Source organism: Erinaceus europaeus, chromosome X (genome assembly GCF_950295315.1).
Source record: "Erinaceus europaeus chromosome X, mEriEur2.1, whole genome shotgun sequence".
In the NCBI taxonomy this organism is placed as follows: Eukaryota; Metazoa; Chordata; class Mammalia; order Eulipotyphla; family Erinaceidae; genus Erinaceus; species Erinaceus europaeus.
In genome coordinates, this window is record NC_080185.1 from 64,186,261 (window position 1) to 64,258,349 (window position 72,089).

At 38.1% G+C, this 72,089-nt stretch overlaps 1 protein-coding gene across 1 annotated transcript; it reads right to left on the reverse strand.

The window, feature by feature from the left end:
* Positions 1 to 20,050: 20,050 nt before the first annotated feature.
* TNMD (tenomodulin) lies at positions 20,051 to 39,540 on the reverse strand. The gene is made up of 7 exons (XM_007538835.2): positions 39,314 to 39,540; positions 39,020 to 39,151; positions 27,603 to 27,743; positions 27,291 to 27,392; positions 22,298 to 22,451; positions 20,769 to 20,935; positions 20,051 to 20,429 (listed from the first exon to the last, which is right to left on the reverse strand). The coding sequence occupies exons 1-7, from the start codon at positions 39,488 to 39,490 to the stop codon at positions 20,220 to 20,222; spliced, it is 1,083 nt and encodes a 360-aa protein (XP_007538897.1). The 5' UTR covers positions 39,491 to 39,540; the 3' UTR covers positions 20,051 to 20,219.
* Between the last annotated feature and the right edge of the window lie 32,549 nt (positions 39,541 to 72,089).

A 72,089-nucleotide genomic window follows, 5' to 3' on the forward strand; every position in this document is an offset into this window, starting at 1 on the left:
AGATACATGCGTCAGATGACTGGCTTACGTAGACTATGAACTTTTACCTGACATATGCAGCTGAACATGAGCCTAAGGAGATAGTAAGATAAATATCTTTGGGAAGTCAGGGCTTTTCAGCTACTCTCAGCAAAATGTAGGTTGATTCTGACTAAACCATTACTCCTGGTTTTTTTTAAAGAGAATTCTCAGTTTCTGAGAATATCTGCTTTCCTGAATTCTGAAAAAATTCTGCCTAATTTTTAATTGTTTAAAAGGAATGCATATTATCATACTAGTATTGAATTCATCATTTCTTGTCAACATGTTAGCTAAATAGTTACTCAAGAATGACTTGACCTAGTAGAAAGTCACTCTCAAAGAAACACATAGTTTGAAGGATTAGGAAATGTAAAGGGTCAACCACAAACCATATTAATTAAACTACAATTTAAGGTTGCCAATACAGAAAAAGGTACTATTGTGAAAGTGGAAGACTAATTTCATAGTGGTGCACCAGATAAAAGCAGTTTTCAGCAGAGGCTGGGTCAAGATAGTCAAACAGGGAACACCTGTTTTACTCCACCCACAACAGCAAAGCTATAATTATGTATAGAAAAAACCTGCGTATAAACAGGCTTGAATTATGGACAAGTGTCCATAGTATGGGACAGAAAGTCAGTATACAGGCAGGGAAGACACAGATAGGCACCCTCTCCCAAGGGAAAACAAAACAGCCTTGCATGCAACAATCTGCAACAGCAAAAAGATTTATAAGGTACAGAACATTAATCTGGCAAGCAGTGGGACAGGTTGTACCATATTTTGGGAGTCGGGTGGTAGTGCAACGGGTTAAGCGCATGCGGCACAAAACGCAAGGATGGCGTAAGGATCCTAGTTCCAGCCCCCGGTCCCCCACCTGCAGGGGAGTCGTTTCACAGGCAGTGAAGCGGCTCTTCAGGTGTCTATTTTTCTCTCCCCTCTGTCTTGCCCTCCTCTCTCCATTTCTCTGTCCTATCCAACAACGACAACATTAATAACAACAATAATAACTACAACAATAAAAAACAACAAGGGCAACAAAAGGGGATAAATAAATAAATACTGAAAAACTATAATTCTATGCTAAAAACCTTACAACAACAGAAGACAAGATATTGAAATTTATAAGCCCTCTTAAGCAGCTGCCATTTTGATGAAGTTCCTTGCTGAGAGTAGCCCTGATGGATGGTGTATTGGAATTTAATCTCCATTGTAATGTATCCTATGGGTAGATTCTAGGAGCAGTGTTCCTTTTTGAACTCATAGTCTGACAAATTCAGTTTTCCATCAGCCTCATAGTGTGCACACTGCCACTATATGGACTGAAGTTACAGCTTTATTTCAGATCTGAATCCCTGTTCATGAAAACTGAGTAGTAGCTGGGCACTTGCAAGCTCAAACTCCAGGTAGGCTTGATATCTTTGCTATAGATGTCTATCAACCCATTGTCACTTCCTAGACCTACTAAAATTCAAACTCCTGATCCAAATTCTCTTGGAACGTCAAATACAATGTGAAGACAGAGGAAATTACCCACTATTATGGATTAAGACAACTTGAAGAAAGTCTAAGAGAGAGATAACAACTTCGTAAATAGTACTTCAAAGTCATGGCTCTAAGGATGTTCATTTATATGAAATGCGCAATGAGGAAAACTGGGAAAGTCAGAGAACAAATGAAAGATCTCATAACAGAAATCAGAGGGAGAAAGTATACAGTAACTGCTCTAAAGTATAGTAGAGAAAGACAGAAAGACAGAAGCTAAATGGTGAATTGATGAGCTGGAGTATAGTGTAGAAAAAAATGAAAAAGAAAAATGAACTAAAGCAAATGAAGATAATACAAGAGTTATAGGATATCAAGAAGAACAAAATTTATATCATAGGGGTGCCAAAGGAGAAGAGAGAGTGAAAAGGGCAGAGTTATTATTTAAATAAACAAGATTTGAGGGTTTCTGCAAAGCAAATTTGATTGGAAATAAGACTGAGTAAGTTCTAAGAATTAAAAAAAATACAAACATAAGATTGTTGAGATTCATAGTAATTAGAATGGAAAGCATCTAAGATAGAAACAATTTTAAAATCAGCAAAAGAAAAACCAAATAATTACCTATAAAGAAATCCAAACACCTAAAAAGACTGGAGTAATATATTAAAAGTTTTGAAATATTAAATTTTCTAAAAGCTTAGATCAGGGAGAACACAAACAACCAGTGGCATTACTTTATAAGATAAAACTATATGTAAATAGCATAAAAGAACATAAATTATGGTGGGGTCTTGTATGATATAGCAAATGCTAACAAAGGTATTTTCAAAGTTAACCAAATTGCCAAATAATTTGGTTATAGCAATAACTATCCATTGCCTTCTTAATCCCTTAGACAGCAGGAAATTTCCCCCTTTCTATGTAAAGCCCATATTTCTCCCAGGCCTGGAATCTCTGGGGTGGGGCTCACTTTCCTGCATGCTTCTCTCAATTCATACCAACTGATACTGCATCTGCTGATCCCAACTTAAGCAATGCAACCAGTACCACCTCAGCATGCTTCACTTCAGACTGTGTTCAAAGATGTCAAGTGTCGAATGTCAACTCTTCAGCTTCATTACTCAGGTGAGAGTTTTCTTAGCTTATAGGACTCCTTAACTCCATTTCGGGTGGTGCACTTAACAAAACCAGATATAGACCAGGGTTCGTGAGATAGGGCATATGTACATGCATCCATCAGTTAGGGGAAAACATATACCTTAAAGCAAAAGTGCACAGTAGTTTACAGTGAATCAATAAATGAAGCGAGAAAGTAGAAAGGACTAAAAAGACACCTTAAAGTACCTAATGAAATAGTTTCTACTTAGACCTAGATTCTCTCCTCATCTACCTCTTATTACATGTCCCTCAATCACTTCAAAGTTAGCCTTGTCAAAGTAAGGACTACAAAAGTTGAATAAGGGCAAGAGACTGGCATACTTTAATGATGACTGTTTAGTCGCTAGCAGGCCATCCCATCACAGGGGTGGGGCCCTAGTCAGGGAGTGTTGGAATTCCCACACAGACGTGGTAGGCCTAGATCCCTCTTACCACTGTCACTGGTCATCTTCATCAGGAACAACATAATGGACCCCTTAGTTGGCCTCTATAGGACCTTGCCTCAATGTGGATCAACAGTGGTATGGAATGTACCATCCTCTGAAGGGAGATTGGACAATATACTCTACCTACTACCTGAAGAAGATGGGTCCTGTAATTAGTGTAGCCTGGAATGTTCCTATCCATGACCACAGAATATGAGCTTAGATCTACAGGGATGCAGAGGTTACATAGTCTTCTGTGCTGAATATGGGCACTAGATCAAACTGATGGGGTTTACAGTTAATATTTATATACTTTCTCCATACTTGGGAGCTACTCTTTTCCCTGATCCAGCATTCTAGTCCTTTTTTTCAACTATGACATCATCTCCCTAGTCAATAACATGAGTCCACTAGCATATCAGATATCAAGCTCAGGTAAAAACTATTAAAGTCATGGGCCCCTTGTAATATACCTAAAAATAGACCTACTAGCATTTTCAAAAACAGAGACCCCAAATATTCATATACAATAGCCTTGCCTTTAGGTTCATGATTAGTCAACAATTTGCTCTTCTTTCTATCTTTTTTTTTTTGTGTGTTCTTTTATTTATTTGTTTGTTTTGTTTATAAAAACGGAAACATTGACAAAACCATAGGATAAGAGGGGTACAACTCCAAACAATTCCCACCATCAGATCTCCACATTCCATCCCCTCCCCTGATAGCTTTCCTATTCTTTAACCCTCTGGGAGTATGGATCCAGGGTCATTGTGGGATGCAGAAGGTTGAAGGTTTGGCTTCTGTAATTGCATCCTAGATGAACATGGGCATTGACAGGTTGATCCATATTCCGAGCCTGTCTCTCTCTTTCCCTAGTAGGGCGGGGATCTGGGGAAGTGGAGCTCCAGGACACATTGGTGGGGTTGTCTGTCCAGGGAAGTCTCGTAGGCATCATGCTTAGAATCTGGAGCCTGGTAGTTGAGAAGAGAGTTAACATAAAAAGCCGAACAAATTGTTGAAAGATCATGAACCTAAAGGCTGGAATAGTGCAGATGAAGAGTTGGGGGTCCTCCATTTTGTAGATAGCTAGTAGGCATATTTTTGTTATATTTCAAAGGGCCTGTGGCTATACTATTTTTTTCCCTGAGCCTGAAATCTGATATGCAAATGTATCCAAGTTATTCTCTGGGGGGATGATGTTATGGCTGGAAAATGAACAGAAAGATGGATCAGGGAAAAGAGTAGCTCCCTAATATTGGAAAGGAGTATAAATATTGTTGACTGTAAACTCCATCGACTTTATTTGGTCTGGGGCCCATATTCAGCTTAGGAGCCTATATGACCTCTGCATTCCTGTAGATATGAGCTCACATTCTGTGGTCATCAGTAGGAACATTCTAAGCTGCCCCAATATCGATCCATCTTCCTCAGGTGTAGCATAGAGTATGTTGTCCATCCTACCTTAGGAGGATGGAACATTCTGTACCTTTTTTAATCCATGTTGAAGGCAAGGTCCTATGGGTGGCCCACAAAGGGGTCTATTTTGTTGTTCCTGATAGAGAACAATGGAGAGAGGGATTTATTTGAGGTTTAGGCCCATCATGTCTGTTTGGGAATCTCAGGACTCCCCGACTAGGGCCTCAGCTGATGGGGTGGCCTGATAGTAACTAAAGAGTCATCATTAAAGTATGCCAGTCTCTTGCCCTTATTAAGCTTTTGCAGTCCTTGCTTTGCTAAGGTTAGCTTTTGAGTGAGTGAGAGAACTGTAATAGAAAGTAGATGAGGAGGGTATCTAAGTCTAATTAGATACTATTTCATTAGGAACTTTATACGGACTCACTGCAGACTATTGTGTACTTTTGCTTTCAGGTATGTATTTTGCCCTAATTTATAGATACACGTGAACATATGCTCTATCTCATGGGACCTGGTTTATACCTAGGTTTTGGGACTTTGTTAGGAAGTGAACTGCCTGGAATGGAATTAGAGAATACTATGAAAGGAAAGGTCTCACCCAGGTAATGAGGGTGAAGGGTTGACATTTCGCATCTGATGTCTCTGGACACAGTCTGAAGTATAGTATGCTGAGGTGGTATTCATTGTATTGATTAGGTTGGGATTAGCAGATCCAGTGTCATTTGGTATGAAATGAGAGAAGCATGCAGGAAAGTGAGCTCCACCCTAGAGGTTCCAGGACTGGGGAAATATAGGCTCTGTAGAGGAAGTGGGAGTTTCCTGCTGTCTTAGGTTTAAGAAGACAATAGATAGTCCCCTTTTTCAGCCCTCAGGTTCCAAATGCTACCATGATGCCAACCTGACTTCACTGGGCAGATGACACCACCATGTGTCTTGGAGCCTTGCATCCCCAGATCCCTGCCTCACTAGGGAAAGAGAAAGGCTGGGAGTATGGGTCAACCTGCCAATGCACGTGTTCAGTGGGGAAGCAATCCCAGAAGCCAGACCTTCCATCCTCTGCATGCCACAATGACCCTGGGTTCATACTCTCAGATGGATAAAGAAATAGGGAAGATGTCAAGGGAGGGAATTGGATACTGAGTTTTAGGGCATGGAAATGTACCTCTCTTATACTATAGTCTTGTCAATATTTCCATTTTATAAATTAAAATTAAAAAAAATAGTGTAAAAGGCCTCCACCCAAGAATACTCCATCTATGTAGGTTATCACTGGTTTTGAAGGAATAGTGAAGACTTTTTCTGTCAAAGTGATCAACAAGAAACATTAAAGGGAAATGCTGAATGATCTCATTCATATGAAGCACTCAGATAAATAAAGGGAAGAATCCAAATCAAATGAAGATGAATTTTGAACTTAGACTACAGGAATAAGATTACCAAAGGGAATTGTGATGATGGACTACAAGGGTGGAGCAGGTTCCATGGACTCTGGAAGAGGACTATTGATACTTTGGTGGTGGATATGGTAACATATTTTGATGATGTGTGCAATTGTATCTCTAAGACTTATAGTCCTTGAGACCAAGCCTAAAACAAATACAAAACAAATAGAATTTAATTTTAATAATTTAAAATTACTAGAAACTGTATATATTTTTTGAAAAAAAAAAGAATATGGCTAGCGCAACATTGCTTTGCATCACCAAAGCAATGGATTTCAGTGAATACAATGAATTTATGAGACAGCATGATACATGGGTCCCTTTGTGAAATAAACAAACTCAAGTTCCTGGGTTCTATTTGTAGCTATTTATATTCCTTCTTTCTTTCTTTCTTTCTTTTTGTTCTAAAAACCCAATTGTATTATACCCCCAGTCGCCATACCTTTGGCAATTATCTTTTTTCTTGATTCACTGGTGATTGATAAGTGTATATGTCTGAACTATATTTTAGTAGCCAGTTATAAAACCAGTAGAAGAAAACTGCTGTCAGTGGAAAATTCAAAATAGCAAATTTTGAAGAACATAAACAAGGAAGAATAAATATAAATAATGCATTCACATCACTGTTAGAAATAATCTCAGTGCTACAAAATCATTGCCTTTTATTTTAACTGAGGGACTTATTCTGGTTAGGTCCATTTCCATTCATTCAATCTGCCACTCTCTTTGTAAGTCTTCTCAAAAAAGACAATATATTTGAGTGCCAAATAAGTGAACTGAAAAAAAGATAAGGCAAATGGAACTCAGAGCTCAACACTGTATGATACAACTATATATTCATTAGGTTACAAATGCTAGAGCTATTAGCTTATATAAGTTATAAATGCAGTATGGGGGTATGTAGCTTCCATGCCAATGAATGAAAAATAATTGGGGCAAGACTTATAAACAGGTCTTTATAATTAGCTATGGACAAGAATTTTTTTTACCTCCAGGGTTATTGCTGGGACTCGGTGCCGGCACTGCAAATCCACAGCTCCTGGAGGCTAATTTCCCCCCCATTTTTGTTGCCTTTGTTGCTCTTGTTGTTATTGTTGTTAATGATACCATTGTTATTGGATAGGACAGAGAGAACTGGAGAGAGGAAGGGAAGATAGAGAGGGGGAGAGAAAGATAGACACCTGCAGACCTGCTTCACTGCCTGTGAAGCGACTCCTGTGTAGGTGCAGAACCAGGGGCTCGAACTGGACTCCTTATGCCAGTCCTTGCGCTTTGCTCCACGTGCGCTTAACCTACTGTGCTACCGCCCCACCACCAAGATTTTTTTTATGTGTGTATATATCATGGCTGGTTTTTAATATAAAGTAACAATTCTTATTTTGTTAGGGAACAACATGAAGTCAGCAAAATTAAGATCATAAGTGAAACTTTTTCAGAAAAGCAAAGTGAAAATGAAATCATTATTAAGGGTCTAGAAAAAATATATCCACACATTTCCTTACAGCCTCAATGAGAAGGTCCATATTTTTTTTATTTAAGAAAGGATTAATTAACAAAACCGTAGGGTAGGAGGGTTCAACTCCACACAATTCCCACCACCCAATCTCCATATCCCACCCCCTCCCCTGATAGCTTTCCCATTCTCCATCCCTCTGGGAGCATGGACCCAGGGTCATTGTGGGTTGCAGAAGGTAGAAGGTCTGGCTTCTGTAATTGCTTCCCCGCTGAACATGAGCATTGACTGGTCGGTCCATACTACCAGTCTGCCTCTCTCTTTCCCTAGTAGGGTGGGTCTCTGGGGAAGCTGAGCTCCAGGACACATTGGTGGGGTTTTCAGTCTAGGGAAGCCTGGCCAGCATCCTGATGACATCTGGAACCTCGTGACTGAAAAGAGAGTTAACATACGAAGCCAAACAAATTGTTGAGCAATCATGGACCCAAAGCTTGGAATAGTGGAGAGGAAGTGTTAGAGAGGTACTCACTGCAAACTCTAGTGTACTTCTGCTTTCAGGTATATATTTTTCAGTAGTTTATAGATACATGTGAACATATGCTCTCTCTCACAGAAACTGGTGTATATCTAGGTTTTGGGACTTTGTTAGAAAGTGAACCACCTGAGATGAAATTAGAGTATACTATGAAAGGAAAGGTCTCACCCGAGTAATGAAGCTGAAGGGTTGTCATTCCATACCTGAAGTCTCTGGACACAGTCTGAAGTGAAGCATGTTGAGGTGGCAATCGTGTTGGTTAGGTTGTGATCAGCGGATGCAATATTATTTGATATGGATTTAGAGAGGCATATGGGAAAGTGGGCCCTATCCAATGGTTCCAGGACTGGGGGAAGTAGGGGCTCTATAGTGGAGATGTGAGGTTTCTGCTGTCTTAAGGTTCAAAAAGACAATGGATAGTTAATGTTATCATCACATTATTTGGTAATTGGGTTAACTTTGAAAAGTCCTTTTGTTAGGGTTTGCTGTACAGTACCCACTATCTTGTATATAGCTGTGCTATTGGATGCTTCTGATCTACTTGGTCTAGGCTTTTGAGAGAGTCCGCATATCAAATACACAGCCTATATATTAAAAAGATTCAGTTTGTGTTTTGAAAAACTTTGAGACATACAATTGATTTCCCCCTCTCATATTAATTAACTAGTGATTTATATGTCTACATTTTGCTAGGAGTGTACATAAACACCATTCCCACCACCAAAAGACTGTGACCCATCCCTCCCTCCCACTCCCACCCCCCACTGTCCCAGGAAGCTGCATGTCTACTCCTCACCACTGGGTTTTTACTTTGGTGCCCTACTTACAATTTGGTCAGGTCCTGCTTTTAGTTTCCCTTTCAGATCTTCTTACTCAACTTCTGTTGATGAGTGGGCTCATCCCATACTCATCTTTATCTTTCTGACTTAGCTCACCTAACATAATTCCTTCTAGTTCTGTCCAAGATGGGTCAGAGAAGGTGGGTTCGTTGTTCTCGATAGCTGCATAGTATTCCATTGTGTATATATACCACAGCTTTCTCAGCCATTCATCTGTTGTTGGGCACCTGGGTTGCTTCCAGGTTTTAGCTATTATGAATTGTGCTGCTATGAACATAGGAGTACACATCTCTTTTTGGTTGGGTGTTATGGAGTCCTTGGGGTATAACCCCAGGAGAGGAATTACTGGATCATATGGAAGGTCCATGTCTAGCGAGAAGGTCCATATTTATCTCAGTAAGTTTTCAGTGTTAGACTTTAGGAGCCAAAGCGACAGGTTTAGACTCAGCCAGACATAAAACCTATGTATAAAAATCTTAAAATATATTTCTTTGGCCCTACTTTTGCCAAAGAACCATTTTATGTGTGCAGGAAGGAGCTGAGTATACTAATGCACAGTGGCATTATGCTGAGTAGGAACAATGGATGACTTCGCCTCACCTGACTTTTCTTGATTGGAATTTAGATACCCAGAGAACCTGAAAGCTAACATGATATTTCTGAGGATTTCATAAAAGATTTTTTTCTTTTTAAAATTTGAAACCATTGAAACTTGAAAGGAAGTCTAAAACCATACCACCCTGTCTGAAAATTTAGAGGAAATTGTCAAGTCTGCATTTGTATAATTAAAGCAGATAATTTGCCTTACAGGTCATCATGCTGTGGATCATTATGGAACGAGAGGAAGTCTTTTTAAATCAGTATTTTTTTCTCTTTTTCTTGAAACAATCTTTTTATATCAATAAATATCAATGGCCTGAATTCACCTATTAAAAGGCACAGAGTAGGAAGATGGATCAGAAAACACAACCCAACAATATGCTGTCTGCAGGAAAACCATCTAACTCAACGAGACAAACACAGACTCAAAGTAAAAGGATGGAAAACTATCATACAAGCCCACAAAAAAGGACAGGAACAGCTATTCTCATATCTGACATGATAGACTTTAAAATAAGTAAAATTAAAAAAAAGATAGGGATGGACATTACTTAATGCTCTGAGGATCAGTCAATCAAGAGGACTTAACAATTATTAACATCTATACACCCAATGAGAAGTCATCTAAATACATCAAACACCTACTGAAAGAGCTACAACAATATATTAACAGCAACACAGTCATAGTAGGGGACTTCAACACCCCACTGTTGCAACTTGACAGACCATTCAGTCAGAAAATCAATAAAGAAATGAGGAAGCTAAACGAGGAGATAGTTAAACTGGAACTATTGGACATTTTCAGAGACATTCACCCCAAGAAACTGGAATACACATTCCACTCAAGTCCACATGGGTCATACTCAAGGATAGCACATATGTTAGGCCACAAAGACAGCATTAGCAATTTCAAGAGCATTGAAATCATCCCAAGCATCTTCTCAGACCACAGTGGAATTAAACTAACACTTAACAATCAACAAAAGAGGGCTGGGTAGACAGCATAATGGTTATGCAAAAGACTTTCAAGCCTGGGCTCCAAAGTCCCAGGTTCAATCCCCAGCACCACCATAAGCCAGAGCTGAGCAGTGCTCTGGTAGCTCTCTCTGTGTATCTTTCTCTCTGTATCCCTCTTTTACTAAAAATAAATAAAATAAAATATTTTAAAAAATCAACATAAGATTAGTAATAGTCCCAAAATGTGGAAGCTCAACAGTACACTGCTTAACAACTACTGGGTCAAAGAGGAAATAAAGGAAGAAATCAAAATGTTTCTATTTTTGATTTCTTCAATGAAAATGAAGACACAAGCTATCAAAATATTTGGGACACAGCTAAGGCAGTACAGAGAGGGAAGCTCATAGTCATACAAGCACACATTAGGAAACAATCAAAAGCATAAACAACCTGATTGCATACCTTAAAGACCTAGAAGAAGAAGAACAAAGGAACCCTAAAGCAACCAGAAGGACAGAAATAACTAAATTTAGGGCACAAATAAATAATAAATAATATTGCAAACAAGAAAACCATACAAAAGATCAACGAAAGTAAATACTGGTTCTTTGAAAGAGTGAACAAAATAGACAAACCTTTAGCCAGACTCACAAAACAAAAAAAGGAGAAAGCCCAAATAAATCAGATAGTAAATTAAAGAGGATATATCACAAGAGACACTGCAGAAATTCAACATATCATGCGAGGCTTCTATTAACAACTCTATGCTACCAAACTAGAGAACCTGGAAAAAATGGATGATTTTCCAGATACCTATGAACTTCCAAAATTAAATAAAGAGGAACTAGATAATATGAACAGGACCATCACAGCCAATGAAATTGAAACAGTTATCAAAAACCTTCCCAAGAATAAAAGTCCTGGACCAGATGGTTTTACAAATGAATTCTACAAAACCTCCAAAGAAGAGTTAATACCTCTATTTTTAAAACTCCTCCAGAAGACTGAAGACACTGGAATACTCCCTTCCAGCTTCTATGATACCAAAAGCAGACAGGGACACAACCAAAAAAGAAAACTACATACCAATATCTCTGATGAGCCTAGATGCTAAATTATTGAAAAAATTCTAGCCAATCAGATACAGCAGTATATTTAAAAGATTGTTCATCATGACCAAGTGTAGTTTATCTCAGGGGTGAAAGGTTGGTTTAATATATATAAATAAATCAACATGATTCACCACATCAATAAAAGGAAGACCAAAAACCACATGGTTATATCAGTAGATACAGAGAAAGCTCTTGACAAAATACATCATCCCTGTATAATCAAAATGCTACAAAAAATGGGAATAGATGGAAAAGTCCTCAAGAAAGTAGAGTCTATACATAGCAAATCTACAGCCAACATCATACTCAATGGTGAAAAACTGGAAGCATTTCCCCTCAGATCAGGTACTAGACAGGGCTGCCCACTATCACCATTACTATTCAACATAGTGTTGGAAGCTCTTGCCATACCAATCAGGCAGGAGTAAGGAATTAAAGGCATACAGATTGGAAGAGAAGAAGTCAAACTCTCCCTATTTACAGATGATATGATAGTATACATAGAAAAACCTGAAGAATCCAGCAAGAAGCTTTTGGAAATCATCAGGCTGTCAGGTGTCAGGCTACAAAATTAACATTCAAAAGTCAGTGGCATTCCTCTATGCAAACACTAAGTTAGAAGAAGATGAAATCCAGAAAAGAATTCCTTTTACAATAGCAGCACAAACAATAAAATGTCTAGGAATAAACCTATCAAAAGAAGTGAAGGACTTGTATACTGAACATATGAGTCACTACTCCAGGAAATTGAAAAAGACACAAATAAGTGGAAAGATATGCCATGTTCATGGGTTGGAATAATCAGCATCATTAAAATGAATATACTACCCAGAGCAAGTAAATGGCTAAGCAATTTGTGGTATTTATACACAATGGAATACTATTCAGCTATTAAAAATAGTGATATCACTCTTTTCATCCCATCTTGTATGGACTTTGAAGAAATCATGTTAACAGAAGGATGAATATGGAATGGTATTACTCTCAGGCAGAAGTTGAAAAAAAAGATCAGAAGAAAAAACACAAGTAGAACCTGAACTGGAGTTGGTGTATTTCACCAAAATAAAAGACTCTGGGGTATAGGTCATGGAACAGGATGACGGAGGACCTAGTGGGGATTACATTGTTATGCATGCACAAACTATTACATTTACTGTCAACTGTAAAACATTAATCCCCAATAAAGAAATAAAAAATATTTTTATTTATTTATTATTGGATATGGGCAGAGAAAAACTGATAGGAGAGGGGGAATATAGAGAGGGAGAGAGACCCCTGCAGCCCTGCTTCACCACTCGTGAAGCTTTCCCCCTGCAGGTGGGGACCAGAGCCTTGAATCCATATCCTTACTTACTGTAATGTGAATGCTTAACCAGGTGTGCCACAACCTGGCCCTGAGGAATTTTTTCTACTTATAGAAATATATAGTGACAATAAATATGGGAGATTAAAAATAGATTTAAGAACTTTTACCTCCAATTTATTTGAATCCAATGTTGACTTTCGCAGATAGTATTCTGAAGAGTCTTACTGATGTGCTTTTCTTGCAACATTCTTTTTATTTTTACTCCGATTTCTTCATTTGACTGACTTTGATAAAAAACACATTTATCTGGCAAAACAACTCACCTGGATAGTGTGCCTGCTTTTTCATACAGAACTCAGGTTTGAGCAAAATTCCCACTAAATTGAAGAAAATGCTAGTGCTGGGCGATTTCTCCTCTCTTTCTATGGTTGTCTTTCTCTATTTGAATAATTTGGCCCAGTGATATTGAAGCCCCAGTGATGAAAAAACAAACACACAAACACACACCTGAAGACCACTAATGCTTTTCTTAACTGTGTTAGGTTCTGAGCAGGGAAAACTCTCCAGAGTTTTGGTCATCTTGTTTTCTTTTCAAAACATGAACGATAAACTACTGTAAGTGATTTGTGCATTTATTTATTTATTTATTTATTTATTTATTTATTTATTTATTTATTGGTTAATGGTCTGTGGTTTAGTTGTTGGCACCTGGGTACAATTTCTCATCTCAACAAGACAAGTGTTCGTAAAACACTTTCACCTCAAAATTAGGACCATCATTGTGTACCAGGAGTTGAAAGTGCCCCCCCTGGAAACCACAACAATCTTCTTGTCCTTCTTCTCCACAGTCCATTGTATTGTTACAGTACACCAAACCACTCCAAGTTTTACTTTATGTTTTCCTTTTTATGATCTTGTATCTTAAGCTCTGCCCATGAGTGAGACCATCCTTCTTTTCCTTGCTTATCACAGTTAACATGATTCCTTCAAGTTCCATCCAAAATGAGGTGAAGAAGGTGACTTCATTACTATTTTTTATATTAAATTTTATCCTATTTTATGAGATACAGAGATAAAGAAATAAAGATAAAAGCAGAGCATGCTCAGTTTTAGTTTATGGTGGTGCTGGGGATTGAACCTGGGACTTCAGTGTCTTAGGAATGCAAGGTTTTTTTTTTTTTTTTTACCTCCAACTTTATTTCTGGGGCTTAGTGCTGGCACTAGGAATTCACTGATCCTTGCTTCCTCTGCCTCATTTTATTGGATAGGGCAGAGAGATACTGAGAGAGGAGGGGGAGATGTAGAGCGAGAGAGAAAGATAGACACTTGCAGATCTGCTTCACCACTTGTGAAGTGTCCCCCTTACAGGTGGGGGTTTGAACCCAGATCCTTGCATGGGTCTTTGTGCTTAGAACTATGTGTGCTTAACTGGGTGTGCCAACTCTGCCCCCTCCTGAAATCTTTTGCATAATCATTACGTTAGTTTCCCATCCCAATTTTTTCTTTCTTAATAGCTGAGTAGTATTCCATCGTGTATACATACCACAACTTTAACTACTCATCTGTTGTTGGACACCTAAGTTGCTTTCAAGTTTGGTCAATTAAAATTGTTCTGCTATGAAGTAGGTACACCTAGACATGTAATAAAGTAGAAAAGACTTAGGTTTCATGTTTAGGTAAGAGGAAAATAAGAATTTTAATAACTTAAAATTAGTGGGAGATAACTGTAAAGGAGATGAGATGACTGGATAAATAAACCATGAATCTAATGTATCAGAGACAAGTAAAGTGAGGCAATTGGAGGAGAAAAGAAACATGAATCGGTGCTTAAGAATGTTTTGAGGAAGTATTATTTGAATTGTAACCTAAACCTGATCCTTAATGTAGTAAGCATCTATTATAGGTTCACAGGGTAAAGACACTTACAAAGTCTAAGTGAAAAACAAACTTTGTATAAAAGCATTACTCTTGCTTCAGTCTATGGCCTACGAACTTCAGTCAAGAGAAAATTATAGCAGATATGCCAAAAACTCACCTGAGACCTAGACCATTATAACTAAGAGGTAGTTTGGGAGGACATACCTCCTAAACACCTACTAGAGTAGCACATAGATATATATGAGGATAGGTATGACTTGAGAGGTCAAAGTTACTTTGGTGTTACTTTGTGTGATGGGGAGGCTGGATTCAGGGAATGGTAGTAGAAGGTAGATGGGCAGCTCTAGGTTCAATGGAATTGATATGAAGGAAGTCCTAACATCATGTAAGAAGTCCACATAAGACTCAAATAAGGGGGGTATTCACAACTAGAGAGCTATACTTTCTAATTTTCCAACCTGGCCTTGACCTAAGTGAAGTGACAGACTAGTATGTTTGATTTTGCTTGCTGTTTTTGTTTGTTACTATCATTTGCTTTGTAATTTATGATTTTTAAACATTTCTTCATTAGGGAATTAATGGCTTACAGTAATTTATGATTTTTAAAAAATATTTTATTAATTAATGAGTAAGATAGGAGGAAAGAGAGAGAGAAATAACCAGACATCACTTTGGTACATGTGTTTTCAGGGATTGAACTTGGGATCTCATGCTTCAGAGTCCAATGTTTTATCCACTATGCCACCTACTGGACCACTATAATTTGTGATTTTTAAAAAAATGGTATACATCAAAAAGGACAGCAGCAACAAATGCTGGAGAGGTTGTGGGGACAGAGGAACCCTTTTACATTGCTGGTGGGAATGTAAATTGGTACAGCCTCTGTGGAGAGCAGTCTGGAAAACTCTCACAAGGCTAGAAATGGACCTTCCATATGATCCAGTAATTCCTCTCCTGGGGTTATACACCAAGGACTCCATAACACCCAACCAAAAAGAGATGTGTACTCCTATGTTCATAGCAGCACAATTCATAATAGCTAAAACCTGGAAGCAACCCAGGTGCCCAACACCAGATGAGTGGCTGAGAAAGCTGTGGTATATATACACAATGGAATACTATGCAGCTATCAAGAACAATGAACCCTCCTTCTGTGACCCATCTTGGACAGAGCTAGAAGGAATTATGTTAAGTGAGCTAAGTCAGAAAGATAAAGATGAGTATGGGATGATCCCACTCATCAACAGAAGTTGACTATGAAGATCTGAAAGGGAAACTAAAAGCAGGACCTGACCAAATTGTAAGTAGGGCACCAAAGTAAAAACCCAGTGGTGAGGAGTAGACATGCAGCTTCCTGGGACAGTGGGGGGTGGGAGTGGGTGGGTGGGATGGGTCACAGTCTTTTGGTGGTGGGAATGGTGTTTATGTACACTCCTAGTAAAATGTAGTCATATAAATCACTAGTTAATTAATATGACGGGGAAAATTGTGTGTCTCGAAGTTTATCAAAACACAAACTGAATCTTTTCAATATATAGACTGTGTAATTGATATGCAGACTCTCTCAAAAGCCTAGACCAAGTAAATCAGAAGCAACCAATAGCACAGCTATATACAAGATAGTGGGTACTGTACAGCAAACCCTAACAAAAGGACTTTTCAAAGTTAACCCAATTACCAAATAATGTGATGATAACATTAACTATCCATTGTCTTTTTGAACCATAAGACAGCAGGAACCTCACATCTCCACTATGGAGCCTCTACTTCCCCCAGTCCTGGAACCCTTGGATAGGGCCCACTTTCCCGTATGCCTCTCTCAATCCATATAAAATAATATTGCATCTGCCGATCACAACCTAATCAACACAACGATTGCCACCTCAACATGCTTCACTTCAGACTGTGTCCAGAGACTTCACGTGTGGAATGACAACCCTTCAACTTCATTACTCAGGTGAGACCTTTCCTTTCATAGTATACTCTAATTCCATCTCAGGTGGTTCACTTTCTAACAAAGTCCCAAAACCTAGATATACACCAGTTTCTGTGAGAGATAGCATATGTTCACACGTATCCATAAACTACTGCAAAATATATACCTGAAAGCAGAAGTGCACTAGAGTTTGCAGTGAGTAGTACCTCCCTAACACTTCCTCTCCTCTATTTCAAGCTTTGGGTCCATGATTGCTCAACAATTTGTTTGGCTTCGTATGTTAACTCTCTTTTCAGTCACGAGGTTCCAGATGTCATCAGGATGCTGGCCAGGCTTCCCTAGACTGAAGACCCCACCAATGTGTCCTGGAGCTCAGCTTCCCCAGAGACCCACCCTACTAGGGAAAGAGAGAGGCAGACTGGTAGTATGGACTGACCAGTCAATGCTCATGTTCAGCGGGGAAGCAATTACAGAAGCCAGACCTTCTACCTTCTGCAACCCACAATGACCCTGGGTCCATGCTCCCAGAGGGATAGAGAATGGGAAAGCTATCAGGGGAGGGGGTGGGAAATGGAGATTGGGTGGTGGGAATTGAGTGGAATTGTACCCCTCCTACCCTATGGTTTTGTTAATTAATCCTTTCTTAAATAATAAAATAAAATAAAATAGAAAAAAATTATTTTAATGCTTTTTGCACTTTCCTTTGAATTCATGGGATCCTTCATTAAAGAAATTATACTTTTCTTTCTTTCTTTCTTTCTTTCTACTTCTCTTTTTTTTTTTTCATTTTCATTTGATAGGACAGGGAGAATTTGAGAGGGGTGGGGGAGAAAGAGTGAGGGAAAGAAAGATATCTAAAGACCTGTTTCACCACTCCTCAAGTGGACCCCATACAGGTGGGGAGCAGATTCTTGTGCGTATCCTTGCCTGTAGTACTATTTGTTCTTAATGAGACCTGGCCTGGGTCCAAGAAATTATATTTTTCTGATGTGAAATTATGTTGAATTGAGGTATTTCAATTGAACAAGAAATTAAAATAATGAGAGCTGGTGGTGGCCCACTTGGTTGAACACACATGTTACAATGCATAAGGACCAGGGTTCAGGAGCCTGGTCCCCACCTGTTGTGGGGGGGAGCTTTTGCAAGTGGTGAAACAGTGTTGTAGGTGTCTCTATCTCTCTCCCTCTTGATCATCCCCTTCCCTCTCGATTTCTGGCTGTCTCTATCCAATAAGCAAATAAAAGATAATAATAAAAAAGAAAAAATAAAATAATGTGAGTAGAATTTGCTAGCCCTAACATGTGACATAAAGCATTCTCTACTTATTGTGTGTGTGTGTGAGTGTGAACATGTATATAACATACCACATACAACTGTTCTTAATTGTGTACAAGTGTTTGAATTTGGGCCTATGTATTTTGGGTATCTTACCTTTCCTTGGAACTAAGGAGTGCAGCATCTATTTCATTTGTTATGTTTCCTTCCTTCCTTCCTTCCTTCCTTCCTTCCTTCCTTCCTTCCTTCCTTCCTTCCTTCCTTCCTCCCTCCCTCCCTCCCTCCCTTCCTCCCTTCTTTCTTTTTAATTTTTTTATTATCTTTATTTATTGGATAGAGACAACCAGAAATCTCAAGAAGGGAGAGGGTGATAGGGAGAAAAAGAGACTCCTGCAGCTGTGCTTCATCACTAGGAAAGCTTTCCCCTAGGGCTCAAACCTGGGTCCTTGTGCATTGTAATGTGCGCTCAACCAGGTGCACCTCTCTCTCTCTCTCTCTCCCTTCTTTCCTTCCTTCCTTCCTCCCTCCCTCCCTCCCTCCCTTCCTTCCTTCCTTCCTTCCTTCCTTCCTTCCTTCCTTCCTTCCTTCCTTCCTTCCTTCCTTCCTTCCTTCCTTCCTTCCTTCTTTTCTTTTTTTACAAGTGCTTTGGCATATGGTGATGCAGGGGATTGAACCTGGGGCTTTAGAGTCTTAGGCAAGAAAGTCTCTTTGCATAACCACTGTGCTATCTACCTCTATTAGCTATGTTCCTTGTAGAGCACACATGTTACAATGTACAAGAAATCAAATTCAATATCCTGATCCACAACTGCAAGGTGGAAGCTTCACAAGTGGTGAAGCAGTGCTGCAGGTGTCTCTCTCTCCCCCTTCCCTCTCAATTTCTCTGTCTCTATGCAAAATAAGTAATCTAATAATAACATAATATAAAACAATACATATATTAAAATTAGTAATTAATTAAAAATAATAGAGAACATTGTAAAAATAAAAATATTTCAATTCTTAAAATTTTTATATTTACTTAAAATTTATGCTAGCTAATTAAAGTTACCAGATGTCTTCTGAATTATTACTAAGAAAAGGAAATACTTTCAGAGATGGTACATTGTTAGATATGACAGATATTTTGCTCTCATTCTATGAAAATCAGTAATCTAAGTATGACAGATATGCTAATTATTACCTAATCGTTTAATCTTAACTCTGCCTTGGAGAAATCCTTTTGTATTTACTTCTTCAACTGTTAAATTGAGGGAACTGACTGCTGGGCACTGACAACTTAATGAAGATTTTGTTGCTTGAAAATGTTTTTTGATGGATAGGAGCAGGAAGATATTCTCATGACACAACTTTAAAGTTGACCATAAGATTACCTTCAAATGAAACCAGAAGGAGTTACAAACTGATAGAACTGGTTCAGCAAGGTTAACATTACCCTCTAACTACTTTAGTTTCTTTCCTTTTTTTCTAAGCAAAGCTTAAGAAAATTCTTTTCAAAAATTTTCCAAAGGAATATTTTCCTAAGCAAAATATCATATTTTTAGGAACTAGGTCAATGGTTCCTTTGAGAAATTGACATAACATTTGTTTCTTGTGGCTTTAAAGGGAGAAAAATCCCATTTTATTCCTTATCTCAATTATTTCCTGTTTCTGTGAATGATATTTATGGGTTCTCCTTTTCCAGACAAGTGTCTTGTAAAGCTTTATACCCAGATACTGATCTAAAGAGAAATCAGACCTGAAGGTTATGAAATGTTGAACTTGTCTAAAGTTGTGTTCCTGTTCACGGTAGGAAAGCTTGGGAATTTTTTTTTCTAGGTTAGCTCCTTCTGCTTGGCTGAATTTGAGCACTTGGAATTTTAGTGTTGGCCTGCTGTGACTCACTGTCTGTTCAGTAGCTTAATAGATGTTGAAGCAAGACCACAATCTGTCCCTCAGATAATTAAATACTCAATACATAAGAGAATGTGTTTTCATATATCAGTTTTTGAGGACATCTTATCATCAGCCTCTCATTTCCACTTTCTAAATACAGCATTGGGAAATTTAATATTTGAAAATTCTTACTTTCCCTGCTACTACTCCTCAAGTGCAATGAAATATGTTTCCATTGTTGTCAATCATGTTAGGAGATCTACTCCATTATACCTTCAGTAAATATTCTTATCAAACACTTACCAAGTGTGTTCAGCAGCAATGAGGCCATTGATGATGATGATGTAGAAGTTTATTAAAATATGAAAAGAGGAATTACCTTTATAAGTAATTCCGGTGTACTGGCTACCAGATGCCAAATGCCTCATAGGCAGAAATTGAACAGCATGCATTTATTATATGTTGGCTGTTGAAAGTTTAAGCACTTGTACTCAAACTTCCTATTAGACCCTCCCCAGCATGCGAGCCACCCACCAGTTGCAAGGCATGATGACACGACAGATAACCCGCCCTCCTTGGTAGCAGTATGGATACGGGTAGTAACCCAATAAAGGCTCACAGACGCGGCGGCAGTAGCGGTTGCCTCGACGGCAGTAAATGCAACAATAACCTCTCTCATCCAGCATGGGGTCAAATTCTAATCCATTTTCAGTCTGAAAGAAGAAGAAGCCAGTGTTGGAGGTAAAAGTTCACTAGGAAGAGTTCCACCAAAGGGGGAAGGAGCGAGAACTATAAGACTATATTTTGGGGACTAGTGAGAAATTATTTTTAGCTTGATCATGGTGATACAGAAATAGAGGTTGAAACTGATTTTTTTCCAGGATTGATTCTGAATGAGTTTATCAGAAATTCAAAGTTGTTTAAATATAGAAATCAACATACAAAAGCCCATAGAATTTCTTTATATTTTGTTGACTTTGATCTAAAGGGGAATGTGTTTTGTGAAGGCTCATAGTTTTTCCTCTAACAATGGTACCATGAGTGTAACTTACATAGTCATTTACTGGAAGATCTTCCTCACTTGCTTGTCTGGCATGACGGGTCTTTTCCACTTTTACTTGAGGGATCACCCATTGCTCATTTTGTTCAATTCCTTTTTTCTCATTGGTAGGAAAGTGAAGATCTTCACCATCCTCTTCGAAGTCTTGTAATTCTGAAACTAAATAATAAACACACAATTGTGATGCAACTGTTCTGCAAATGTTTCTAAAAGAAATACTTAAGAGAGGGTACTTGGGAATAGAGATTTCCATTGTACCTTCTCATATACCTGCCATCATGCAGGAATATATTGTTACTTTTCTAAGCTTTTTCTGCTCATATTTTAAGACCCACCCCCCCAAAATAACTGACTATTCCCTTGTACACAGGTTGATATCAGGCACTTATAGCTTGGCTTGCCTTATTAGCATACTAAAATAAAAACTGAGCACAGGGAACATTTGTGTCTTTTACAATGATTTTATCCACAGTAGATGCTTAGTAAATATTTCTTGTTTCCATTTTTCTTGTTTATATGGTGCTCTCTGTCATACTTCTTCTATTCTGTATTAAGAAGATTTGAAACATTTATTTAGAAATTATCTATTTTTGGAAAGGTTACAAAGATAATATTACTTTATGCCTTTCACCCAGCTTCCTCTAATAATAGCAATTGCATAGCTATCAAAATGAAGGCATAAACATCGATATGATACTGTTAACTGAACTACAGTACTATTAAGAATTTGTCATTATTTGTGCTAACATTCTTTAGAAAAACGAGGCTGAGGCAGAAGTTCTAGCATCCAGCCCAAGATTCTGCATTACATTTGGTTGCCTTTCTAAGGTGAAAAAGTGTCAAACACTGCCTGTATTGGAGAGAACACTCATTCTTGGGCAATATAGTAATTTGTCACCTAGAATGAGAGAGGCCAAATTCTTTGTTAGCTGGACAGAATAAGACATTCAGAGACCTTTGCCATTGCTATGGGCTAACAATAAATTGAGAACTGTAAAATTCTCTGTACTTATAACTCAAATGCTTTTATAGTTATTCCTAAAAGAGCCAGAAAAAATGGCATTTTAGTGACAGCCTTATCTTTTGGGGATAATGAAAGAGTTTGACATAGAAAATCCTTCTAGAGATAACGGAACATTGTTTGGGCTCTTCTGCTCTTGAATTGGGCTCAGTGACTAGTCTAGTGTTCTGACTTCAGTGAATAAAGATGTTCAAAGAAAGATAAGCTTTTCTTTTCCCATCACTAGTCACATGGGGGGGTGGAATTACCTTTACTGGGATATTTAAAAGCCTGTCAACATTAATTTATCTGAATTATAACTTGGCTGTGAAAATTCTTTCCTCACTGGCAGTCAGCACTTACAGTTTCATCTAAGGAGATATAAGTGGATCGCCCTCCCCCCAAAGAATGCAGACCTTGAATGCTGGCAACATTAACCTATTTCTGATGTTGGAAAGATGGGTAGAAAAGGAGCAGATGGTGGAGGAGAGAGGTGGAGAGGTGGGAGGAGGAAGTCATACCAGCTATTAGAGTGGGATTGATCCAGTACATGGTCACATTATCACAGATCTCCAGAATTCTGGAATTTTTAAGAAAATCTCGGTTTTCAATAGGCTTTTCTGCTGGAACCCAAATCACTGATTGTTCAAAGAAAGTTGTGGTGATCTCTTCATTCTGAGAGGGAAAAAGGGTAGTAATAAACAGAGAAATTAATAAAATGAGTGAGACAATGGGGGATATTGGAAAACATTATTTTTAGTCTCTGTAACAATTCTAATTTTAGGGCTGTCCAATGAACTAACTTTGTGTCTTGCATACAACAAATGCACTTGTGAGAGTTAACAATTGATTTTTCCCTCTTTGGTATAACACTAAGGCTACCCTTTGAAACAAGAGACTCCTCAGTTATCACTCCACTTAACATTAGGAAGGCTCTCCATCATTTTATGGGCCTTGCACTAGGTCATATATTGTTTCTGGAACCCTGAGTCATTTAAATTTTTTGTCCTCGTTTAAAAAAACGGATATTGTGTTTGTTTTGTTTTAGTCTTACAACAAAAGTAGCAAGCAAAAGTTGACAGAAAGTGAAATATCTACTTTAAGACAAACCTAGTTGGATAAATTTAATATTAACTAAACATAATATTTTGGTTTTACAAGATTTGTCTTTTAAGCATAGCTAGCAGCAGACAAAAGTTGCCTTTTTAAAAAATCAAATCTGCAGCCTGTGACTTTCTTGACTATGCCACTATTCATTTATATATGCTTAAGAATTTATCTCAATGTATTATTTTTAAATAGTTATTTTATTTTTTCATATAAGAGAGTTTCACATGAGACAGATGTAAAGAGAAGCCAGTGCACTACTCTGGTACATGTGGCATGGGATATTAAACTGGGAGCCCAAGGCTCTTAAGTTCAATGTTCCTACAGTTGAGCTATTTACTTAACCATTTTCTTTACTATCTTTTCATATATCATCAAAAACACTAACTTCTCATCAGTTTATACAATTAGAAGCAGTTGCTTGCATACGTAGTTCTTTATCACTTGTCTTTTGAACTTTGGCATTGCCCTGCATACATTCTTTTTGTTGTTTTTAATGTTACCTCCAGAGCTTCACTGATCTGGGCTGACTTTTAAAGACAGAATAAAACAGAGAGGCAGAAAGAGAAAGGCACCATAGCATCTAAGCTTCCTTTAATGCAATAGGGGCTGGGTTCAAACTTGGCATGTATATGTATATGTGTATGTGTATGTGTATGTGTATGTATATGATGTGTATGTATATGTGTATATATATATATATATATATATATATATATATATATATATATATATCTCAATGTTGTGCATTACCAAGTAAGACATTTTGCCAGCCCTTCCTCTACTCTTAATAAATGTGCTCTTGGGGCCAGGCAGGAGTGAACTGGGTTGAGTGCTTATGTTACTATACACAAGGACCCAGGAAGACCCTGGTTCTCATCCGCAAGGGTAATGTTTCATAAGCGGTGAAGCAGTGCTACAGGTCTCAGTCTCTCTCTCTCTCTCCCCTCCCTCTCCCTCTCCCTTCTCCCCTCTCCCTCTCCCTCTCCCTTTTCCCCTCTCCCTCTTTTTCCTTTCCCTCTCAATTTTCCCTGTTCTATCAAATACCGAATGAAATAATTATATCTTCTTTTAATCTTCTGTTTCTGTTTTTAATTTTAATGTTTTATTTGTTCTTTGAAATATGCCTTTGTGCAATTTCTCTCACAGACATTTATAACTCCCAAGTCTTAGCTTCTCTGTTTTGAGTATGTAAAGACCTTGGGATGCACTTAAAGAAATTGTTTAAAATGAGGTTGGTATGCTGACTAGTTTTGTTAGCAAAATCAGGGCTTATTTATATATCTGTTCTGCATGTTTGACAAGCACAAACTGTGGCTACAATAGTAGGAAAATAAGTGTTTTTTTTTTTTTTTGTCAACCTGGACCACATATTTTCTCAAAAAATCTGTAGCCTGAATATGGAAATAAAAATCTTAATTTTTGGGTCAGTGAAATAACTCACTCGGACAGTGTGTGTCTTTGCTATGTGCATGACTCAGGTTAGAACCTGGCCACAATAAACTGAAGGAAACTTTGTTGTTTTGATATTTTCAATCTCTCTGCCTCAGTGACTCTATGTCTCTATCAAAAAAGAGATTTTATTGAAGACAAAATACTGTTACAAGAAGAAAACTTGTATTGTTTTAAAGATTTGCTTGAATAAGTAGAAAAATAAATTAGGACAAAAATGAGAACTAAAGGACTTTTGCCTTTATTTCTTTGTGAAAAAATTCTATTGTGTCAGTTAGCGCCTCATTACTGATTTACCTTATTCAATAGTTACATTATTTTCTATAAAAAGCAGCATACAGTACTGGATATAGTGATTCTTTCTCCTATTGGTTCTTATATTCTCACTTTATCTTGCCTCTAATATTCTATAATAATGCACATTATAATTGAAGTTGGTCTGTTTCACAGATGTATCTATAGTGTTTGTGTGTGTGTGTCTAAAATTTCAGTACCATACTATAGATCCCGGGAGCAGAGTATTATCTTTGTGGATATCCTTTTTATGGAAATTTTATTGACAAAGGTCAGGCAACTTATCTAGTAATGAAGACACTAGTGGCATGAAATATTAATGTGTGCAGGAGTTAATGAAAACTCCGAGTCTTAGGTAAGGGAATGGAAAAAGTGCTTCCCACACTACCTCATTCCCTCTGCCCCTCCACTAAAAGAAAAAATAAATAAGTATTTGAGAACTAAGGTGGAGAGAGCTAAGTGGAAGAAAAAATTAAAGTAAGGAGAGAGAGAGAGAAGAGAAAGTAAAAAATGAGGCCTTCGTAGTTCCATGTGGATAAAGCCTTAGATTTTTAAGCAGGAGGTTCCAAGCTTGATTCCTAGCATCACACATGTCAGATAGATACTCTGATATTTCCTCCTCCTTTTATAAATAAATCTTAAAAAATAAAGAAGACCACCAAATTGTAGATGCTACTATGAATCCATCTTGACTTCCCTGGGCAGATGACTTCACAAATGTGCCCCAGGACCTCACTGCTCCAGAGTCCTACCCCACAAGAGAAAGATAGAAAGAGGCTGGGGGTATGGATCAACTTGTCAAAATCCATGTCCATTGGAGAAACTATTACAGAACCCAGAACTCCCACCTTCTGCACCCCATAAGGAATTTTGGTCCATATTTCCAGAGAAGGACAGATGTTAGGGTAAGATGACCAGAAGGCTCCAAACTCCAATTCTACCAGGACCCAGAGAGAGAAGAGGAAAAATGGAAAGACATTTGGAAGTAGTAACAGGTGTAGGTGTGACTTAGAAAGCACGAGAAGTCAGGACCTAGACCTTCTATATAGAATAGATCCCTAGACCTTGAGTAGATCCATCTCTCCATTGTTACTGGTCATTTCTATCAGGAAGAAAACAATAGACCCCTTTATGGGCCCCCATAGGGCCTCGCCCTCAACGTGGATCAACAATGGTAGAGAATGTTCCATCCTCCAAGGGAGGCTGGACAACATAGTCTATGTTCCACCTGAGGAAGATGGGTCCTGAAATTCGGGCAGCTTGGAACGTTCTTACTCATGACCACAGAATATGAGCACAGATCTACAGGGATGCAGAGGTCACATAGACTCCTAAGCTGAATATGGGCCCCAGATCATATCAAACCGATGGGGTTTACAATCAACAATATTTATACATCTTCCTCACATTTGGGAGCTACTCTCGTCCCTGATCCAGCTTTCTGGTCTTTTTTCCAGCCATGACATCATCTCCCCAGACAATAACTTGGATTCACCTGCATATAAGATGTCAGGCTCAGGAAAAAAAAAACTGGCTCTTTGGAATATAACTAAAATAAGACTACTAACTATCTACAAAATTGAACCCCCCCAACTCTTCATATGAAATATTCCAGCCTTTAGTTTCATAATTAGTCAACAATTTGGCCCTATATATTAACTCTTTTTCCAGCCACCAGGTTTCAGGTGCTAACATGATGCCAACCTGACTTCCCTGGACAGACTACCCCACCAATGTGTCCTGGAGCCCTGCTTCCCCAGAACCCTACCCCACTAAGGAAGGAGAGAGACAGGATGAAAGTATGGATCGACCTGTCAAAGTCTATGTTTAGCAGCGGGGAAGCAATTACAGAAGTCAGATCTTCCACCTTCTACACCCCATAATATCCCTGGGTCCATACTCCTGGAGGGTTAAAGAATAGGAAAGCTATGGGTGGGGGATAATATACAGAGTTCTGGTGGTGGGAATTGTGTGGATTTGTATCCCTCTTATCCTATGTCTTTGTCAGTGTTTCCTTTTTATAAAAAAAAGGACATTGTGAAGTAGTAACAGGTGTAGGTGTGACTTAGAAAGCATGAGAAGGCAGTAATACAGAAAAAATGTGTAAATATATTTAAATATAGACAGTTATAGAAATAATAGTCAACCGTTATCTGTAACCTTGGGATAACCAGTGAATTTTCCAATGGAGAGAATGGGAACACAAGACTGTGGTGGTGGGAAAAATGTGGAATTATATTCCTGTTATCTTATAATTTTGTAAATGAATATTAAATCTCTAATAAAATAAAATTAAAAATACAAAAAGGTATTTATGGTATAGGAATAAATCATTGTGCTATTGTCATGAACTAATTATAGATTTGCTATTTCAATATTAGAGAAAAACATTGGCTTCTTCTGTTACTATAGAAGTTTGCTTTGTAAAGTCACAATATAATCTTAGCTGTGGTCTTTTTTCTTAATCTTCTGATAACACCATACTGTAATTATAGACAGTGTTGGAGAAATAAAGAGCTACAAGGATTTTATTGATGATAGAATTTTAGACATTAAACCTCTATCATTTACTAGGCATATAGTGCAATATCTGGCACATAATTAACTCCCAAGCAATAAATAATGTCTTTTGCTATCATTATTATTATTATTTTTACATACCTCATCTACTTCTTCTTCTGGTTCAGAAAATTCAGGAATCACTTTAATCTGAGTTTTTATGAAACATTTCTGAAGGCCTACGAAGTAGATGCCAGTGTAGCCCTATAAAATAAAAACAATAGCAAGACTTCCTGAAATAGTTACCAACAATCAATCTCTCTGCTCTATCAGGATACTGGGCTGGCAAAATTTGAATCCAAATTTATAAAATTTATTTTATAAATTAAATGAATGCTAAAGGCTATTTTTAGCTTGAATAAAATGCTTTAACATTTAAAGTGTGAAGCCTTAGGGAGGATATATCCAACTTACATTTTTGAAGTCATGTACTTCCAATGTTTCATCAGTGCCATTTCCACTTCTGAATATTTCAGTTCTGGTCACTGGATCAATTTCCATGTAAATTTTTTTCTTCTCTCCGTTGCTGTAGAATGTATGCTCCATGTCATATGTCTGAGAACAGAAGAAAACAAGCACTAAGATACTTAGCATGTTCCTTTACAAGACACTTTAGTTGTATTATACCTGGGACAGCTTCTCTTTCTAGAGTCTTTGTAGTGAGGTGCCATCTCTGCAGCTTGCCACTGGGAGTTGTATGAGACTCAAGATTATATAGTGAGGTACTTTTGGGCACTGTAGCTAAGATAGGAATTCCTTCAGCCAGTATTTTGTATTCAAGCCAAGTTGCTGAGTTAATTTCTAAGAATTCCAACAGTTTTCTTGGCAGCCTATACTAAATAGCAAGTAAAATTTTGCAAATTAGATGTATTTTTCTTTTGTGTTAACCAGAGAGATCACCAAAACCCTATACTTCTTTAAGTTATTACTCCCTTTTCCATCTGATCAATGGCTACCTTCTCACTTGCATGGATTACATTTGGGCTGAGAAAGATACTTGAACATATTTTAAGCACTGGTCTTTATTTCTTTGTCTATCTATGGTTTTAATACTCTCCCCAAAGTCTTAGATTTTATTTCTTAACTCTCTTTTTCAGCCACCAGGTTCCAGATGCTAGCGTGGTGCCAATCAGACTTCCCTGGACAGACAACCCCACAAATGTGTCCTGGAGCTCCAATACCCCAGAACCCCGCCCCACTAGGGAAAAAGAGATAGAGTTGGGAGTATGGATCAATCTGTTAACATCCATGTTCAGCGGGGAAGCAATAACAGAAGCCGGACCTTCCACCTTCTTCATCTCACAATAACCTTGGGTCCATGCTACCAGAGGGTTAAAGAATAAGAAAGCTATCAAGGGATGGGATGGGATACAGAGTTCTGGTGGTGGGAATTGTGTGGAGTTGTACCCCTCTTGTCCTATGGTTTTGTCAGTGTTTCCTTTTCATAAATAAATAATAATAATAAAAGAATTTGAAGAATCTTTTTGGCCAGTGTTAGATAATAGTCTTACTGTGCTCACCATTGCTTCTTTCTACTTTTTAAACTTCAGGAGCATATGTTGTTTTCTCCACTGTCTTTTTTACAGTCTAGCCAAGTTCACTAGCTATATTCCTGAGTTCTTTTGTCCAAGCTTGATTTAACTGGTCTCAAGTTGTCCAGATTCTGTTTTATATAAATATTCTTTCAACTGTCAGATACCTCTAACTGAATAATATGGGGTCTCCCAAGAAGTGTGCTTTATTTCATATGATCCAGCAATTCCACTTCTAGGTATATATCCAAAAAGATGTGGAAATACTAATTAAAGGAATCTATATACCCTGATATCCATAACTGCATTATTCATAAATATACAAGGAGTGGAAGTAGTCTAAAATGTCCATCATCAGACAACTGGGTAAAGAAATTATGGAGTATATACTCAATGAAATATTGCTCTGTAACTAAAAAGATATTGTGTCTTTTGGGAATAAATGGATGGAACTTCAGGTGATTGTTCTTAGCAAAGTAAGGAGGTGAAAGACAACTAAAGATGGGTTTACTCATGTATAGAATATAGGGAATTGAGACACATGAACTTTCAAAAGGGAAAAAAAGTAACTAAACTATCTCTAAGACTTTGTGAGAACTAAGTTATTGTGGTTATTATGGGCACAGAACACTTATGGCTGGTGCAGTGTGGAAATATCCCCCTGCAATCTTATATTCCTCTAAACCAGTATTAATTTTTTTTTTTTTTTGCCTCCAGGGCTATAGCTGAGGCTTGGTGCCTGCACTATGAATCCACTACTCCTGGAGGCCATTTTCCCCATTTTTGTTGCCCTTGTTGCTGTTATTATTGTTATTGTTGTTATTGCCAGATAGGATAGAGAGAAATTGAGAGAGGAGGGGAAGACAGAGGGGGGAGAGAAAGACAGACGCCTGCAAACCTGCTTTACCACTTGTGAAGTGACCCCACCCCTTGCAGGTGAGGAGTCAGGGCCTTAAATCAGGATTCTTACACCTGATCCTTGCGCTCCGCGCCATGTGCGCTTAACCCGCTGTACTACCACCTGGCCCTCAACACAAATAAATTTTTAAATCTTTAGAAAGTTTGCTTATCAGGTTGTTCCTGAGTAGTTAAAGCAAAAGCTCAATCTCTCTGTTCATCAACAGAAACAATTCGTTGTTTTCAGTTGCATTAATATTGCTTTATAGTATTATGTAAGTTTCAGGTGTGTCTCATAATTAGTCTTTTTTATGTACTGCATTGTTGGCCATTAAATTGCAAACGTATTTTTCACAGTGTAATTGACTCCATTTACCCAAATATCCTGTTTTTGTCATCTGTTAATCGTTAATTTGTCCTATAGTTTAGATATTTATTTTTGTTTTATTTAGGCTGTTTGATTTTTGTAAATAGTTCTCTAAGGACTAAGAGAACTAGTTTCATAGAATGTCCTGGTATAGAAGACCATTAACTATAAAAGCACACATTTGTAGCTTGAAGCAAGTAACAAGCCTAAAGGAATTTGTTACTTGTCAGACCAGACCTGATGGTGCTATGTAAAAGTATACTTTATTTTTGTTTTCAGGATATCTTTTGCTATCAAATTTCTTCATACTCATTTTTTCCTTATAAAAAATTGAAACTAAAGTTCTGAGAAATCATGTCACCTACAGAGCCAATGTTTCTTTCTAATGATATGGTTCCCAATGGCAACATTTTAGAGCTTGCATTGGTTGTTTTTGGGTCTGCTGGTGTTTGAGACTGAATGTTAGCTTAACCTGGTCAAATTTTTCTCCAGCTCAAGTAGAAAAACCAGTTGGAAGTGTTTTCAGAAATAATGTTACTTCAAGCATGAAAAGTCTGTGTAATTGCTGAATCAGAAAAGAAGAGACTAGCTGCTGAAAAGGAAAACAAAAGAAAATGCAATTTACATTTTTCTAGTTCTAAAGAGCCTTAGACAAGGTTGGCAGTTAAATATTTGTTGAATAAATTATCCTCAGCACTGGAAAATCCTCATATTCCTGGATATTTGAGCATTGACAAGGTCTTTTAAAAGCAAAACTGGACCAATAGGGTCATATCAAACTGAAAAAACTTCAGCATCCATCATAACAAAGAGACTCTTAAGGAGTGAGAGAAAAATCTCTATGTGTTATACACATGAGAGAGGACTGCTAACCAAAATACACAATGAACACACCAAGCTCAACAACAAAAATATAAACAACCCCAATGAAAAATGGGGGTTGGGGGAGATATGGGCAGAAGTTTCTCAGACGAAGAGATCCCATTGGGACAAAAGACATGGAAAAGTGCTCAAAGTCACGGATGATCAGGGAAACGCAAATACAAGCAACAATGAGATAATACTTTACACCTGTGAGAATGTCACATTGGAAAAGACAGAAACATCAACTGTTGGAGAGGCTGTGGGGGTGGGGTGGACTCTCCTACATTGCTGTTGGTAAATGTAAATTGGTCCAACCCCTATGGAAAACAATATGACGCTTCATCAGAACTCTAGAAATGGACCTACCTTATGACCCAGCAATACCTTTCCTAGGGATTTATCTAGGGGAAATAAACCACACCTATATGAATAGACCTATGCACACCAATATTCACTATAGCACAGTATGTAGTAGCAGAGTTTCATAGCAGCACAGTTTCCACAAACTTGGGAGCAATCCTGATGCTCAACAACAAATTAATGGCTAGTATAAGGGGCTGGGTGGTTGCACATCTAGTTGAGAGCACATGTTACAAGTCCCTGGTCCCCAACTGCAGGGAGAAAGCTTTGAAAAGTGGTGAAGCAGTGCTGCTGGTGTCTCCCTTTCTCCTTCTCTATCTCCCCCCTTCCTTCTTGATTTCTGGCTGTCTCTAACAAATAAAAGCAAATAAAGATAATAAAAAAAGTAAAAAAAAGAAGTTATGGTACATATAAATGAAGTACTATGCAACCATTAAAAATGATGAGGTAATATCCTTTGCAATATCATGGTCAGAATGTGAAGGTATCATGTTGAATGAGACAAGCCAGAAAGAGAAAGACCCAACACCAAATAATCTCTCTTATAGATGGGGCTTAAGAACAAAGAACAGTAAGGGAAAACATAAGGTGAAATTTGGATTGGATATGGTGTATTACAAGGGACTTTGGGGGAGGAGGCAAAGGGACAGGATGAAAGGACTTTGGGATCCTGTTGTGTCTCCTATAGACTAAAAAATTGGAGGTGAGAGGTTGTGCCCATATGTTAAAGTGTATATTGTAAACCGTTAGCCCCCCAATAAAATACATCAAATTTAATAAAAAATTTACTCATATTTTACAATTAGCATTAGTTATTTTATAACTAAAGTTTAAGAGAACTCCTTTTAAAAGAATGTTTAGACTCCTAGCAACTACAGAGTTAATTTAGAAAGTCTTGCCTGGTTTGAGACAGGTGGTAAATTCCTATAGGCTTGTTATTTGCTACAAGTTATAAATACATTCTCAGTTCCAGTTCTGCAGCATGCTTGAAAAATTTCTACCCATACCAACAAATCGAGTTCCCAGTAAGCCTGAACTAAGTAAAGGAAAGTCATCTACTGAAGAATTAGTCCTACCAGATCTCTCAACAGGAGAGAAATTTCTTTAGAAATACTCTCCATTGTTGAGACAAATGTCCAGACGAGGAGTCATTGATGGGTGAGGTGTCGCATTTGTTTCATCAATTGCATCAGTGATGAATTATTGTATGGAAAAATGAGGTTAGAGACTAGGGGATGCTGGAATTATGCCTAACTGGGCAAAAGAGAAAATACAGACTGTATTTTCAATCATTGGTAGAAGACTATGGAACCATACTGGTGACATTTAGAATTTCAGTGTGCTTCTTGTGGAATGAGTTTTCCTGCACTGCTGGCAATGTACTTCAGTTGGACACCTTGCTAGATGAAAACTATGGGAAACTGCCAAGCTCAGCAGATCTTGATTATTTTCAACATTCCTTCGAAGAGGTTTTTGTTTGTCTGTTTTGTTTTATTTTATGAGGAAGAGGTGAATTCATGCTGATTGTGCTAATTAGCTTGTTGATTTTTTTTTTGTTAGGTATGATAGACTTCTAAAAAGAATTGGATCAGAAAGGCTTTTTAAATTTAAATCTAGGGGACAGTTGAAGAGAGGGAGCTATATATTTACTCAGATGGAATTCTACTGTCAAAAATGTTCTTTTGGAACATACCGTCCTTTGTCTAGGAAGATGATGCCAGTGGCCCACTTTGGACTGTTTGGAGATGGGTTTGAGCAAATCCAGACATACTGTCTCGCCTGGGTCCCTGCGGAGTGCATTGCCTAGGTAATGACTATGCAAGCTTCACTGGCCCATATGGAAATTGAGCTCATGCCTTGGGCCTCAACAGTACTGTTCTATCTACTGAGCTTCCTGGCTCGAGGAATGAGAGTCTTTTAGAAGATGAAGGAATAAACGATTCTTTTGTTTGATTTCTCTGGGTGCAAACTGGAATAGAGACAGGATGACTGATTGAGAGAGGTGAAAGTAGATTCTCATTAACTCACCACTGACTATCCCTAACTCAGCCTTACTACCTGGGAACAGAGCAGAGTATAGAGTATGACAAAGAGGTACAATTCTGCCAACTTGGCAAACAAAGATGATTAATTATTGGTGCTTCTAGTTTCCATATTCTGTTCTTTTCATATACTATTCACTTTTTATACTTCAGTCTTCCCCTCCACATCTTTCTTTATACTTTTTACTTCCCTGTAGACATCTAGGAATTCTTTGGTACTTCATGTTTCTTATGTCAAAGTAGAAACCAATATGACAAATGATATCACACTAAGATGTTAGCTATGGGTTAAAAAAAACAAGTGAAGTTTTTAACTCAAAGAAATTAATTATTAGTGCTTTATTTTAAGCATGGCAGCATTTGTAATAGGAAACATGGATATCTTTCAAATACCACTTTAATGGGTAGTGTCCTTTTGTGTATTCCACCCACTCATAAGGCTGATATTAATTATAAAGGTCAGTACACTGGAGTGGGGCTTGGAAGGCAATGAAAAGGAAAATGAAACCACAATTGAAATGATAAGTTATGTGGTTAAACCCAGACAGCAAGAGATATAAGAAGACCACATAGACAAAACCTGGAGAAGATGCAAACTCATTTCATTTTCCTGCTCAGGGATTTTTTTCTCAACCCAGCACAGATCTTCCACTCAGGCAGCAAATGAGCCTTATCATCCTCTCTCACAGTTCACCCTGTTTTGTTGATTCAATTTGTGACAATCTCTGAGACAATAAAAGAAAGCTTTTTATAAAGAGTTAAGCTGAATCAGACCTCAGTGTGATGGATCTGTTTTGGGGGGCATGCAGCTTTAGCCTGTCCTAAAAAGGATTTGAGGACATTTGGCTTAGGTTTGTTTTTGAAGCTGGTGATTAATCTAGCCACTGCTCTCTTCACCATCATCCTTTACTGTCGGTTTATGACATATACTCTCCAAAGGTGAAAAACATGTTCAGAATTGCTTGTTAGCAGGTGTTGGGCTAGAAGGAAGGGAGGGGGAATTATTGTACCATGTTATTAGTGACCAGCCTGTAGGAAATAAAGAGCTTTGAGTATTCCTTTATCAAACATAGAAAAGACAGATTGTTTCTTATTCAAAGTTGGGCTTCTGTATCTTCAATCATAAGCTTTAAACCCCCCAAAAATTGGCACAAGCAGCACAGACATTCCACTTATTTAACAATAAAAGTTTTTCCTTTTATCTATGGTCTTAAACTGACTTGGAAGTTTCCCTTACCCATTATCTTGGTATTCTCTAATGCAGCTTATGAGTAGTGGAAAGACCATTTTCTTGTCTTAGCCTCAACTCTACTACTTGAAAGATTTGTGAATTTGAGCAGGTTACCTAATGCCTCTGAAAATTTAGTTCTCATCTTTATCTCCCACTTTCTGCCAGATACAGTTGAATAGTTGAAGGTATCAACTGTCATCCTTTAAACTTAAAGGATAGATTCCTTTGAAAATTCAGGCTTTCTTTGCTCATGGTACCTAAGATGCTCAGCTTATGATGCATTAGGGAAATAAACAGACTGAATAAGAATGTGCCCATAATAGTCAGGGTCTGGCTATACATTGGTGGAAGGGGAGGGGGGGCTGATTCTGAGCAGTCTAGAATAAGTGCTATCACAGTAAGCATTTCTCTGCAAGGTTGGACTTGGATCCTACAATGGTTTGGGAGGAGAAGAAGATGAAGACCAGTGTTCTTAAAAAAAAAAATACTGACGTGGCACCATCTGGTGAAGCTCAGTCCCTCTGCTAAAGAGATTCTAGCTACTACTCCAAGTTTTCCTTAACATTATGAATGTTTATCCAGACCCACATTTCATCCACAAAACTGCTATATTGGAAAACACAGAGCACCTGGGAAGGAAAATTATATTCTTGGTGTGCCTAGACGAGTGAAGAAAGTTGGTCTCTGGCTAATGTTGGCATTAGTGAAATGGCACAAAGAAAACTGGACCCAGACTTAGTAAGAAAATGATTTTTCTGGGCAAAGAATTCTCAACCTAGACACTGGACTTGCAACCTTGAGTGAGAATGTATTAATGGTTGTCTGTAGTAGAGGTTAGGAGAAGGGCAGGATGATGCTTATTCCTACCACTGCTCATCTCAACTTGGTAGTATATAGAAGCTGAGGGGACAGTTCCAGGAATTGTGTTGATTGCTGTCTGGATCTTCAGATTTATGATTATCAAACACACATAAAGTGGCTAGGCAGTTTATATGTATATGGCAGGAAAGACAGAATTTCATTTTTGAATTATTCTGCTTCATTTCATAAATGCTTAGAAGCAAAAGGCTACAAGCTCTGTGTGACATCTGTGGTCTGTTGGTTTTAGGATGGACTTTTTTTCTATATGATATATTAATTAGCTGGGGAATTGGATTGTAATTGTTCCAAATTAAATGAGTAATACAGGGAGCTTCAATCAGGAATGTTTCCCTAAGGAATTTGCTTCAAAGGTCCCTGGGTAGTCACTGCCTGGAAGGAGAATCTCATTGTGATAGTCTCTCAAAATCCCCGGAACTGAGTAATTCTCCTCTGTTTGGAGGAGAGAATAGAGCTTATGGAATAGCTTACGTTCAGCTTGAGTGGCCCCTGTATGTGGCTATAGATAAAAGGATCAGTAACCTGTAAGGAAGTACAGTAGCTCACCCAGTGTTAATTAGTCTTCCTTGTTTTATCTTGATCCCTTTCTTCCTCTGAGGTGTGTCTTTATGTGCACTTGTGCATACACCCTCATACATGTACATGAGCTCCAGCTTGAGGTGTATGAGAAAAGCAGATTAAGCATGACTTGTTCTCCCTCTGGGATCAATAATCTGGATATTTCCTACACACCAAATTGGGAGGTAATGGAAGAAGAGTGGAAATCTTACTGGCATGAAAATGTCAGCACCAGATGTGGGATATTAAACAAGAACTGTTTATTACAGAAGATGTTGAAAAACAAAATTAAAAGAAGGTGTAGTGGAAGGTGGAGGATCAAACACTAAGAGCTTAGAGGAATCCCCAGGAGATCAAACAAATCAGTAACATCAATAAGCACAGGAACATCAACATTTCTCTCCAAGGGCCCTACAGTCTGCACAGGCCCAACAGGACTGGAAAAAGAAAGTCTGAAAGAGTCTGGGTTATTAATTGCTAGCTGTTTTTTCTTTTAAGACACACTTTTAAGTGAAAGTCTTTAATTTGTGTAAGAAAACTGTATCATCTTCTTCTGCAGATCTTTTTTCTTCCTTTTTTTTTTTTTCAAGACTGAGTACTCTTTTCTTGCCTAGATTCATAAATCAGTTCTGAAGTAGGTTTATTGGAATTATTTTTTATAATGACATTTTAACCACTGGGAACATAGATGATCTACTGGACATTTTATCTCAGAATTGAAGATAGAAATTGAGTGAAATATCAACAACTCTAATTGGTTCCTTGGTTTGCAAAGACCCAGCTTGGCCTTGCGGTAAAAGCCAGGATTCAAGCAACAATGACAGTACATTACAATTCTACATTGGAATGGAGAACAAATAACCTTTATACATGGTTGGAAAAACTGCCCCAAGAGACATCTACCATTATAATCCAAATTATTTCCTAATAACTTTGTTCATTTCTGAATATTGATTTACTGAAAATTACATTCCAAGATAAATACTTAATAAGAAAATGTGTTATTGATCAACTTTACTCATTAAAACATTCTACCTCTTCGGTTCATCCATTCACTAAGTTTTATTTATTTATTTTTTATTTGAGGAATAATAGAAGTAAAGCTAGTATAATCTGGATTCAGACAGGACCATGGACCCTATTAGTGAGTCTGGCACTTTGCAAGAGAAAAGAAAGTTGGGTTCCCATCTGGTCATTAATAAGTACTTGAGGCAAATAGCATTTAAGTTTAGATAAACACACAAAACACATTCAGATAAGCTTTTGTAATACCAATGACTACTACAGAACAAGTAAGGTCATATGGTCCTATATTAAGACTAGTATGTATGAGTGGCATAAAAATAATATGAGCTAACTATCACACTCAGTTAAGTACATTATGGCAGTAGAAAACAAAAATATTTATTGTTCTGCAACTCATCTGTAATTGTCAAGAGAGCTGAAGATTCAATTTGTGGGCAGCATGGCAACACATGTATAACCTAAACAGTAGTAGAATTGGATCAGAATTCATTCTGACACTCTTAATCATTTCCTGATTTCCACTGCTTTACCTGTTTTGTAATTTTAAACATAGGCAACTTCTGTGTAAAATCAGCTCAACAGTTCAAGTGCAAGGTGGGTGGGGGGTGGAGAGAGAGACAACAAAGTGTTAACAATAGGCATAGGCTTTGGATGATGCCTAAACTCCTTTCTGGAACAATAAAAAGGCAACATATGCTGTCTTGCTCTTTATTCTGCCTCTTAATTTAACTTGTAAAAGGTAGTCTCTGGGACTAAATTAAAATGGATATGGGAGCAGAAGCAACTATTCTAAGGGTTGGTATGCTTTATTTATTTTAACAGTGTCCACGTGATTTTATATTTTCTCCTCCTTTGCCTATCTTCACTAACACATATTCTATCCTCTCTGTTCTTATTCCTCACTTGACTCCTAATGGTACATGTTAATCTATTTACTTCTTGTATGTTATTCTCCTCATAGATCTGTGCCTTACCTTTCCTACCTCTGTCATTAAATAAAAATGAGCATCTCACAACAATAAACCAAAGGCAGAAGGGATGCAGAAAAAAATGGCAAAGCCAGAAAATACTCTTACACCTAGTAGCTTGAACATTTATTAATTTTCTTAGTATGAAGGGACTATAATTTTCTTTGGGTCAGATTTAAATTTTTCTATGGTGTGTGAGGCCAGGGCAACAACACTAAAACATAAATGACAACTACAATGGCTGGCCAAACTACAGTGGCTGACCAAGCTTTATCAAATAAGCATAGTATCAGAAAGCTTTCCGAGTAACTTGTGATTAATAATGCAACTTGCTTGTTTTTACATTGTAACATTACTATTTCAGTAGCAGAGTGATAACTGTAGTTGGTGAGGAACTAGAAAGTTAGTTTTTAAAGACATAAATAAATGTGACCTCAGGTATGAGAACTGTTCCTTTTGAAAAGGAATTACTGCTTATTCTCATAGCAGATTCATTAAATTGGAAGCACAATTCCTGAAAATATTTTGCTGCTAGTTTCTTCTTATGTGGTGGTATAATTACTTTCCTCTAAGTTTCTGTACAGACAATTGAAATAAAGATGGAAATTTTTTTTTTGAAAGTAAAAATTTTGTTGCTTGGAGACATTTTCTACTTTAAAGCTCAGCATTGCAGAAGAATAAGTAATTTCACATCTTATCATTTAAAAATGTTAAGAACATATTTTGTTTTACTCAATATAAACAAAATATCATTTTAAAACATAATCAATTAAAAATGTTGGGCTATTTTCCCTTTCCCCTTTAATGCTATGTCTTTGAAATACAATGTTTTTTTACATGTATGACACAACTCAAATTTGAACTAGTTCATATTTCAAGTGATCAATATGAAATACTGAAAGTATATTCTACCCCTATCAAAATAATTATAGGTAAAACACAAGATAGGAGAATCTTGATTCAGTTTTTCATAAACCCATAAATTAAGCACAAGAGAAGCATAATTTTTTTCTATTCAGAGCAATAGACTTATTAATTGCTAATTAAATTGCATCAAACAACAACAAAAACAGAAGCACTAACTAATAATAATTTGCATTCACTTACTTTTTTGGGTGTCTCTGGCCAGACGTATTTGCTTCCCCAAAACAGGGCAATTAGAATTAAGGCTAGGATAGCAAACACCAATCCACAAATCTTAAGTGATTTACATATCTTCTTAGATTTAAAAGCTTCTGCCTGAGTGAAGGACAGAGAGAATTTAAAAGAGTATACAACAGCTATTATAATAGCAAGCTGTAATTCAAAGGCACCTTTGATTTTACTTTCTGATGTTCATATTACAATATTATAAATCTATGAAGCCATACTTCTCAAAAAGGGGAAAATAAATAAACTTACATTTAGAATGTGACAGTCCTCACAGTTCTCTGGAGGATTCTTTGCCATAGTCTCAGTACTCAGCAATCTTTCCCTGCTTTGAAAGGCCTGAGAAACCACTGCTGCAGGGGAGGTACAAGTGAGTGCACTAACAGATGCCAGAGGAGAAGCTGAATTTATATGGCTCGAATATGTCATAGCAGAGTCCAAGGTTGCCCAGGGGGCTCCTGTGCTGCGATTTGTTACATAGATATATCCATATATGTATATAACTTCTGTGCATGGAATTCTATCCAGAATGGCAAAGACAGAAGGTTATAATGAAAACTATTGTCCTGGGAGTTGGTTTGGAAAGTGACCAAGCCTAGAACACATTGAAATGATTTTTAACTATGAACTTAAAATACCATCTACAACATATGCTGCACACTAAGAAATAAGCAAACAAAACAAAAAATGGAATGAAGTCCTAATTTCAATTCCATTCCTTTTAACAAATGTTCATTGCAGGGGTATTAAATTATCAGAGACAGTGCTTGGTATTGAAGATTCAGAAATGAGTATATATTGCCTTCTTTATGTTAAAACTTTGTGGACTGAGATCAGTATATACGCAGGTACTTAAAATTATAAACAGGTGAAAGGGCCAATAATAAGTTTTCTCTTTTTCTCTCTTCATCTTTTATTAAAAGATTTTTTTAAAAAAATTTTTTAAAATATTTATTTATTTACTTTTTGTTGCCCTTGTTTTCATTGATGTAGCTATTGTTGTTGATGTCATCATTGTTGGATAGGACAGAGAGAAATGGAGAGAGGAGGGGAAGACAGAGAGGAGGAGAGAAAGCTAGACACCTGCATACCTGCATACCTGCTTCGCCACCTGTGAAGCGAACCCCCTGCAGGTGGGGAGCCGGGGGCTTGAACCAGGATCCTTACACCAGTCCTTGTGTTTTGCGCCACTTGCGCTTAACCCACTTGCTACCACCCGACTCCCCTTATTAAAAGATTTTTAAAAATATTTATTTATTTCCTTTTTGTTGCCCTTGTTGTAGTTATTATTGATGTTGTTATTGTTGGATAGGACAGAGAGAAATCAAGAGGAGGGGAAGACAGAGAGGGGGAGAGAAAGATAGACACCTGCAGACCTGCTTCACCTACTGTGAAGTGACTCCCCTGCAGGTGGGGAGCGGGGAGCTCCAACTGGAATCTTTACGCAGGTCCTTGCGCTTTGGGCCATGTGCACTTAACCCGCTCTACGGCCCAACTCCCGTGATATTTATATTCTTTATGGCTCTATCATTGCTGATCTTCTCACTCTATATAATTCTCCAATGATTTCATATCTTCAGGTAAAAAATATCAACTAAATATAGATGGTTTCTTAATCTGTATCTATAGTCCCACTTTATTTCGTGGATTCCAAAGATTAGAAAAGAAAGAAAATTAGTATAGCTACCAAGATTGGGAATATGGTAAAGAATATTTGGGGAAGGGATTTCTGAAAAAGAAGGAGGAGGAGGACCAGCAGCAGAATCTAAAAGGGAATAGGTTGAGTTTGAAATTACCAAGGTATATCCAGGCAAAGAGAATCAAATGACTTTGGAATCCACAGTGGGTTAAGCGCACGTGGCGCAAAACACAAGGACTGGTGTGCCTCCATTATTGTTTCTTTTCCTAAAGATAGTTTTGGTGATTCTATGTATTTTATGGTTACAGATAAATGACTGTAGTTTTTGTTCTATTCTCTTAAAGAAGCTTGGTGGAACGTTGATGGGTATTGCATTAAATTTGTACATGGCTCTGGGGAAAATATTTATTTTGTTGATATTAATTCTTCCAATCCTTGAGCATAGGACATCTTTTCATTTCTTGGTATCATATTCTATTTCCTTGAATAGTGACTTAAAGTTTTCAGTATACAAGTATTTCTCTTCTTTGGTCAGGTTTATTCCTAGGTATTGATTTTGCCACAACAGTGAATGAGAGTGATTTCTGGATATCCTCTTCTTAGGATTTAGTGTTTGCATAAAGGAATGCCTCTGATTTTTGTACATTGATTTTGTAGCCTGACACATTACTATATTGCCTAATAACTTCCAATACTTTACTGCTGGATTCTTTATGTTTTCCTATCTATACTCTCATATCAAATGCAAATAGTGAGAGCTAGACTTCGTCCCTTCCAATCTATATTCCTTTTATTCCTTTCACTTGCCTGATTGCTATGGCAAGAACTTCCGATACTATGTTGAAGAGTAATGGTGATAGTGGGCAGGCCTGTGTAATCCCTGATACGAAGGGGAATGCTTTCAGCTTCTGTCTGTTGAGTATGGTGTTGGCTATAGGTTTGCTATATATGGACTCCGCAGTCTTGAGGAATTTCCCATATATTCCCATTTTTGTAGTGTTTTGAGAATGAATGGGTGTTGGATTTTGTCAAAGGCTTTCTCTGCATCTATTGAGATAATCATGTGGTTTTTGGTTTTGCTTTTATTGACGTGGTGAATGACACTGATTGACTTACGTATGTTGAACCAGCCTTGCATTCCTCAGATAAATCTCACTTGGTTATGATGCACAATCTTTTTGATATACTGCTGTATATGGTTGGCCAGGATCTTGTTCAATAGTTTGGCAACTATGTTGAGATGTTGAGCGATATTGGTCTGTAATTTTCCCTTTTTGTTGTGTCCCTATCTGCTTTTGGTATCAGGGTGATCTTGGCTTCATATAGGTGGAAGGGAATGTTCTGTTTCTTTAATCTTGTGGAAAAGCTTTAGAAATATAGGTATTAATGGTTTCTGAAGGTTTTATGGAATTCGTTTGTGAAGCCATCTGGTCCAGAACTTTTGTTGTTGGGAAGATTCTTAATAACTGTTTCAATTTCTTTTTCTGTGATTGGTGTATTTAGGTTTTGTAGTTCTTCTTGGTTCAGTTTTGGAAGGGTATATGTTTCTAGGAATTATTCCTTTTCTCTCAGATTCTCTAGCTTGGTGTCATACAGTTTTTTTGTAAATGTTTCGCATGATTTTCTGGATTTCTGTGGTATCCGCTGTGATACTGCCTCTATTATTTACAATTCTATTATTTGAGTCTTTTCTTTTCTTTTTTTTTAGTGTCTGGCTGGGGGTTTGTCAATTTTTTAAATTTTTTCAAAGAATCAACATTTGGCTTCATTGATTTTTTTGTATGGTTCTCTTATTTTTGATGTAATTTATTTCTGCTCTAATTTTAGGGATTTCTCTCATTTTGGTTGCTTTAGGGTGCTTCTAAATCCCTATTGTGTGAAGTAAGGTAATTTATTTGAGCTTTTTCTTGTTTTCTAATGTGAGATTCAATGGCTATGAATTTCCCTCTCAGTACTGCTTTAGCTGTTTCTCAAATATTTTGATAGCTTGTGTCTTCTATTTCATTTTTTTCCAGGAACATTTGAATTTCTTGCTTGAATTCCTCTTTGATCCAGCAATTATTATTTAAAAATTTTTTTGTTATATTTATTTATTCATTGGATAGAGACAGCCAGAAATCGAGGGGGAAGGGGGTGATAGAGAGGAAGAGAGACAGAGAGAGACCTGCAGCCCTGCTTCATCACTTGCAAAGCTTTCCCCTTGCAGGTGGGGACCGGGGGCTCAAACTCAGGTCCTTGTGCACTGTAAAGTGTGTGCTTAACCAGGTGCACCACCACCTGGACCCGACCCAGTGATTATTAAGCAACATTTTGTTGAGTTTTCAAACTTTGTGACCTTTAGTAATTTTCTGTTTTTTGTTGAATGTTAGCTTTACTCCACTATGGTCTGAGAACATACTTGTGATTATTTCAGTGCTTTTGTATTTATTAATACTGTCTTTGTGGCCTAAGGTGTGTTCTATCCTTGAGGATGTGCTGTGTGGATTTGAAAAGAATATGTATTCCAGTTTTTTTGGGGTGAAGAACTCTGAAAATGTCCAGGAGATCTAGTGTCTTCATCTCTTGGTTTAATTCTCTTATTTCTTCGTTGATTTTCTGCTTCATCGATCTGTCTAAGTGTGAGAGCGTGGTATTGATGCCTCCCACTCTTATTGTATTACTATTGATGTGTTTTTGTTGTTCTTTCAATAGGTGTTTGATGATGTAGGTGGGCTCTCATTGGGTGTATATATGTTAATAATAGTTAAATCTTCTTGGTTTATTGATCCTCTAATCTTTATGTAATGGCCTTGTCTATCTTTTATTACTTTATTTAATTTAAAGTCTATTGTGTCAGAGATGAGAATGGCTGTTCCTGCCCTTTTTTGTGTGTTCCTTTAGCCTGTATGATAGTTTTCCATCCTTTCACTTTAAGTCTGTGTTTGTCTTGTCAGGTGGGATTCTTGCAAGCAGCATATGGTTCGGCTGTATTTTCTGATCCATCCTCCCACTCTGTGCCTTTTAATGGGTGAATTTAAGCTATTGGCATTTATTGATATTACAACTTTAATGTGTCATACTGCCATTATTCAACATTTTTAAATTTTCTCTGCTATATGGCAAGTATTATGGTGATGTTTGTTTAATAAGAGGTATTTTAGAACCTTTTTCAGGGCAGGCTTGGTGATGGTTGCCTCCTTTAACTGTTGCTTCTCTGAGAAGGTTTTGATCCCTCCATCTAGTCTGAATAAAAGTCTAGCAGGACATATAATCCTTGGTCGAAACCCTTTTTCACTGAGGGCTTGATAAATATCTTGCCATTCTTTTCTGGCTTTTAGAGTCTGAGTGGAGAAGTTTTCTGATAGTCTTATGGGTTTTTCCCTGTATGTGAGTTTTTGTTTTTCTCTTGTAGCCTTTAGAATCCTTTCATTATTCTTACTTATTTTCATTGTAACTATGATGTGTCTTGGTGTCTTCAGGTCTGGGCTGATTCTGTTTGAGACTCTCTGGGCCTCTTGAATCTTAATGTCCTTTCTGTTGTTCAGGACTGGGAAGTTTTCTTTTATTATTTCCTCTAGAATGTTTACTTCCCCTTCCTCTCTTTCTTCCTCTGGCAGGCCAATTATGTTAATATTAGTTCTTTTGAGATCACCCCATATGTCTCTGTTGTTATTTTCATAGTCTCTTAATCTCTTTTTGTGCTCTTTTACCTCTTTCTTAGTTTTCTCTAGCTCATCCTCTGTCTGGCTAATTCTGTTTTCTGCTTTTGTTAGCCTACTTTCCCTTCCCTCAGTTTCTTTCTTCAGTTCAGTTATAGTATTATCTTGTTCTGCTAATTGACCTTTTAGTTCAGCCATTTCAGCTTTCAGTTCTCTAATTACCTTGAGGTAGCTAGTATTTTCCTTGAGGATCTCATCTGTTGTTTCCTTACTTCTGATAGCCTTTCCTCCATAGTTGTCTTCATTTCTGTGATTATTAGGTTTACTATTGCTTGCATACTTTTCTTATCTATGGTTACTTCTGACTGATTTGGAGTTTCTTCTAGGCTGCTGTCTTAATTCATTATGGTTGCAGTTTTATTTGCTCTTGATTTAACCATTTTCTTTTTATTGATGTGTTTTTTAAATTTTTCTGTTCTTTCATTCTTCAGTTGTTGTGTTTTGAGTACAAGCCACACTATATTAAATACCTTTATGACAAATGCAATCACAAACCTCAGAAATTACAACAATAGTAAGTTAAGCAAGGATTGATGCAGTTTAACCAATACTAGTTAGCCAAAAAACACCTCCAGTACAAGAAAAAATAAGCAAACAAATCCAAAAAAAAAAAGAGAGAGAAAGGGAAAAAAGCAAAGCAAGAAGAGACAGTTATGCAAATCTACTGTCCACCCTAAATTCTAGGGATAGTAAGTGTATAAATGATAGTAGAGAAGACACACACACACACACACACACACACACACACACACTCCACTCCAAGTCAGAGTTATTCCACAAAATAATTCTCAAAGGAATGTCATTGAATTCAGAAAGCAAAAGAAGGAAGAAAAAAAAGAAGCAGTGAAAGGAAAGAGTTTTTTTTTTTTTTTTGATTTAGGTAGATAGGAGAGAAAAAGGAGGCTGGAAGGAAGAGGGAGAGAGAAACAAGTTTCTCTCAAAATGGATAGGACACCAAGTCACCTATGGAAAAAGCAACAGCAGTTAATTTTGGTCAAGCTGAAGAGAATGGAAAAGGGACACACACATATAATATTAGTAATAATAAAATAAAATAGAGTAAAAATTCTGACAGTCAGTCTGTAGCTTGGACCACTCCAGATTGTCTGCACACAGCCTGGTCCCTTTCCTAAACCAAAAAAAAAAAGTATAAGAAATATTAAAAAAAAAAAAAGAACTCCAGGTAGTCTTTCCCAGGCAGGGCTGAGGCACTGATTGGTCAGGTATTCTGTCACTCAAATAGAGGTCCAGCCCCCTTCAAAAAGAAAAGAAAAATAAAAGGCTTAGAATGACACCTCTGCTGAGCCATGGAATCTTGGTAAAGAAAATAACACCACAGGAAGCCTGCTAGGAGCAGCTGGCCAGTACCTGGGGGCTGGTTCTGGGGAGGAGTGGGGGGAGGGTGAGTTCAGAAATAATTAAGCCAAAGATTTTCCTTTCTTTGTCCTTTTGACCTCTGTTTGCCAGTCGAAGAGTGAGTTATAGAACTATTTTTTAGTGTCACCCTGATCACCTCTTATTCACCCTTCCCACTGAAGGCCCAGATATTTCCTTCTCCAGGGAATCCCAGGTTGTAAGCTGCTTCTTTCTGGAGCTCACACCAGGTGTTGTCTCCAAGTCACCATCTTGGCTTCAACCCCTTATACTTTGGTGTATGGCATGTAAAGATCTGCTATTCTCTAAGGGGTCTCTTTGTTTGGATAGAGATTTCTTTTGCTGTGAAGAAGATTTTTAATTTGATGTAGTCCCATTTCTTTAAATTCTTCTTTGTAATTGGGTTTGTATCATTGAAGATTACTTTAAAATTTAGATGGAAAAGAGTTGTGCTAATATTTTCCTCTAAGTTTTTGATAGTTTCTGGTCTAACGTTCAAGCCCTTGATCTATTTGGAATTTACTTTTGTATTTGGTGAGATATAGTGGTTCAGTTTCGTCCTTCTGTATGTTTCAGTTGATTTTTTCCAGCATCATTTGTTGAAGTGACTTTCCTTTCCCCATTTAATTTTTTATATTTATTTATTTATTTTCCCTTTTGTTGCCCTTGTTTTTTATTGTTGCTGTAGCTATTATTGTTGTTGTTATTGATGTCATCATTGTTAGATAGGACAGAGAGAAATGGAGAGAGGAGGGGAAGGCAGAGGGGGGGAGAGAAAGATAGACACTTCAGACCTGCTTCACTGCCTGTGAAGCAATTCCCCTGCATATGGGGAGCCTGGGGCTAGAACTGGGATCCTAACTCAGGTCATTGCACTTTGTGCCACGTGTACTTAACCCGCTGCACTACCGCCTGACTCCCTCCTTTCCCCATTTAATAATCTGGATATCTTTGTCAAAGATGTCTGTAGGTATGGCAGAATGTGTAGAAGCTTTTTAGTTTGATGCAGTCCCATTTGTTTACTCTTGTTTTCAGCTCATATGCCCATGGGCTTGAGACTCGAAATATATCTTTGAGGTTAATGTCCTGCTGTGTTTCACTGATGTTTTCTTCTATGTATTTCATAATTTCAGTAATATTATCTAGGCTTTGATCTATTTTGAGCTAATTTTGGTACATGGTGTTAAATGATAACCTAGTATTATTTTTCTACGTGTGGTTGTCCAGTTTTCCTAGCACCATTTGTTGAAGAGAACTTTTCCTCAGTGAATGGTTTTAGCCCCTTTGCTATATATAAGGCAACTGTTTATGCATTTTTTTCTGAACTCTTAATTCAGTTCCATTAGTCTTAGTGGCCATTTATTCAATATATTCCAGTTCCATGCTGTTTTACTTACTTATGCTTTGCAGTATGAACTGAAGTTGAGATTCCTCCATTTTTCCTTTCCTTTCCTTTTCTTTTCTTTTCTTTTCTTTTCTTTTCTTTTCTTTTCTTATCTTTTCTTTCCTTCTTTCTTTTAAAATATATATATTTATATTTATTTTTCCCTTTTTGTTGCCCTTGTTTTCTATTGTTGTAGTTATTATTGTTGCTGATGTCGTCGTTGTTAGATAAGACAGAGAGAAATGGAGAAAGGAGGGGAAGACAGAGGGGAGAGAAAGACAGACACCTGCAGACCTGCTTCACTGCCTGTGAAGCGACTCCCCTGCAGGTGGGGAGCCGGAGGGTCGAACAGGGATCCTTAGGCTGGTCCTTGCCTTTGCACCACATGCTCTTAACCCACTGCGCTACTGCCGACTTCCTTCCTTCCTTCCTTCCTTCCTTCCTTCCTTCCTTCCTTCCTTCCTTTCTTTCTTTCTTTCTTTCTTTCTTTCTTTCTTTCTTTCTTTCTTTCTTTCTTTCTTACTTTTTTCATAAGCGCTTTGGATATCCATGATCTTTTATTTTATTTATTTTTTGTAGTTTGACAGAAAGCCTAGTATTAGTTGTTCAATTTCCTGAAGAATGTCATTGGGATTTTGATATGAATTGTCAAGAACCTGCAGACTGTTTTCTGTTGGCTGGCCATTTTAACAACATTTTTTCTTCCATTTCATGAACAAGGTATGTTCTTCCATTTCTTTGTGTCATTTTCTACTTCTCCTTAACAGTGCCTTATTGTTTTTATTGTAAAGGTCTTTCAGTTTCTTTGTGAGATTCATTACAAGGTAAGTTGTCTTTTTGGGTTTGACTGTAAATAGGATAGAACCCATCAATTTCTTTTCCACTTACTGCTAATTTATATATAGAAACACTACAGGTTTTTATGTATTGATTTTCTATCCTATTTCTCTGAATTTGTTAACTATTTCCAGTAGTATTTTTGGTGGAGTTTTTGTGATTATATAGGTATAATATCATGTCATCAGCAAATAGTTTTATTTTTTCATTTCCAATATGTATATCTTTTATATATTTTTCTTGTCTGATTGTAGTGGCAAGAGCATCTAGGACAACGTTAAATAGTAGTGGTAATAGTGGAAAACCTTTTGTAATTCTGTATTTTAGGGGAAAGCTTTCAGTTTTTCTCCACTGAGTATGGTACTAATTGTGGGTTTGTCATAAATGACTTATATTAAATGGAGGAAGTTTCCTTCCGTTCTTAATTTTTGAAGGGTCTTTATCATAAATTGAAGTTTGATCTTGTCAAATGCCTTTTCTGCTTCAATTGATGAAAACATGTGATTTTTATCTATTTCATCTAGGTTGCCATTGCAATGGAAGCAAAGAAGCTAAGGGTTAACTTTTCAAGAGAGAAACAAGGGATAATTCTTAGTTTAAGAAATATATGGGTGGTGACAATCTTCCCCTTGCTCTCAGCATAAAAATGGCTTTCTAGTGCTGTAATTAAAGCGGCCTTGTTCAGCAGTCTTAGAATATGCTACTTCAGGAATTGGGTGGTAGCACAGCAGGTTAAGCTCAGGTGGTGCAAAGTGCAAGGCCCAGAAGGATCCCAGTTTGAGCCCCTGGCTCCCCACCTGCAGGGGAGTCATGGTGAAGCAGGTCTGCAGGTGTCTATTTTTTCTCTCCCCTTCTCTGTCTTCCCCTCCTCTCACTATTTCTCTTTGCCCTATCCAACAATGACGACAACAATAATAACTACAACAATAAGACAACAAGTGCAAAAAAAGGGAATAAATAAATAAAAATAAAAAAATTTAAAAAGAATATGCTACTTCTGCCTATGAGTCTACTGATAACCCAAATAAGTTGTACTTTCTTTCTACAGAAAAGAAAAATAATGTACAAGGACCAGGGTTTGAGGCCCTGGTCCCCACCTGCAGGGGGAAAACTTTGCAAGTGGTGAAGCAGTGCTCCAGGTGTCTCTCTGTCTCTCTTCCTCTCTATTACATCCTTCCCTCTCAATTTCTGGCTGTCTCTATACAATAAATAAATAAATACAGAAAATTTAAAAATAAAAAAGAAAAAGGAATCTGAACTGTTAAGATTGTTGCTATGAGTTAACATGGGAAAGTCGATAACTATTAAATGAACAAGTGTCATTATAATCAGGGCTCAGTCATTTGTGGACACGAGACTGGCTGGGTCTGCTGACATAATAAACACTGCTTCCTGAATTTAAGCCTTGGTTGTCCTGTCTCCCTGTCTGAGAATCTAATAACAAGATGTTCAACAATATTTATACACCTTTCCCATATTTGGGAGCTACTCTCTTCCCTGATCCAGCTTTCTGGTCCTTTTTCCAGCCATGACATCATCTCCCTCTCCCAAGACAGTAACTTGGATCCACCTGCATATCAGATTTCAGGCTCAGGGGAAAGAAAGAAAGAGAGAGAGAGAGAGAGAGAGCGAGCGAGCGAGAGAGAGAGAGAGAGAGAGGAAATTAGTATAGCCACAGGCCCTTTGGAATATAAGTAAAATATTTCTACTAGCTATCTACAAAACGGAGACCACCCCTCAACTCTTCATCTGCACTATTCCAGCATTTACGTTCATGATTGGTCAACAATTTGTTTGGCTTTGTATGTTAACTCTCTTTTCAGCCACCAGGTTCCAGATGCTAGCATGATGCCAACCAGACTTCCCTGAACAGACAGTCCCACCAATGTGTCCTGGAGCTCCTATTCCCCAGAACCCCTCCCCACTAGGGAAAGAGAGAGTCAGGCTGGGAGTATGGATCCACCTGTCAATGCCCATGATCAGCGGAGAAGCAATTACAGAAGCCAGACCTTCCACCTTCTGCATCCCAGAAGGACTTTGGGTCCGTACTCCCAGAGGGTTAAATTATAGGAAAGCTATCAGAGGAGGGAATGGGATACGGAGTTCTGGTGGTGGTTGTACCCCTCTTATCCTATGGTTTTGTCAGTGTTTCCTTTTTGTAAATTAAAAATACAATAAAAAACACACACACAAATACTATCTTCATAATATTCTCCTATAATTCTATTTGATTCCCCATCATCAGTTGTAGTTTCAATTTTTCATTCTTTACTGTTTTATTCAGTTTTATCTTTTATTTTAAAAATATTATTAAATTTACTAAGCTTTTTTAATATTTAGTTTTTTATGACTATTTTGGAATATTATACTCTAGTACTATCTATATCTATATATCTATATCTATCTATAGCTGAATTTTTCTAATCAGAGAAGGAGAGAAGACCAGCGAATCACTCTGGCACATGATGAGAATCCAATACCTTATTTTTCTTTTATTTTGTTGGGCTTCAATGTTTAACAATATAGTCTTTAATGCATAGGCACAAGCAGATCTTAATATTTCTTCATCTAGTCCCTTTTCATCCTCCCAGGAGTCCTTTGCTTTGATGCCCTACACCACACCCAGTAAAAGTTTTACCTTATGTTCTGTGCTGTTAATTCCATCTGTAAGTGAGATCATTCTGTACAGATCTCTCTTTATCTGGCTAAGCTCACTCAACATGATGCCTAGGAGTTTTCACCATGATATAGCAAACATAATGACTTCATTTTTAATAGGTTCATAGTATTCCGTTAGATGTATGTAGCACAAATTTCTTAGCCATTTTTCTGTTGGTTGCTTCCAATCTGGGCTATTACAAACTGTTGCTGTGAACATTGGTGAGCATAGATCTTTTTAGACAGGTATTTTTTATTTTCACTAAGTGCTTAAGAAAAAGATTGCTGAATGATAAGATAGGTATATTTCTAGTGTTCTGATGGATTTCCAGACTGCTTCCCATGGTACTGAGACAAACTTTTTTTTTTTTTTTTAACAACCAGTGGTTTTTAATCTTTATTTTTAAAATTTTTTATTTATAAAAGGAAACATTGACTAAATGATAGGATAAGAGGAGTACAACTTCACACAGTTTCCATCACCAGAACTCTGTATCCCATCCCCTCCCCTGATAGCTTTCCTATTCTTTATCCCTCTGGGAGTATGGAACCAAGGTCCTTGTGGGATGCAGAAGGTGGAAGGTCTGGCTTCTGTAATTGCTTCCCTGCTGAACATGGGCGTTGACAGGTCTATCCATACTCCCAGTCTGTCTCTCTCTTTCCCTAGTGGGGAAGGGCTCTGGGGAAGCAGAGCTTCAGGAAATACTGAGACAAACTTCTATACCTACCTACAGTATAGGAGTTTTCTTTACCCCCACAACTTCTCCAACAGTTGGTATTTGTCTTTTCTAAAGCATGACATTCTCATGGGTGTAAAGTGGTATCTCATTGTTGTTTTTATTTGCATTTTCCTGACAATCAGTGACTTAGAGCATTTTTTTCAAATGTCCTTACTTTTAAAAAATTTTCTTATTTATAAAATAGAAATATTGACAATAGGATAAGAGGGGTACATTTCCACACTATGTCCACCCCCAGAGATCCATATCCAATACTTGATAGCTTCTCTATTGTTTATCCCTCTAGTAGTATGAACCCAGGACCATTGTGGGGTGCAGAAGGTGGGAGGTCTGGCTTCTGTAATTGCTTCCCCACTGAACATGGGCATTGATAGTTTGATGCATACTACCAGCCTGTCTCTCTTTCCCTAGTGGGGAAGGGATCTGGGGAGCTGGGGCTCCAGGATACATTGGTGGGGGTGTCTTCCCAGTGAAATCAGGTTGGCATCATGATAGTATCCGGAACCTGGTGGCTGAAAAAGAGTTAAGATATAAAGCAGAACAAATTGTTGACTAATCATGAACCTAAGGACAATAATATTGCAGATGGAGATTGGGGTCTCAGTTTTGAAAAAAACTAGTTGGTCTATTTTAGGTATATTACAGAAAGCCCATGACTTTACTAGTTTTTGCCTTCACCTGACATCTAATATGCAGGTGGACCGAGGTTATTGTCTTGGGAGATGGTGTCAAAGTTGGAAAAATGACCAGAAAGCTGGATCAGGGAAGAGAGTAGCTCCCAAAATGTGGGGAAAGTATATAAATATTGTCAACTGTAAATCTCATAGATTTGATTTAATCATCACTTTCTCTCCCCCCTCCCTGTCGTTGGTCTAGTTAGTGGTTTAAGTATTTTATTTATCCTTTGAAGAACCACTGCTTAGTGTCACTAACCTGTTAAACCATCTCTTTGGGTTTTATTTCATTGATTTCTGCTATGTCACTCCCTCTGGTTCTTCCTTTTCAAGTTGTCTGATAGTTGTTTTTCAGTTCCTTATTCCTCCAGCTTCAACTCCCCTCCACCTGAAGGATACCATATCATCTATTTTAGTGCAGAGTAGTTTTTCATTAAATATATGTCCCATAACTTCTTTATTCAGTCATCTATGGGTACCTAGAATGCTTCCACTCTCCAACAATTGTAAATAAAGCAGGTATGAATATAGAGGCACATATGTCTCTTTTTAATTTTTTTATATTTATTTTATTTATTTATTCCCTTTTGTTGCCCTTGTTGTTTTTATTGTTGTAGTTATTATTGTTGTTGTCATTGTTGGATAGGACAGAGAGAAATGGAGAGAGGGAGTGGAAGACAGAGAGGAGGAGAGAAAGATAGACACCTGCAGACCTGCTTCACCGCCTGTGAAGTGACTCCCCTGCAGGTGGGGAGCCGGGGTTCGAACCGGGATCCTTATGCAGGTCCTTGTGCTTTGCGCCACCTGCACTTAGCCCGCTGCACTACAGCCCGACTCCCACACATATGTCTCTTTTCAATTTGTGTTTACCTATCTTAAGAGTGGTATTACAACATCATAAGGTATGTCCACTTTTATTTAAGGACTCTTCATACTATTTTCCAAGGGAATCCATAGGCTTTCATTGCCATTAAGAGGGTAGCAGACTTCCCTTTCTCCATAACTTGCCAAAACCTGCCATTTCCTTTTTTCATGTAGGCAGTTATAACTGGTGTGATGTGCTATTTCATTGTTGTTGTAATCTGAATTTCTTTAATTATAAGTAAAGTGGAGCATTTCTTGATATGCATGTGGGTCATCTGTTTAATTTCTTTAGAAAACTGTCTATTCTGGGGCCAGGTGGCGGTGCACCTGGTTGAGCACACATGTTACAGTGTGCAAGGACCCAGGTTCGAACTCCTGGACCCCACCTGCAGGTGGAAAGTTTCACAAGTGGTGAAGCAGTGCTGCCGGTGTCTTTCTGTCTCTCTCCCTCTCTATCACCCCCTTCCCTCTCAATTTCTGTCTCTATCCAACAAATAAAGATTAAAAAAATGAAAAATATCTATTCATATTGTACTCACTTTGTTTTTTAATATATATATGTATATCAATGTTTTATTTATAAAAAGGAAACATTGACAAAACCATAGGATAAGAAGGGTACAGCTTCGAACAATTCCCACTACCAGAACTCTGTATCCCAGACCCTCACCTGATAGCTTTCTTATTCTCTGGGAGTATGTACCCAAGGTCATTGTGGGACCTCTGTATCCCTCTAGATCTAAGCTCATATTCTGTGGTCATGAGTAGGAACATTCCAAGCTGCCCCAATATCGACCCATCTTCCTCAGGTGTAGCATAGAGTATGTTGTCCATCCTGTCTTCCAGGGATGGAACATTCCCTACCACTGTTGATCCAAGTTGAAGGCAGGGAACTATGGGGACCCACAAAGGGGTCTATTTTGTTGTTCCTGATAAAAATTACCGGCAACAATGAAGAGAGGGATTTATTCGAGGTCTAGGACCATTAAGTCTGTTTGGGAATCTCAGGACTTCCGGAGTAGGCCCCAGCTGATGGAATGGCCTGATAGTGACTAAAGAGTCATCATGAAAGTATGCCAGTCTCTTGCCCTTATTCAGCTTTTGCAGTCCTTGCTTTGCTAAGGTTAGCTTTGGAGTGAGTGAGAGAACTATAATAGGAAGTAGATGAGGAGGGTATCTAAGTAGACACTACTTTATTATGAACTTGACACTGACTCACTAAAAACTAGTGTGTATTTTTGCTTTCAGGTATATATTTTGCCCTAATTTATGGATACATGTGAACATATGCTCTATCTTATGGGACCTGATCTATATCTAGGTTTTGGGACTTTGTTAGGAAGTGAACCATCTGGAATGGAATTAGAGAATACCATGAAAGGAAAGGGCTCACCCAAGTAATGAGGGTGAAAGGTTGGCATTCCATGCCTGATGTCTTTGGACACAGTCCGAAGTGAAGCATGCTGAGGTGGTACTCGTTGCATTGATTAAGTTGGGATCGGTGGATGCAATATCATTTGTTATGAATTGAGAGAAGCATGCAGGAAAGTGAGCCCCACCCCAGAGGTTCCAGTACTGGGGGAAATATAGGCTCTATAGTGGAAGCGGAAGGTTCCTGCTGTCTTAGGGTTTAAGAAGACAATAGCTAGTTATTGCAATAATCACATTGCTTGGCAATTAGGTTAACTTTGAAAAATCCCTTTTTAGGATTTGCTGTATCATACACACCCTCACCATATTTTATGTCCTTTGACATTATTTATATATAGCTATACCAACGATTACTTTTGTTCTTCCTGGACTAAGCTTTTAAGAGAGTCAACATATCAAAGACTCAGCCTATGTATTAAAAAAGTCTGTGCTTTAAAAAGATTTAGACATTCAATCAGTTTTTCCCCTCATATGACTTAAATAGTGATTTATATGATTATAAATGAATAGGAGTGTACATAAACACTATTCCCACCACCAGAAGACAGTGTTCCATACTATCCCCCATCCCCCATAACCCCCTGCCTCATGAAACTGAACATCCACCCTCACCCTCAACCCGGGGTTTTTACTTTGGTGCCATACTACAAATTTAGTTAGATCCTCCTTTGAGTTTCTCTTTCTGTTACTGTTTCTCAACTTCTATTTTTGAGTGGGATCATCCCATAATCGTCTTTTTCTTTCTGATTTACATCACTTAGCATAATTCCTTCTAGCTCCATCCAAGATGGGTCAGAGAAGGTGGGTTCATTGTTCTTAATAGCTGCATATTATTCCTTTGTGTATATATACCACAGCTTTCTCAGCCACTTATCTGTTGTTGGGCACCTGGGTTGCTTCCAGGTTTTAGCTATTATGAATTGTGCTGCTATGAACATAGATGTACACATTTCTTTTTGGATGGGTATTATGGAGTCCTTGGGGTATATCCCCAAGAGAGGAATTAATGGGTCATATGAAATGTTCTTGTCTAGCCTTGTGAGAGTTCTCCAGACTGGTCTCCATAGAGGCTGGTACAATTTACATTCCCACTAGAAGTGCAGAAGGGTTCCTCTGTCCCCACAGCCTCTCCAACATTTGTTGCTGCTGTCCTTTTTGATGCTCACAGGAGTGAGGTGGTATCTCATTGTTGTCTTTATCTGCATTTCTCTGACAATCAGTGAACTGAGGCAATTTTCCGTATGTTTGTTAACCTTTTGAATCTCCTCTGTAGTGAATGTTCTGTTGACATCCTCTGCCCATTTTTGGATGGGGTCATTTGCTTGTTTGGTGCTAAGTTTGCTGAGCTCTTTTTATATTTTGGTTACTAGCCTCTTGTCTGATGTATGTCATTTGAAAATCTCCTATTCTGTGAGAGGTCTCTCTGTTTTTGTGATAGTTTATTAGGATGTGCAGAAGATTTTCAATTTGATGTAATCCCATTGGTTTGTTTCTGCTTTAGTCTTCCTTGCGGCCTCTTCGACCTTCTACGACTCCATTACTGTTGGAACTATTCAGCTCGTCAACATATATAAGCCTCCCAGTGCCTCATGGGATAATGAGGTCCTGCCTAGCCCGAATCAACCAGCCGTTTACGTTGGAGACTTTAATAGTCATCACCAAGACTGGGGATATTCCTCCACTCGTGCTGACGGCTCTATCTTAGCCGACTGGGCTTCAGCAAATGACCTCTCCCTATTATACGATCCCAAACAGCCAGGCTCTTTTCACAGTGCTAGATGGAATAAAGACTTGTCACCTGACCTGTGCTGGATTAGCACAGTCAACGGCCAAGCCTTTCCCGCTACGAGAAAAGTTCTCAAGATCTTCCCGCACAGTCATCACCGCCCAGCTATCATCCCCACTGATTCTGTGCTCGGAGAAACTAAGATGGAACTTCTGGAAAGCAAACTGGTGTCTGTTCAGTGATCTTACCAACAAATCTATTCCTGCAATCCCAATGAACTCTATCCCCTCTGAAGATTCCTACAGGCGCTTCCGCCAAGCCATCTTCAAAGCAGCTTCCCACGCCATTCCTCGTGGGAGACGTGCTAACTATACGCCTTGTCTTGATGCTGAATGCGAGCAACTACTAAAGCAGTATGATGAGTCGGGCGACCCAGATGTGGCTGACCATCTCATTACCTCCCTGGATGCAGCACGCCAAGCCCGCTGGCAACAACTCACGGAAAGTCTGAACTTCACCCACTCAACCAGGAAGGCCTGGAAGCTTCTTCACAGATAGGTGCCGGTAGCAAACCCCCTCCCGTCTCCCATCCTCCCATATCTCCAAACTCAGTGGCCAGTCACCTAACTCAAGTTGGACGTGCTAAGATGGACCCAGTCTGGAAAAGAGAAATTTCCCATGAGTGGTCATCCCACTTCCGGTTATCTTGTCCATCTCCAAAACTCTCTCCCTTTACACTGTCTGAACTGGAAGACACTTTGAAGAGAGTTAAACCGGGAACAGCTGCTGGCTATGATAACATCACCCCAGAACTCATTCTTAACCTGGGTCCCGCGGCAAAGAAGTGGCTCGCTTCATTCCTGTCCCACATCTTGGAATCTGAGTCTATGCCCAAAGTTTGGTGTCGTGCGAAGATCATAGCGGTTTTGAAACCAAAGAAAGACCCAACACTGGCCGCCAGCTATAGACCAATTTCTCTCCTCTCCGTGTGTTACAAACTCCTTGAGAGGCTGCTTCTGTCACGTATTTCTCATCTTACAGAGAAATTCCTATCACCCACCCGGGCTGGTTTCTGCCCAGGAAGATCTACCTGCGAACAAGCCCTGGCCCTCTCAACTTACATTGAAAATGGATTCCAGAAGAATTTAAAGACGGGTGCTGTCTTTGTTGATCTCACAGCAGCCTATGACACAGTCTGGCACTGTGGTCTCCTGGTCAAGATCTCAAGATGCCTGCCTCCATGGGTGGCCAACACTATATCGTTTCTTCTCCAAAACAGAAGATTCCGGGTACATCTGGGTGACAAGTCTAGCAGATGGAGACTTGTCTCAAGTGGCCTCCCCCAGGGCTCTGTTCTGGCTCCTACGCTATTTAATATTTACATCAATGACCTCCCAGAAACTTCTTTAAGGAAGTTCATCTACGCCGATGACATCTGCTGTGCAACTCAGGCATCCAAGTTCGACATCCTCAAGGAAACACTCACGAAAGACATGTCTCTGATATCTGATTACTGTAAAAAATGGCGACTAATTCCTAGCACTGTCAAAACGGTATCATCTGTTTTCCATCTACACCATGCCTCGGCCTCACGTGAGCTTAATGTGCAGCTTGGCGATACAAGAATCCGGCATGAAGCCCAGCCAGTCTATCTTGGCATTACTCTCGATCGCACTCTGTCATTTCACAAACATCTCATAGAAACTGCAGCAAAGGCGGGCACGAGGAATAACATCATTGCAAGACTGGCCAGCTCCTCATGGGGCACGAACGCTTCCACACTACGATCATCATCTCTGGCATTGTGCTATTCCACTGCAGAATACTGTGCCCCAGTATGGTTCCGTAGCCCCCATGTCCACTTGGTCGATTCCAAATTATATTCCTCCATGAGGATCATTTCTGGAACCATACGTTCCACCCCGGTTCCATGGCTGCCAGTTCTTAGCAACATCGCCCCGCCAGATAGTCGTCGGGATGCGGCATCATCTAAGTTCATTTCCCACGTCTACGCTAGACCGGACCTGCCAATATACGCGGATATCTTCGCCCACCCTGTTCAACGCTTGATGTCTCGTCACCCAATCTGGTCCCCTACGCCTACACTGAACTTCTCTGTTCCAGTCTCTTGGAAACAGAGCTGGCACTCAGCTGAGGTAAAGAACAAACACCTCATCACAGACCCCTGCAAGCGTCAACCCGGCTTTGACCTAGCACGTTATGATTGGGCCCTCCTCAATCGCTATTGAACAGGCCATGGCCGGTGCGCCGCTATGTTCCATTGCTGGGGAGCCAGAGACGACCCGAACTGCCCCTGCGGCTCCAGAAAGACTATGACCCACATAGTCAACGACTGCCACCTCTCCAGATTCAAAGGAGGTCTTGAAACTTTACATCAGGCTCAACCTGATGCTGTTGACTGGCTACGGAAGAAGGGCAAATGCTAGAAGAAGAAGAAGTCTTCCTTGCAATTTTGTTTGTTTCATCAAAGATGTCCTTGAGGTTTATGTGGGAACGTGTTCCACCAATGATTTCCTCTAAGTACTTGATAGTTTCTGGTCTAACATCCAGGTCCTTGATCCATTTGGTGTTGATTTTTGTTTCTGGTGAGATTAATTTGGTTCAGTTTCATTCTTCTGCATGTTTCAACCAGGTTTTCTTCCCAGCACCACTTATTGAAGAGAGCCTCCTTCTTCCATTTAATGCTTTGGGCCCCCTTATCAAAGATTAGATGTCCACAGGTGTGGGGGTTTAGTTCTGGGTTTTCAATTCTGATCCACTGGTCTGTGTGCCTATTTTTGTTCCAGTACCAGGCTGTTTTGATGATGGTGGCTTTATAATATAGTTTGAGATCTGGGAGTGTGATGCCTCCATTTCTGTTTCTTTTCCTAAAGATGGTTTTGGCAATTCTAGGTGTTTTCTGGTTCCAGATAAATGACTATACTTTCTGTTCTATTATCTGAAAGAAGCTTGGTGGAACTTTGAAGGATATCATGTTAAATTTGTATAAGGCTCTGGGGAGAATATTCATTTTAATGATATTTATTCTTCCAATCCATGAGCATGGGATGTCTTTCCTTTTCTTGGTATCATTTTCTATTTCCTTGAATAGTGACTCATAATTTTCAGTTTACAAGTCTTTCCCTTCATTGGTCAGGTTTATTCCTTGGTATTTTATTGATTTTGCTGCAACAGTGAATGGGAGTGAGTTCTCAATGTCTTCTTCTTCAGATTTAGTGTTTTAATAAAGAAATGCCACTGATTTTTGTACATTGATTTTGTAGCCTGACACCTTGTTATATTGCCTAATAACTTGCAGTACTTTACTGCTGGATTCTTTAGGTTGTCTTTTTTTTGTATGCTATCATATCATCTGCAAATAGTGAGAGCTTGACTTCTTTGCTTCCAATCTATATTCCTTTTATTCCTTTCACTTGCTTGATTGTTATGGAAAGAACTTCCAGTACTATGTTGAAGAGTAATGGGCAGCCATGTGTAGTCCTTGATATGAAGGGGAATGCTTTCAGCTTCTGTCTATTGAGTATGGTGTTGGCTGTAGGTTTGCTATATATGGACTCCACTGTCTTGAGGAATTTCCCATCTATTCCCATTTTTGAAGTGTTTTGAGCATGAATGGGTGTTGGATTTTGTCAAAGGCTTTCTCTGCATCTATTGAGATAATCATGTGGTTTTTGGCTTTGCTTTTATTGATGTGGTGAATGACATTGATTGAGTTACATATGTTGATCCAGCCTTGCATTTCTGGGATAAATCCCACTTGGTCATGATGAACAATCTTTTTGATATACTGCTTTATCTGGTTGCCCAAGGTCTTGTTTAATATTTTGGCATCTATGTTCATCAGAGCTATTGGTCTATAATTTTCCTTTTTTGTTGTTGTTGTGTTCCTATCTGCTTTTGGTATAAAGGTGATGTTGCCTCCATAGAGGGTGGAAGGATGCGTTCCTGTTTCTTTATCTTATGGAAAAGCTTTAGAAGTAGAGGTATTAACTGTTTCTTGAATGTTTTGTAGAATTCATTTGTGAATCCATCTGGTACAGGACTTTTGTTGTTGAGGAGATTCTCAATAATTGTTTCAATTTCTTTGTCTGTGACTGGTACATTTAGGTTTTGTAGTTCTTTGTTGTTAAAATTTTCGGAGGCTCTAGCTCGCCGGGCTAGCTTCACGGGCAGGTAACAGAGACGCAGAGACAACGGCTGGGCAGGGAAGCTGTATTTCTTAATTCAGGAACAACGATTCATAAACTAAACCAAACTAATGACCAAACAGAACTCTGCTGTCTCTTTGCGGCGGTGCAAGCACTCTCTCTTACTCTCGAACTCAAGAACCTTGCAACTCTGCAACTCTTCAACTCTCCAACTGTGTAACTCTCTAACTCTCTCTCTGGAACTCAGGAACCCTCTCTTGGGGTGCCTTGGGGCGGGGCCAAGCGGGCCCGCGAAATTAGCAGGACTGATCCAATTCTCTTGGCGGGGGAGAACTAGAACCCAATATAAAGCATACAACAGTTCTTCTTGGTTCAGTTTTGAAAGGGCATATGTTTCTAGGAGTTTTTCCATTTCTTTCAGATTCTCTAGGTTGGTTGCACATAGTTCTTCATAGAAGTTTTGCATCATTTGACAATTATGCAAATCTATTGTCCACTGAAAATTCTAGGGATAGCAAGAGGAGAAAGGGAAGTAGAGAAGGGAGAAACACAAAGAGAGTCCACTCTGAGTCAGATTTCCTCCCCAAAATAATTCACAAATTAGTATCAGGGAATTCTGAAAGCAAAAGAACGAGGAAGGAAGAAAAAAAAGACAAGAACAAGAAAAAAAATAGCAGAGCAGTGAAAGGAAAGAGGTTTTATTTTAAAAAAAATAGCTAGGAGGAGGGGTAAAAGGATGGGAGAGTGGAGGGAAGAGGTAAAGTGAAACAAGTTCCTCTCACAATTGATATGACACTCGGTCACCTAGCAATGGAAAAAAACAATAGCAGTTAATTTTGGTCAGCCTGAAGAAGGAGGGGGGAAAGGGACAAGAGTGTATATAATAGTATAATAAAATAGAATATAGTAAAAAACACTAGCAGTCAGTGTGCAGCTTGGATGGCTCAGGATTGGCTCAGGCAGCCTGAGCAAAGACAGCCAATTGTAAGAAGTATCAAAAACAAACAAACAAACAAAAAAACCCTCTAAGTAGTCTTTCCCAACCAGGGGTGAGGCTCTGATTGGTCAGATATTTTGTATCTCAAATAGAGCTCCAGACACGTAGAGAAACAAAAACAAAAACAAAAAAAAAAAAAAAGAGAGAGAGAGAGAAGGAAATCAAAGAGGAAATGGATTGGCATGACACCCCTGGTGAGCCAGGAATCTTGGTAAATAAAATAGCTCAGCGGGAACCTTTCCATAGGAGAAGCTGTCTAGCCCCTAGGGTCTGGTTCTGGAGGGGGGAGATGGGTGAGCTTCAGAAATAATCAAAAGATTTCCTTTCTTTTTCCTCTGTTTTCTAACCCAAAAGTGAGCTATAGGACCCCTCCTTGGTGTCATACTTAGGACACCTTATTCACCCTCCTGCTGATGGCCCAGTATCCTATCCTATCTAGCGAATCCTAGGTCACAGGCCTTACTTGTTGGAGCTCACGCCAGCAGCTGCCTCCAAGTCGTCATCTTGGCTCCTCCCCTCAGATATATATTTTAATGCCCAGGTATACTTTAAACCTAAAAGTGATAAATGGGAGACTTCTGGAGGTGGGGCTATGGAGCAGCAGCAGCTGTGTTACTATCCTCTCCTTTCCTGGGTCAACTAGGAATACCAAAGAGATCAACTGGGAGCGCAACAAGATAGGACTAGAATGGCTTCAGGAACCCACTTAAATTACTGGTGAGTGCAAACACCTGTGGCTCATGGATGGAGAGGTGCCTAGGGAGAGATTAAGTGGCTGGTAAACAGGCTGGCAGTTTACCAATTGAGACACCACCCACAGTCTGTTTCACCAACAAAAATACGGCTGAAGGGAGGAAAGGACTCCCCTGAGACTCAACAAATCCAACTATGAGTCTCCATTGCTACTGCCCTCAGAATCTGGAGCAGCAGCAGGGAGGACCTGTGCTGACACCAGGGGACAGAGACCTAACCAGGAAACTCAGGAGAAGATCTATACCTTGGCAGTCTAGCTGTGGGGCTGTGAAAGTCTCTTTGCATAACCCATAGGTTATCTTTGCCTCACCCTGCTTTATACCTTGCTCAGGAGTTAGTGATTAAGCTAAGAAGCCTACTTATAATTTAAAAGCTCTCAGGCTCCCATAGCCTCCTGCAGTTCCTCTCCTGGGGATATACCCTGTGTGGGAACCCAACACACCCATCCAAAAAGATGTGTGTACGCACATGTTCTTAGCAGCACAATTTGTAATAGCCAAAACCTGGAAGCAACCCAGGTGTCCAACAACAGATGAGTGGCTGAGAAAGTTGTGGTATATATACACAATGGAATACTACTCAGCTATAAAAAATGGTGACTTCACCATTTTCAGCCAATCTTGGGTAGACCTTGAAAAATTTATGTTTAGTGAAATAAAGAAACAGAAGGATGAATATGGGATGATCTCACTCTCAGGAAGAAATTGAAAAAGAAGATCAGAAGAGAAAACACAAATAGAACCTGAACTGGAATCGGTGTATTGCACCAAAGTAAATGACTCTGTGGTAGGGGAGGGATACAGGTCCAAGAAGGATGACAGAGGACATAGTAGGATTGTATTATTATATGGAAAACTGGGAAATGTTATGTATGTACAAACTACTGTATTTACTGTTTAATGTAAAACATTAATTCCCCCATAAAGAAATTAAAAAATAATAAAAGTGATAAATGTCATTTTAGATTGTTGAAAGAAAACATTTAAAAGAAAATACACAAAATTCAAAGTCCTCAAAAGTGAAAAGTAATGTACTTAACTGTCTTAAACATTTTCCTGGGAGTTGGGCGGTAGCGTTGCAGGTTAAGCGCATGTGGCGCAAAGTACAAGCATCCGCATAAAGACCCCGGTTCCAGCCCTTGGCTCCTCACCTGCAGGGGGGTCACTTCACAAGCGGTGAAGCAGGTCTGCAGGTGTTTATCTTACTCTACCCCTCTCTGTTTTCCTCTCCTTTCTCCATTTCTCTCTGTCGTATCTAACAACGATGGCATCAATAATAAATACAACAAAAATAGAAAAAGGGCAACAAATGTGAAAAAAAATTTTCTCAGGCCCAAATAATCCAGAAACACTGACAAAAATCAAACAGCTGACTAGTAGAAGATCTTGGTAATTAATTGAAATGAGAATAATTATAACCAAGACTATGCAAATAATTTAAAATACTTATAAAATTAAAAACATCTTTATCATTAAATTGTAGCTGAAGTTTTTGCATATTCTAGAGATGCTATCTTAAATGCTTCACATTAATTTTTTCTTTTTATAATTCATCATTTCATTAGGGGGTTAATGGTTTAAAGTTGACATGTGGGTAACAGTTTCTCATCTTAGCATTATATGTGTCTGCAAAACATTCTCATCCCCCCGTTTAGGTCCTTTTCCACCATTGTGCACCTGTACCCCATTCACCCACCATTTCCCTACACCCAGCCCTTTCCCTGCACTCCTTCCTCAGAATCTGATGCTTTGGTGCAATACCAACTGTCTCAGTACAATTTCTTATGAATCACCCTTAGGGCAGAAACAAACTGCATGTCTTCAGTGTCAGTTCCCAGTAGAGTTAATTTTCTCTCACACTGGTGAATATTTTTGAGCAATCTATTGCCCAATTCCCTTGTGGAGTCTTAACTCCTTAAGAGTCCAGATATTCTCATTCTATCAGTCTACTATGCCCCATTGCATAACTGCCAAGATAATTCCAGTAGCTGGTGATCATATTTTCTTCCATACTGGGGCTTTCCCTGGTACCCTTTTCTGTCTATTGGGTACAAGCACATGCAGCCATATCTGGTAATGTAGTTTCCTCAGAAGTTCCAGCTGTAGTTTGATCAGAGTGGTGTGTTATTTTGGTGAATTAGTAGTTGTATTTATGAACTAATTAACTGTTGCCGCTATTCCCCTGGACTGTATTTATATTTTTCTTGCTTTACTGTTCTAGCAAAAACTTCCAGTACTATGTTGTACAATAATGCTGAAGGTAGACGTCTACATCTTGTTATCTATCGAAGGGAAAAGGCTTTCAGATTTTCATCACTAACTACATGCCCATAGTATATTTGTCCTCTATAGCCTTTTTTATGTCATGGAATGTTCCTTCTATTCTCAATTTGTTTTTTTAAATCACAAATGAATGTTGAATCTTATTGAATGCTTTTCAGCATTTATTGATAAGGTTTTGTGGATTTTATCTTTCTTTTTGCAATGTGATATATAATATCCATGATCTGCATATGTTGAACCATCCCTACACTCTAGGTATGAATTCCACTTGGCATAAATGAATACTTTTCTTGATATGTTATTGGACTAGACAAGATTTTATTGAGGATTTTTGCACCATAGCTCATAGGATATATTGCTCTATGGTTTTCTCCTATTATTGGTTCGTTTTCTCTGGGGATCAAAGTGATTTTGACTTTATATAATGCGCTAATCCCTTTTGATTTTTTGGAAGGTTTTTTTTTTTTTTTTTGCAGGATCACTGTTGATAAATATTTGAGACATTTGATGGATTAATTAGTGAAACTATTGGGACCTGAACTTTTGTTCTTGGGGAGTCTTGATTATTGATTCAGTGTCTACACTTACTGTTGGCCCATTCAGGTTATCCATTTCAGACTAACTCGGTGTTTGGACATTCTAATAATGTGTCCATTTACTGTAGGTTATTCAGTTTGTTCACATATGTTCCTAGTATTCTACTACGATTCTTTATATTTCTGTAACATTAGTTGTAATGTTGTCTGTTTTACTTTTTAATTATCTTTAAATCATGGCTATCTCTCTTTTTTAACTAGAGTTAGCAAGAGTTTTATTTATCCTTCAAATAACTAACTCTTGATTTCAATAATGCTTTCTATTGAATATTTGGTTTCTATTTAACTTTTTTCAGCTGACTTTATTATTTTACTCTTGCAAACTTTTGGGCCCATTAATTTGAGATCCCATGAAAAGACTAATTATAACATACTTGATAGAAGTGACACCTGCAGACCTGCTTCACCACCTGTGAAGCGACTTCCCTGCAGGTGGGGAGCCAGGGACTCGAATTGGGATCCTTATGCTGGTCCTTGCGCTTTGTGCCACGTGCACTTAATCTGCTGTGCTACTGCCCAATTCCTTAATTTGAATTTTAAATAACAAGTGAACTGGGACATTTCTCCATGTATCTGTAGGACATATGTATCTCTTATTAGAAACCTATCTGTTTAGTTATTTGGTCCAATTTTATTGGGTTATCTTTGTTTATTTTGTAGATATGTACCAATTTTGTATAGATGTTTGATATCAGTCACTTGTTAGATATATGGTGTGCAAATAACTTCTCCCATTTACTTGGTTATCCTTGTGTAGTTTGATTTTGATGTGTAGAAGTTTTTTTTTAATTTCATATAATTCCATTTATTTACTCTTTTTTTCATTTCCCATGCCCAAGGGTTCAGTTTCCAAATACATCATTGATGTAAATGTCCTGCAAAGTTTCACCGGCATTTCTTCTATAAATTTTAGTTTCTGGTCTAATATCTAGATCTTTAATCCATTTTGATTTGATCTTGGTGTATGGTAATAGGTGGTGGTCTAGCTTCACTTTTTTACACATGGATGACAAATTTTCCCAGCACCATCTGTTGAAGAGACCTTCTTTATCCTATTAAATGTCATTGGCCCCTTTGTCATATATTAGGTGATTGTATATGTGTGGGTTCATTTCTGGGCTTTCAATTCTGCTTCCTTGATCCAATTGTCTATTTTCATTGCAGTACCATGCTGTTTTGATTACTATTGCTTTGTAATATAAACTGAAGTTGGGGAGGGTGATACCTCCATATATTTTCTTTTTTATTCCTCAGAGGTGGCCTTTTGTGGTTCTACACAAATTTTTGGTCAAGTTTTTCAATTTGCTTGAAAAACGCCATTGGGATTTTGACAGGGATTACACGGCCATTTTAATAATGTTTATTCTTGCAATCCAGGAAGAAGAAATGTTCTTTCACTTTTGTGTGTACTTCCCTATTTCTTTTATCAATGTCCTATAGTATTTGTTGTTAAGGTCCTTTACCTCCTTCATGAGATTCACCCCAAGGTATTTTAACTTTTGGGGTTCAATTGTAAATGGGATTGACTCTTTGCTTTTCTTCTGACTGTTTGCATACATAAATGCTACAGATTCTCATGTATTGATTTTACATCCTGCTACTCTATTTAATTTATTAATTATTTCCATTTTTATTTTGTCACAGCAAATAGTGACTGTTTGATTTCTTCTTTAATTATTGAGATATTAAAATTTTTCTGATATGAACATATTTCTACACAGATCTCTTTGGAAAAGCTTTTTTGTTTCCTTTGGATAAATCCCCAGGAAACTTATCCTATAGTCTTGTCAGTGTTTCCATTCTAAAAATAAAAATTTTAAAAAATCCCCAGGAAAGAGACTATTGAGTCATGTGGTAAGTCACTTTTCAGCACTCCTTGAAACATTCATCTGCAAGTTAATGACAACTCCCACTTTCTTGAAACTTTTTGATGACTTTGAGGACATTATGTTCTCCTGAGTTTACACCAAAATTTTTGGTCAGATTCTTTTTCTATATAATCCTCCTATCTCTATTCTTTATGGGATATTGACCTCTGTTCTAGGGCATTTTTTTTTTCATTCTAAACACTCTTCTCGAGCAAAGTTATCTTTTCAATGAACCGCAGAAGTGGTTAATGTTAATGTTTAGTAAATCTGAATCTAAGGACCAGTTATCTCTCATGTTGAGTGAGATAAACCAGAAAATGAAAGGCCAATACTGAATAAACTTACTCATATGTGGGACTTAAGAAACAAGGACAGTAAGGGAAAGCATAAGGTAAAAATTGGACTGGTGTATTGGTCTTTTTCACCAAAGCAATGGACTCTGAGGAAGGAGGGTCAGGGAGCGGATAGAGAGGGCTATGGGATCCTGATGAATGATATAAAATAATATTTTACACACACATGTCAGGAAGAGGTGAGCATTTTAATGTATGTGTCAACAACTATACTGTAAATCATTAACCCCGAATAAAGTGATTAAAAAAACAAGATACCATCTTGGTTAGAGCATTGTTAATATGCTCAAAGAATAGAAACAGTAAAGTTGATAGTTATACTAGGTAAGAGTTAACCACTGTCTATACTGTTTTGACTTTGAAACTACTTTATCTTTGAATCTAGATTATACTTGAATTTTCTGTGTATTGTTTATGCATTTTTGATGTGGTAGAAATACCACTGTATAGAACTTTTTGCTTGGAAGACCTGCTCCAACTGGCTATATATGAGTAGGTATTAGGCAGAAGAGTCCTGATTTATTCTCTTCACCTTAGTGTGTCTCCAATTCTGTTCATTTGCATTAAAGGCATCAGTAACCATTATATGATTTTTTAAATTTATTATTGGATAGAAACAGAGAGAAATTGAGAAGGGAGGAGAAGACAGAGAAAGAGACAGAGAGGCACTATGGCCTACTAACAACGACAACATTAATAACAACAATAATAACTACAACAACAATAAAAAAACAAGGGCAACAAAAAGGAATAATAAAAAAGATGTCTCACTTACTCTATATTTATTTACTAAAGTACTGCTCAGGTTTGGTATACGGTGGTACTAGGGCATAGGACCATCGGTGCTTCAGGCATGACAATGTATTTGCATAATCATTATTCTATCTCTCTAACCCTCATATACTCAAATGTAACATATTATAAATAAAAAGAGACACTGCTTATAGCACCATACTTATATTTGTCTGCCTTTATGTACATGGGTATATAATTACATAAACTATTTGCCTAATATCAAACATTCTGTGACATTACCAATGATATTATCAGTGTTTGGTTAAAATAAGGGTACCTGCGCTCTGTAGGTTAGTGAATGGTGCTAAGGTCTTTCATTGGACAGAGTCTATTTTTGATGTTATCACTTACTATAAATATGTCTTTTTTCTATTTGATCAGTAACTACATCAACATACAAAAGAAAGGAGTGTTTAGGTGGCGTATTGGTCATTTATTCCAAATCTACAGGTTCTCTGTAAAATGATAGATAATATCAACCAATGTCTAAATCCATTGCTAGATTGCTAACAATATCTCGTCCTTTTCAGTTTTATGTATCTTTGGACTTTTATTGTTGTATTCTTTTGTCTTGACTAACCTGTCAGACTTTTCTTCTCTATTGCTCATTCATAGAGACTTTAGAGATTTTTTTGCTCTAACCCTCTTTGTTTTTCACAGATTGGAAAACTAAAGACCAGAGTCATGAAACAAAGTAGCAGAGCTACTTCAGTGACCTACAAAGGTCCAATTCCTGGGTCTCTTGATTCTTTTTCCAGGGCTCTTATCCATGATAGCTGCAATACTTATCCCCAGAGATGGCAAGCTAATAATTTTTCATATGTTCTTGAAGTAAGACCAAGTCTGGGGTGCAAAAAGAACTGAAGGAAAATACTGAAGTTATTTTAAGCTTAGTCTGTTAAAGAAATTTAACTTTCAACCACCATATTAGTTTTCATTTTTCCTTCTTCACTGCCAGAAGCAATAAAATGACTGTTATGGCACTGAGACCAAGGAAAGGTATTATACTTAAAGCTAAGTCTGAGTGATTTACAATTGAGTGGGAAGACTGTCTGTTATACTAGGTTTACCAAGCTATTTCTGAATGTCATATACCAACCATGTAACCCTTGACAAATCACGAAAAAGCTGTGTTGTTTAGTTTTTTTACTTTATAGGGAGGATTTCACTCAGAGTGCTTTGGTAGAGACCAGTGAAAAAGCAGTGACTTACAAAAATGATACTCAAGGGGTTTCAGCTTCAGGCAATTTGGTATCTTTTCCAGTGAATAAAATAGAGGCATAGACAGGCAAATGGACTCCTTACCAGCTCATACTGTGTCTTTATTACTATTCACTTTTGAAATCCTAAATAATACCTAAGATGAATAAAAGTATCATAGTTTTTAAATGGGAGAAAATTTTGAACATGAGAAAAATGCTCATCTAATTCTTTTATCCTTCTAAATAAGCCTTTTGGATATTACCTAAAATCATTAGAAAATGATCATGAAAGAAAAAGTTGGGTAAAGAAAGATCATTCAAAGAGAATTAAAGGAGAGTAGCAATTTTAAGGGGGAAACTAATAAAGAATTGGTAAAGTCAATAAATTTGAGTAAAAAGAACATGTGGCATTGTGCAATGGCAGGTGCCAAGGAGGATAGGTGGAAAATATCATGTACCTGGCCAAAAAGCTTTATTTATTTATTTATTTTAAACTGAATGAAGTAAGAGATAAATGGGTAGTCTCCTAGGTACTCTGGAAAATCAATCACAAACATCATCTACAAGCAGCTGACTTAATTCATTCTATTTCTATTATAATGACTCTAACTGGCATATAAAATTTGTGTGCCTGGAAACACTAGCCTGAAAAATTACTTTTGGGCTTTTGGTTGAATTTTTAACGTGGATAAAGAAAATGAGGAAACCAACAAGAACAGAGAGAAGCTAACTACTTCCTTCCCAGAAAAATATTTAAGACCCAGATTTAATCTAATGTGTGGATAGCAATCTATTATAAAAATAATCTACGACAACCCTTCAGCTTCATCACTCGGGTGAGACCTTTCCTTTCATAGTATTCTCTAATTCCATCACAGGTGGTTCACTTCCTAACAAAGTCCCATAACCTAGATATAGACCAGGTTCTGTGAGAGAGATCATATGTTCACACTTATCCATAAACTAGTGCAAAATATATACCTGAAAGCAGAAGTACACTAGAGTTTGCAGTGAGTACTCCCCCTCAACACTTCCTCTCCACTATTCCAACCTTTGGGTCCATGATTGCTCAACAATTTGTTTGGATTTGTATGTTAACTCTCTTTTCAGCCACCAGGTTCCAGATGCCATCAGGATGCTGGCCAGGCTTCCCTGGACTGAAGACCCCACCAATGTGCCCTGGAGCTCCGCTTCCCCAGAGACTCACCCTACTAGGGAAAGAGAGAGGCAGACTGGGAGTATGGACCAACCAGTCAACGCCCATGTTCAGCGGGGAAGCAATTACAGAAGCCAGACCTTCCACCTTCTGCAACCCACAGTGACCCTGGGTCAATGCTCCCAGAGGGATAGAGAATGGGAAAGCTATTGGGGATGGGATGGGATATGGAGATTGGGTGGCGGGAATTGTGTGGAGTTGTACCCCCCCCATCCTATGATTTTGTTAATGTCTCCTTTCTTAAATTAATTAATTAAAAAAAGAAAAAAATAACGTATAAAATTTGGTGTTCCAAAAAAAAGGGAGCTGTTTTTTTATGTGAAGTTGCAGAATTTACTGTAGGACAGGTTCTTTATGTGCTTATTTCCTATACAGAGGCCAGTTTTGTATCTATATATCTGTGTTTTCTAATTCTGCTTCCGGTTTGACGTTAAGAGTCTGGGCAGGGAATAAAATCAATTGAATGACCCATCCAAGGCCTGGTCCTGTGACTGGGACCTCTTTATCACCTTGGCTCAACCAACCAGCTGATTCTAAAGATAATGTCACTGAAGTGGCTGTGATGGATTCTTAAGCCTTAAATTAGAGCTACTCAAAAAGAACAATATAGTTCACAGACATAGGCTTACTATAAATGACCCCCTATTGAAGATTAGCAAGTCACTTTAGAATAGCCAATTTCTTGTGCATTTTTCTGGGCACTCGGTGGACTTCTTAAGGATTCTTGGACTTTTATACTTTAATTAGAGAAAATCTCTTCTTTTATTTATTTGATAATTTCATTACTTACTATCTCTCCTTCTGACCTCTGATTAGATGGGCACAACACTTCCACCCCACTATATCCTCAAGTTTTCTGATCTTTTCTTTCCTATTTTAAACAATTTTACCTTTATGTTTTATTTTTTCATAATTAAACTTATTTTAGAGCACTTTCAAATTTACAGCAAACATAAGTGGAAATTACAGAGCTTTCCCATATATTCTCTGCCTGCACAAACACAGTCTTCTCTACTCTAAAAAAATCTTATTAGAGAAATGCATTTGTGGGAGTCACGCGGTAGTGCACAGGATTAAGTGCAGTTGGCGCAAAGTGTAAGGACGGGGTAAGGATCCTGTTTGAAGCCCCCTGCTCCCCACCTACAGGGGAGTCGCTTCACATGCTGTGAAGCGGTCTGCAGGCGTCTTTCTCTCTCTTCTGTCTTCCCCTCCTCTCTCCATTTCTCTATGTCCTATCTAACAACAATGATATCAGTAACAACAACAACAAAAATAATTACAACAATAAAACAGTAAGGGCAACAAAAGGGAATAAATAAAGACTTTAAAAAAAGAGAGAAATGCATTTGTTACAACAGATGAACCTACATAATAATTCCCAAAGCTTTAGTTTATATTAGGTTTCACGATTGGTGTTTCACACACAGTGGTTAGTAGCAAATGTGTAATGACATCCATACACCATTATTATATCACACAAAGTAGTTTCATGTCCATATTTCCAGAGGAGGGAAATGTTAAGGGAAGATGACCAGAGGCCTATGGACTCTGATTATATTAGAATCCAGAGAGAGAAGAGGAAAAAAGGAAGGACATTTGGAAGTAGAAATAGGTGTAGGTGTGACTTAGAATGGAAGAGAAGGCAAGACCATAGGAAAAAATGGGCAAATATATAAAAATAAATATATAGATAGTTATAGAAATAATAGTTGACCTGTATCTATGACCTTGGGAGAACTACTTCAGTTTCCAGTGGAGGGAATGGGGAAACA

Excerpts from the sequence above, each read along its gene's own strand:
- TNMD (XM_007538835.2), bottom strand. The coding sequence starts at position 39,490 with ATGACATATTCGAGCCATATAAATTCAGCTTCTCCTCTGGCATCTGTT. Across the intron at positions 22,452-27,290 it reads CAGAAGAAGAAGTAGATGAG|AATGAAGAGATCACCACAAC; the intron begins GTATGTAAAAAT and ends TTTCCCTCTCAG. Across the intron at positions 20,430-20,768 it reads ATCTTCCAGTAAATGACTAT|ACTGAAAATGGATTAGAATT; the intron begins GTAAGTTACACT and ends TTCTTCTTTCAG.